Below are 72,089 nucleotides of genomic sequence, written 5' to 3'. Positions count from 1 at the left end.
AAAACTTCTCAGCTGCCAAAGTCTCCTTATATTTTGATTTGCTCTAACCCACCTTGTCTGTGAGACTGCATGTATTTTCATCGAAATACACACTCATGTATCATATAATATCATCACGTTAATGTTTTATATATAAAAAATAAAAATAAAAAAATAAAAAATAAAAATTACTTGCATACTCTTGTTGTAGATAGGTCGTGCCCCTAAAATTTTCACCATAGGATGATTTAAGCCCTTTATTTGTTAAGGGTCTTACGTAGAGGATTTTAATGTTGTCATTTTCTTTTTAACTTAGAAATCTGATTTTTTTCACTGTCAGCTGCTGAATTAGAAATCCAAGAATTTGATCCGATCCAAATTACAATGCAAAAAGGGCTAGAAATGTGAGAAATCCAAATCAAAATCTTCTTGGCATCCAAACGGGCCCTTATAGAACAATATAGTAGATAAAAAATAAATATTACTTGAATTCCCCTCCTTATACCATATAGGTCGTGCCCAAAAATATTTTCCAAAGGAAGATGATTCTAACCCTTTGATTTGTGGAGGCTTTTAAGTTGTATTTTTTTTTTTTGAGGTTTTTATTGTCATTTTTTTAAACTATTAATCCGTCTTTGTTACATTTAAATTCATCTAAGGGCTTGGATCATCAATTTAAAAAGATTTTTGGGCACTGCCTACCTAGCAAACAAATGAATCGCATCTAAATATGGGGGCCCCACTTTACATTTTTTAAGTATACACACACACTGACACACACACACACACACACCACTGATGTAACATATAAAATCATCGCCACTTATAAAACAAAAGAATAATAGACAAAAAAATAAAAATAAAGATTACTTTGCATTCCCCGTTATCGATAGGTCATGTCCCAAAATTCTTCTCTTTAAGATGATTTTAAACCCTTTGATTTGTGGATGTTTTTATGTTGTCATTTTTTTGTGGAGATTTTTTATGTTGTTATTTTGAACCTTTTTAGTCGTCTGTGTGACATGAAATTTGAGGGTTTGAATCATCATAGGGAGATGATTTTTGGGACACAACCTACCTATGGTGAGGAACAACAAATGAATGGCATTTTAATGTGAGGGCACACACACTTCCTTTTTTGTTGGGCATGTATTCATGTTGAGGTATACATTCCAAATAATATAGGGGTGGTTATATACCTCAGAGCTTGTGAGCTTTTAAGTTACAAATAACCGCAACTACCCTACACATTGGAGAAAAGACCTTCAGATATTAGTCTATCATCTGCAAAATCACTAAAAAGGATGAGCTAGTTCGTAAACTAACCTTAGTTTTTACTCTCAGCTGCTTGACCATATTCAAGAAGTTGTGAGAGAGAATTCCTGAAGATAGATGAAAAAGGAGAATTAATAAGGAGGAAAAGGGTACTTGAAATTGCACCAAATAAGTTTCAAGACTAAGAATCAAATGTCCTCAACATACCGAGGCATGATTTTGCCGCTGCTGCGACTCCTTACAATTCAGCTGTGAGCTTTACACCAAATAAATTTTAGTTTACTCCAGTTGTGACTCATACATACATAAACCACTCACACAGACCATCACACTGTTACATGAGTTGTGACTCATAGAACATACATACACTACTCACACAGGCCCACCCAAACATACATAAGTTGTAACTCAAAAGAACCTACTGTGGTGCTTTAAGGGTCTCCATTCAAGCTTGTTCTTCAACTTTTTCTCCGCTGCAGAGTCTGTCAATGATCTAGAATTACCACAAATAATCCCACCTAATAAATAAAATTTCTCAGGGTGTCAGAAAATTTGATATAAAATGAATTACTATACGTTTACCTCAGCTGCCCAAATCTCCCTGTATTTGATTTGCTTCTCACCCATGTATTGGCCTTTGTCTGCGAGTCCATGTAGTTATGAATCCAATTCGAATTCTGCATTAAGGATTTTACATCATTCATCAAAAGAGAGAGAGAGAGAGAGAGATCCAAAACGCCAGTATGAAAATTTACCTGCAAACAATGAAACAATGTGTACATTGTTTGGGTTTGCACTGCATATTTGTAGCACCCTTTCCTACAACTGATTTATGAACATTGGATGCCCAATACAAGAAGATGGGCATATATTAGTGGCATGATATATTTGTTCCAAACCATAAACATCTGAAAATTGTAGTTTTAAAATTAATCTTCTTAGCCACAACAATTTTAGATAGGCATTTGCAAGTTAAGTGCAAAAGTATCTGAAAACAGAACGCAGATGAAGAGATTGAAAAGGGAGATTATGGACAAAAGGAACAGATACTATTTGATAGATGAATAAAATTCAAGACAGAAATTAGATGCAAAGAGAGGAATGCATATATAAAATGGATTTCAATTTAGAGAGTTGAGAGCTAGGGTTTTCACAGAGCCTTAATAATCTCAGCTCTCATTTTATAATATCCTAGAATAAAAGGGTTTCTTGAAAGCCCACAAGCTCTGGTGAAATGGGTTTTGGTAGATCTGAAATGATAAAGAAGAAAACCCATTTGACAGCTATTATATTCCTCAAAATCAAAGTAAAAAATAAAAACCATGGTTGTATCTTCTCAGGTCAGAAAACAACAAACAAAAAATCTTAATCTCAACAAAGAAAAGAGAATTGCAAATGCAACATATTACAGTAGACCCACCCACTCACAGAGAATGAAACATCATAAACTAAACTGTTAATGGGTTTAGAAACATTTAAAACGAACTTGTTGTCAAAACAAAGGAAATGTGAGAGAAAGTACCTCTTGTCCTTGACGCCATGAAATCAAGGCTCAAGACCGCTCTCTCTCTCTCTCTGTTTTCAACTTTCTTTCCTCTTCTTCCAGCCTTTGAAATTCAAAACAAGGAGAGGCCAAACGGTACCATCTGATATTTAGAATCTAACGGCTAGAAATCACCTTTTGAAATTGTAGCCGTCGGGTATTTTTAATTTGTATGACTTTTTTCTTGACCAAGCGGTCAACTTTGTTTGAATTTGCGTGGTTTAATTTTGAGATGATCCAACGGCTTGGGGTGATTTTGAATTAATTTCTTGAAAAGGGGTAGGCTACTGATGTTGGCACTACCATCTTTTGATAATTGCATTAACTCATCTTATCTTTTATTATTTATACAGCTGTCAAAGGTTTTTACAGTTTCATAAAAAGCTCGCAAAAGCCAATTAAAAACGCAAAGACAAGGATCATGAGTTCCTTTTTTAAGAAATTCTGCAGCTTTCTGCATTGCAGCATGGCTTGCCATTTATTTTTCTATGGTTTGTCATCTCCTCTACTTCAATCTGGATGCTCGAAACGCAAGTAAAATTTTCTAAAATTTTCATATGAATCTCTCTACATTGATTTATAAGTATACTGATGTATCATATAAAATCGCCACTTATCAAATAAAAGACAAAAAAAAAAAAAAGATCACTTGCATTCCCCGTTATCGATAGGTCATGTCCCAAAAATCTTCTCTTTAAGATGATTTGTGGATTTTTTATGTTGTCAAGTTTTTATTTTTGTAGATTTTTATGTTGTTATTTTGAACTTTTTAAGTCGTCTATGTGACATGAAATATATTTGAGGGTTTGAATCATCATATGGAGATGGATTTTTGGGATGAGGCCTACTAATGGTGAGGACCACACTTTACATGTTTTTTGTTTGGAGTATAACATACATGTCAAGAAGAGTAGGCCAACCGAAAGGGATCCTAAGAACCAATATTAGACTTAAATTTATGTGATAAATCCGTCCCTTTTGATTACTCGGGACACCCAGCAGATGTACGTGGCAATCAACCCCACTGAATCCTTGTAACGTGAAGTACACATCAGACCCTCTGCAGTCATTGACTGGGTGTCCCGAATAATCCAAAGGGGCGGATATATCACTTCCCATAAAAAAAATAAAGATTACTTGCATGCCCTCGTTATCGATAGGTCATGTCCCAAAAATCTTCTCTGTAAGATAATTTGTGGATGTTATTATGTTTTTATTTTGTTTTTGTAGATTTTTTTTTGTTGTCATTGTTTTGAACATTTTAAGTTGTCTATGTGACATGAAATATATTTTGAGGGTTTGAATCATCATAGGGAGATGGATTTTTGGGACCAGGGACGAGACTTTACTTCTTTTCTTTTACTATGCCACTCGAGAGCCCAAGAACCAATTATTGGACTCAAATTTATGTTTAATTTTGAGTCCAATAATTGGTTTTGGAATCACAATATGTTCACATAATCCGGCTAGGCCCCCCACAAACCATGCTTGTATAACCCTGCATGGCTAGGGCGTCAAACCAAGGGCTAGTAGGGCCTAGCCGATCCTGTGGAGAACACCACCATTGGTTTACACCCCATGCGGTACCCAATGATCGGACATCAAAAAGAGTTAAGTTTGCCCACTGTTCACATTATAAAGGGGGCGCATGCGTACTGCTGGGGGACTGAAAATATCATCGCCCTTTGATTTGTGGAGGGGTTTATGTTACTATTTCTGGTTGGTTTTATGCTGTCATTTTTTTTTTTTTGAACTTTCTAAGTCGTCAATGTTACATAGATCAGAGGGTAATTTGAATCATCTTAGGGAGATGATTTTTGGGGCATGTGCTTCCTATGCTGAGGACCAAAATTTTATGAAATCTAAAATATAAGGTCCCCACTTTAGGCTCCATTTCTTTCAACATAAAATGGGCAAAAAACAAATTTTACGCTCATTTTTCAACTAAAAAATGGGTGTAAATTTTGTTTAATGTAGAAATGAGCTAAAATTGGCACTAAATGGTAATTTCTAACAAATGAATTGCATCTAAATATGAGGGCCCCACTTTACTTTTGTAAGTATACTGATGTATCATATAAAATCGCCACTTATCAAATAATAGACAAAAAAAAAAAAAAAAGATCACTTGCATTCCCCGTTATCGATAGGTCATGTCCCAAAAATCTTCTCTTTAAGATGATTTGTGGATTTTTTATGTTGTCATGTTTTTATTTTTGTAGATTTTTATGTTGTTATTTTGAACTTTTTAAGTCGTCTATGTGACATGAAACATATTTGAGGGTTTGAATCATCATATTGAGATGGATTTTTGGGATGAGGCCTACCAATGGTGAAGAACAGTCGCATTCACCCGTTGTACGTACGTCATGCCCCAAAAATCTTATATCTATAGGATGATTGTTAAACATTTGATTTGGGCAATGATATTTTCACTCCCCCGCAGTACGCATACGCTCCCCTTTTAACTTGATCGGACATCAAAAATAGTTAAGTTTGCCCACTGTTCACATTATAAAGGGGGCGCATGCGTACTGCTGGGGGACTGAAAATATCATCGCCCTTTGATTTGTGGAGGGGTTTATGTTACTATTTCTGGTTGGTTTTATGCTGTCATTTTTTTTTTTTGAACTTTCTAAGTCGTCAATATTACATAGATAGAGGGTAATTTGAATCATCTTAGGGAGATGATTTTTGGGGCATTTTCTTCCTATGCTGAGGACCAAAATTTTATGAAATCTAAAATATAAGGTCCCCAGTTTACTTTTTGTTGGCATGTATTTACGTCGAAATACACACTCATGTATCATATGATATCATCACTTGTAAATAAATAATGTTTTGTATAAATAAAATTAAAATTTACTTCCATACTCTCGTTTTAGATAGGTCGTGCCCATAAAATTTTCACCATAGGATGATTTTAATCCTTTTATTTGTGAAAGGTTTCTTATTTTATCATTTTTTTATTTGTAGAGTTTTTTTTTTTTACGTTGCCATTTTTTGAAATGAATTTATTGAACATTTGAGGGTTTGTATCATCATATGGAGAATATTTTTGGAGCAAGACCAACCCATGGCGGGGACCAACAAGTGAATGACATCTAAATATGCCCAAATGAATGACATCTACATTCATATTAAAATAAAGATTACTTAAATTCCCTCCCCAAAAATCTTTTGCATAATATGATTCTAACCCTTTGATTTGTGGATGTTAAATTTTTTGCAGGTTTTAATTTTGTCATTTTTCGAAAATTCTTAGCTGACTATAAAGGGCTTGGATCATCAATTTGAAAATGATTTTTGGGCACAATGGGGACAAACAAATGAATCACATCTGAATATGGGGGGCCCCCATGCTGTTTGTTGTGGATGCATTTAAATTGAAATACATTGTTGTATCATATAAAACCGCCATTTATAAAAAAAAATAAAGACTACTTGCCATGTCCCAAAAATCTTCTCTATAAGATGATTCTAACCCTTTTATTTGTGGGATGTTTTTATGTTGTCATTATTTTATTTTTGGAGATTTTTATGTTGTTATTTTGAACCTTTTAAGTCGTTTAAGTGACATAAAATATAATTGGGAGTTTGAATCATCATACATAGATGGGGATTTTTGGGACGAGGCCTACCAATTAATTGTGTTCGTTTAAGATTCTGCCAAACGATTGTGAGCCCAAGAAGGAATTATTGGACTCAAACTTATGTTTGATTTTGAGTACAATAATTGATTTTGGACTCATAATAGGATGACATAGTCTCAAACGAACAGACCTCCGTGCAGCCTGGCTACAATGCATGGATAATTCTACCTTGAATAAACCATGCTTGTATATTTACCCTGCATGGCTAGGGCCTCTGAAACCTAGGGCTAGTAGGGCCTAGCCGATCTTGTGGAGAACCCCACCCCTACCAATGAAACTTGTGAGGTTCAATGCGAAACTAAAAGATCTATGCCTAATATTATCTTGACTAATCCCCTAGGATGGTTACTCTGCCTGTATGGGGGGTTGCTAAGGGATTGGTTAGGGTCAATGAACCTATATGGTTCGACCGTGGGTTAGGGCCTAGACAAGTGGCCCGGGACCCATTGAAAGTAATCATAGGCCTCAGATGGCAGCTTGTGAGCTTTCAAGTGACAAATAACAGCAACTACCCTTCACGTTAGGTAAAAAACCATCAAATATTATTACTCTATCATCTGCAAAATCACTAAAACAGATGAGAAAGAGTTCTTAAACTAACCTTAATAGCCACTTTCAGTTTTACTCTCAGTTGCTTGAAGCTATTCAAGAAGTTGTGAGCGAAAATTCCTGAAGACAAAAAAATGAGAATTAATAAGGAGGAAAAAAGGGTACTTGACAATGTGCCAAATAAATTACAAGACTAAGAATCAAATGTCCTCTACACATCAAGCATGATCTAGCTGTTGTTGCGACTTCTTCCAATTCAGCTTTGAGCTTTGCTACCAGAGGAAGTAATCGAAACCGTACAACGGTCTAGACTTGAGAATTTTTACAAACCACTAAGAACAAGATGGTTTAAAATCCTCACACGAACCTCACACCAAGAACAAGATGGTTTAGACCACTCACACAGACCTTTACATTGTTAGATAAGTTGTGACTCATAGAACAAACATACATGAGCCCGACAAACAAGTACATACATACATACTACACAATCATGCATAAGTTCTCCAAAAGGGTCTTTGTCCAGGCTTGTTCAAACACTTTTTCTCCATTGCCAAGAATCAGGATCCCACATAATAAGTAAAACTTCTCTGGATGTCAGAAATTTTGATATAAAATGAATTATGTTTACCTCAGCCGCCTGAGTCTCCTTATATTTGATTTGCTCTCACCCACCTTGTTTGTGAGACTCCATATATTCTCATCGAAATACATACTCATGCACATATAATATCATCACTTATAAAACGTTAATGTTTTATATAAAAAATAAAAATTACTTGCATACTCTTGTTGTAGATAGGTCGTGCCCCTAAAATTTTGACCATAGGATGATTTAAGCCCTTTATTTGTTAAGGGTTTTATGTGGACGATTTTAACGTTGTCATTTTTTTTTTAACTTTGAGGGTTTGTATCAACTTTTGGAGAATATTTTTTGGGGCACGGCCAACCTACAAATGAACGACATCTAAATATGAGGACCCCACTGAATCCTTCTGATGTGAAGTACATCAGACCCTCTGCAGTCATTGACTGGGTGTCCCGAGTAATCCAAAGGGGCGGATATATCACTTCCCGTAAAAAAAAAAAAAGATTACTTGCATACCCTCGTTATCGATAGGTCATGTCCCAAAAATTTTGTTTATAAGATGATTTGTGGATGTTATTATGTTGTTATTTTGTTTTTGTAGATTTTTTTTTGTTGTCGTTGTTTTGAACATTTTAAGTTGTCTATGTGACATGAAATATATTTGAGGGTTTGAATCATCATACGGAGATGGATTTTTGGGACCAGGCCTACCCATGGCGAGGGACCAGACTTTACTTCTTTTCTTTTACTATGCCACTCGAGAGCCCTTATTGGACTCAAATTTACGTTTAATTTTGAGTCCAATAATTGGTTTTGGAATCACAATATGTTCACATAATCCGGCTAGGCCCCCCACAAACCATGCTTGTATAACCCTGCATGGCTAGGGCGTCAAACCAAGGGCTAGTAGGGCCTAGCCGATCCTGTGGACAACACCACCATTGGTTTACACCCCATGCGGTACCCAATGAAAATTGTGAGGTTCAACGTGAAACTAAAAGATCTAGGCCTAATATTTGGTGCAACTTGGGTCAATTTTTTGGAATTCGGGATTACCTTTAAATCGGGTTAGGGTCGGATTGATTCCAATTCATTTTTCAGCAAAAGCTCAACTCAACCCAACCCAAGCTGCACCCCTACTAACCCTTAGGATCCGTGGTTAGTACCTTGCTTGTATGGGTTACTAGGGATTGGCTAGGCCCCAGGACTCTAGGGTCGATGAACCTATATGGTTTGATCGTGGGCTCGGGCCTAGACATAGCAGCCCGGGACCCATTGAAAGGAATCCTAGGACCCCATTGGAAGTAATAACAGGGGGGAATATATACCTCAGATGGCCTTGTGAGCTATCGCGTGACAAATAACAGCAACTACCCTGCACAAAATCAGCACCTTCAAATATTAGTCTATCCTCTAAAAAATTACTGCAGTAGATGCGAAAGAGAGTTTTAAAACTAACCTTAAATAGCCACTTTCAGTTTCTCTCAGCCACTTGAACATATATTCAAGAACTTGTAAGCGAAAATTCCTGAATATAGACAAAAAAAAAAGAAAGAGAATTAATAAGGCAAAAAGGGTACTTAACAATGTGCCAAATAAATTTCGAGACTCAGAATCAAATGTCCTCTACACACCCAGCATGATCTAACCGCTGCTGCGACTCCTTCCAATTCGGCTTTGAGCTTTGCTACCAGAGGAAGTAATCGAAACCGTACAACGGTCTGGACTTGAGAATTTTTACAAACCACTAAGAACAAGATGGTTTAAAATCCTCACAGACCTCACACCAAGAACAAGATGGTTAGACATCTCTCACATTGTTACATAAGTTGTGACTAATAGAACATACATACATGACCCAACAAACAAGAACATACGCATAAGCCTCAGAAATAGCTACATGCTACATACATACACAAGCCCACACAATCATAAGTTCTCTCCAAAAGGGTCTTCATTCAGGCTTGTTCTAACACTTTTTCTCCATTGCCAAGACCTGATCTAGAGCTACCACAAATCAGGATCTCCCCTAGATGTCAGAAAATTTGAAATAAAATGAATTACTAATATGTTTACCTCACCCACCTTGTCTGTGAGGCTCCATGTATTTTCATAGAAATACAAATTCATGTATCATATAATATCATCACTTATAAAACGTTAATGTTTTATATAAAAAATAAAAATTACTTGCATTGATGTAGATAGGTCGTGCCCCTAAAATTTTCACCATAGGATGATTTAAGCCCTTTATTCGTTAAGGGCTTTTATGTGGAGGATTTTAACGTTGTCATTTTTTGCTTACTTTCTAAGTCGTCAATGTTCCACTGAATTTTATTATGTGTTTGGGGGTTTGTATCAATTTTGGAGAATATTTTTGGGGCGCGGCTAAATATTAAAATACACATCCATATTATATAAACCACTTATAGATAGGTTGTGCCCAAAAATCTATTCCATATGATGATTCTAACCCTTTGATTTGTGGAGGCTTTTAAGTTGTAATTTTGTTTTTTAATTTTTTGGAGGTTTTTATTTTGTCATTGTTTTCATCTTTCCAAGTTGTTTATATTAAATTGAAATATATCAAAGGGCTGATCATCAATTTAAAAAGATTTTTGGGCACTGCCACTTATGGTGGGACAAACAAATGAATCGCATCTAACCCTACGCAGGTACGGGCTCAAGCCTGGAGCTAGTAAAGCCTGGAGCTAGTAGGGCCTAGCCAATCCAATGGAAAACATCATCAATGGTGGTTACACCCCATGGAGATTGGCTGCCTTTCATGGGTTACATTCCTAGGATTGGTTACTCTGCTTGTATAGTGCCTTTCTTGGGTTAGGGTCTGGACCCATTGTACCTGCCTTTCTTGGGTTAGGGTCCGGTCCCTACCTTATATAGTGCCTTTCTTGGGTTAGGGTCCGGACCCATTGTACATATATACCTTAGAGATAAAACCTTCAAATATTAGTCTCTTTGCCTGAAAATCAATAGAAAAAAGATGAGAAAGTGAGTTCTTATTTTTTTTTTGTTGAGAAAGTGAGTTCTTAAACTGACCTTAATAGCCACTTTTTCAGTTTTACTCTATTCAAGAAGTTGTGAGCGAGAATTCCTGAAAATAAATGACAAAAAGGAGAATTAATAAGGAGGTAAAAAGGGTACATGAAAATGAGCCAAATAAATTTAAAGATTAAGAATCAAATGACCTCAACAGACCGAGCATTATCTTTTGTTGCTGCTGTGACTCCTTCCAATTCAGCTGTGAGCTTTGCTGCAGCAGAAAGCAATGGAAACCGTACACAATAGTCTGGACTTTTTGCAAACCACTTTCAGTTTACTCTCAGTCGCAGAGAAGTGAAGAAATCTTCAGCTGGAACTACTGTGTTACATAAGCTGATGGTTTAAAACATTCACATAGACCTTATTACACAGTGTTACATAAGCTGTGACTCATACAACATTTATATACATAAACCACTCACACTAAGAAAAAAATGGTTTAGACTTTAGACCACTCACACAGACCTTTGCTACATAAGTTGTGACTCATAGAACATACAGCCCCCCACAAATACACAAACCAACAAACACATACATAAGTTGGGTCTCAAAAGAACCTAGTGTGGGGTGCTTTTTAAGGTCTCCATTCAAGCTTGTTCTACAATTTTTCTCCATTGCCAAGTCTGTCACTAATTGCCACAAATCTGGATCCCATCTAATAAGTAAAACTTTTCTGGATGTCAGAAAATTTGATATAAAATGAATTACTGTACATTACCGACCTTTGTTTTTGAGTCCATGTATTTATGTCGAAATACACACTCACGCATCATAAAATATCATTACACATCCAAGTATCATATAAAATCATCACTTATAGAACAATATAGTAGATAAAAAATAAATATTTCTCGTGTCCAAAAATCTTTTCCAAAGGAAGATTCTAACCCTTTGCTTTGTGGAGGCTTTTAAGTTGTATTTTTTTAATTTTTTTGAGGTTTTTATTGTCATTTTTAAAAACTTTCTAAGCCATCTTTGTTACATTTAAATTTATCTAAGGGTTTAGATCAATTTAAAAAGATTTTTGGGCACTGCCTACGTAGGGTGGGGACAAACGAATGAATCGCATCTAAATATGAGGGCGCCACTTTACTTTTGTAAGTATACTGATGTATCATATAAAATTGCCACTTATCAAACAATAGAATAATAGACAAAAAAATAAAAGATGACGCATTCCCCCGTTATCGATAGGTCATATCCCAAAAATCTTCTCTTTAAGATGATTTGTGAATGTTTTTATGTCGTCATTTTTTTATTTTTGTAGACTTTTATGTTGTTATTTTGAACTTTTTAAGTCGTCTATGTGACATGAAATATATTTTTAGGGTTTGAATCATCATATGGAGATGGAATTTTGGGACCAGGTCTACAATGGTGAGGGACCAGAGTTTACATGCCACTAGATAGGGAGCCCAAGAACCAAATTATTGGGCTCAAATTTACGTTTAATTTTGAGTCCAATAATTGGTTTTGGACTCACAATATGTTCACATAATCTCAAATGAACAGATCTCTCAGTGGGGCTTGTCTACAATACACGGATAAACCATGCTTGTATACCCTGCCATGGCCTCAAACCTAGGGCTATTAGGGCCTAGCCGATCCCTGTGGAGAACATCCCCAATGGTGGTTACACCCCATGCAGTACCAATGAAAATTGTGAGGTTCAACGCAAAACGAAAAGAACTAGGCCTAATATAGTAATATTATCTTGAATAAACCCTTAGGATCCTTGGTTACCCTGCTTGTATGGGTTACTAGGGATTGGCTAGGGTCAATAAACCTATATTTGACCATGAGCTCGGGCCTAGGGCGTAGACATAGCAGCCCGGGACCACCCATTGAAAGTAGAAGTAAGGGGGGATGAGCTTTCAAGTGACAAATAACATCAACTACCCTGCACAAAATAACAGCACCTTCAAATATTAATTAGTCTATCATCTACAAAATCTCTACAATAGATGAGAAAGAGAGTTCTAAAACTAACCTTAATAGCCACTTTCAGTTTTAATCTGAGCCGCTTGAACATATATTCAAGAACTTGTGAGCGAAAATTCCTGAAGATAGACCAAAAAAATGAGAATTAATAAGGAGGTAAAAAGGGTACATGACAATGTGCCAAAAGAATTTCGAAACTAAGAATCAAATGTCCTCTACACACCGAGCATGATCGCACAGCTGCTGCGACTCCTTCCAACTCGGCTCTGAGCTTTGCTAGTAGAGGAAGTAATCGAAACTGTACAACGGTCTGAACAAGATGGTTTAAAACCCTCACATCCTCACACCAAGAACAAGACGCTTTAGACCACTCACACAGACCTTCTTTACATTGTTACATAAGTTGTCACTCATAGAACATACATGCATGAGCCCCACAAACAATAACATACATAAGCCCCAGAAATAGGTACATACTACATACATACAAAAGGGTCTTCATTCAGGCTTGTTCTCGAAATTGTACAACAGTCTGAACAAGATGGTTTAAAACCCTCACATCCTCACACCAAGAACAAGACGGTTTAGACCACTCACACAGACCTTCTTTACATTGTTACATAAGTTGTGACTCATAGAACATACATGCATGAGCCCCACAAACAAGAACATACATAAGCCCCAGAAATAGGTACATACTACATACATACAAAAGGGTCTTCATTCAGGCTTGTTCTAACACTTTTTCTCCATTGCCAAGAACTGGTCTAGTTACCACAAATCAGGATCCCACCTAATAACTAAAACCTCTCTGGATGTCAGAACATTTGATATAAAATGAATTACTTACCTCACCCACCTTGTTTGTGAGACTCCGTGTATTTTCATCGAAATACACACTCATGTATCATACACACTTATGTATCATATAATATCATCACTTTATAAAACGTTAATGTTTTATATAAAAAATAAAAATTACTTGCATACTCTTGTTGTAGATAAGGTCGTGCCCTGAAAATTTTCACCATAGGATGATTTAAGCCCTTTATTTGTTAAGGGTTTATGTGGCAACTTTCTAGGTCGTCAATGTTACACTGAATTTATTATGTGTTTGAGGGTTTGTATCAACTTTGGGAGAATATTTTTGGGGCACGGCCAACCTATGATGGGGACCAACAAATGAATGACATCTAAATATGAGGCCCCACTTTTAATTTTCTTTTTCTTGTAGGGGATATATTTATATTACAATACACATCCATATTATATAAACCACTTATGGAACAATATGAGGCCCCACTTTTAATTTTCTTTTTCTTGTAGGGATATTTATATTAAAATACACATCCATATTATATAAACCACTTATAGAACAATAAAGTAGTAGATAAAAAATAAAGATTACTTGCATACCCTGCTATAGATAGGTTGTTCCCAAAAATCTATTCCATATGATGATTCTAACCCTTTGATGTGGAGGCTTTTAAATTGTAAATTTTTTTAAATTTTTTTGGAGGTTTTTATTTTTGTCATTGTTTTCATCTTTCCAAGTTGTCTATATCTAAGGGCTTGGATCATCAATTTAAAAAAAATTAAAAAGATTTTTGGGCACTGCCACTTATGGTGGGACAAACAAATGAATCACTTCTAAAAGTGAGGACCCTAAGCAGTTACGACCTCAAGCCTGGGCTAGTAGGGCCTAGCCAATCCAATGGAAAACACCATCAATGGTGGTTACACCGCATGGAGATTGGCGGCCTTTCATGGGTTGAATGAACCCTAGGATCGGTTACTCTGGTTGTATAGTTTACCCCCCTGCCTTTCTTGGGTTAGGGCCAAGACAGATACTGCCCAGGCCCCAGACCCTTTGTACATGACTACCCTGTACATTAGAGAAGAAACCTTCAAATATTAGTATCTTTACCTGGTGCAAATCAATAGAAAAAAATGAGATAGAGAGTTCTAAAACCAACCTTAATAGCCACTTTTTCAATTTTACTCTCGGCTGCTTGAACAATATTCAAGAAGTTGTGTGCGGGAATTCCTGAAAATAAATGAAAAAAAAGGAGAATTAATATGGAGGTAAAAAGGGTACTTGACAATGAGCCAAATAAATTTCAAGATTAAGAATCAAATGACCTCAACAGACCGAGCATTATCTCTCGTTGCTGCTGCGACTACTTCCAATTCCGCTGTGAGCTTTGCAAACCACTTTCAGTTTACTCTCAATCGCAGAAATCTTCAGCTGGAACTTAGACCCCCACACCAATAACAAGATGGTTTAAACCATTCACATAGACCTTACACAGTGTTACGTAAGCTGTGATTCATACAACATTTATTATATACACAAACCACTCAAACTAAGAAAAAAATAGTTTAGACTTTAGACCACTCACACAGACCTTCATTTCATAGTGCTACATAAGTTGCGACTCATAGAACATACAGCCCCCCACAAACAAGAACATTAGCCCCACAAATAGAAACATACATACACAAACCCACAAAAACCTGTGTGGGGTGCTTTAGGGTCTCCATTCAAGCTTGTTCTACAATTTTTTCTCTATTGCCACTAAATACCACAAATCTGGATCCCATCTAATAAGTAAAACTTTTCTGGATGTCAGAAAATTTGATATAAAATGAATTACTGTATATTTTTACCTCCGCAGCCAAGTCTCCTTGCAATTGATTTGCTCTCACCCATGACCTTTGTCTTTGAGTCCATGTATTTATGTCGAAATACACACTCACACATCATAAATATCATTATGCATCATAAAATATCATACCACATCCAAGGAATATATCATTACACCTCACGCATCATAAAATATAAAATCTTCACTTATAGAACAAAATAATAGATAAAAAATAAATATTACTTGAATTCCCTCCTTACACCATAGATCGTGCCCAAAAATCTTTTCCAAAGGAAGATTCTAACCCTTGGATTTGTGGAAGCTTTTAAGTTGTATTTTTTTAAATTTTTTTGAGGTTTTTATTGCCATTTTTTTTTAACTTTCTAAGCTGTCTTTGTTACATTTAAATTTATCTAAGGGCTTGGATCATCAATTTAAAAAGATTTTTGGGCACTGCCTACCTACGGTGGGGAGAAACAAATGAATCACATCTAAATATGAGGCCCCCCCTTTACTTTTTTAAGTATATTGATTATTGATGTATTATAATTGCCACTTATCAAACAATAGAATAATAGACAAAAAATAAAGATAAGTGCATTCCCCGTTATCGATAGGTCATGTCCCAAAAATCTTCTCTTTAAGATGAGTTGTGGTTGTTTTTATGTTGCCATTTTTTAAATTTTTGTAGACTTATTATGTTGTTATTTTAAACTTTTTGACATGAAATATATTTTGAGGGTTTGAATCATCATATGGAGATGGAATTTTGGGACGAGGCCTATCGGTGAGGACCACACTTTACATGTTTTTTGTTGGGCATGTATTTATGTTGGAAGTATAACATGTGTGCCTATTCACGTCGAGAAGAGTAAGGACATGTTTGTTCAACCGATTAGGATCCCAAGAACCAATTATTGGACTTAAATTTACGTTTACTTTTGAGTCCAATATTTGGTTTTGGACTCACAATATGTTCACATAATATGAAATGAACAGATCTCTCTGTGGGGCTTGTTTAAAATACATGGATAAACCATGCTTGTACCAATGGTGGTTACACCGCACGCGGTGCCAATGAAAATTGTGAGGTTGAACACGAAACTAAAAGATCTAGGCCTAATATAGTAATATTATATTGAATAAACCCTTAGGATCCATGGTTACCTTGCTTGTATGGGTTACTAGGGGGCTAGGCCCCGGGCCTCTAGGGTCAATGAACCTATATGGTTTGACTGACCGTGGGCTCGGGCCTAGGGCCTAGACATAGCGGCCTGGGACCCATTGAAAGTAATAGTATGGAGGATATACCTCAGATGGCCTTGTGAGCCCTGCACAAATAACAGCACCTTCAGATATTAGTCCATCATCTACAAAATGACTAGAATAGATGAGAGAGAGTTCTAAAACTAACCTGAAGATAGACAAAAAAAAAAAGAGAATTAATAAGGAGGTAAAAAAAGGGTACTTGACAACGTGCCAAAAAATTTCGAGACTAGCATGATCTAGCCGCGGCTGCGACTCCTTCCAATTTGGCTTTGAGCTTTGCTACCAAATGAAGTAGATGGTCTGGACTTGAGATTTTTTACAAACCACTAAGAACAAGATGGTTTAAAACCCTCACAGACAGAGACCTCACACCAAGAACAAGATGATGGCTTAGACCACTCACACAGACCCTTTACATTGTTACATTGTTACATACATACATGAGCCCCACAAACAAGAACATACATACAAACAAGAACAAGATAGACCCCAGAAATAGGTACAGACTACATACATACACAAGCCTACACAATCATGCATAAGTTCTCCAAAAGGGTCTTCATTCAGGCTTGTTGTAACACTTTTTCTCCATATATTTGAGTTGCTCTCACCCACGTTGTCTGTGAGACTCCATGTATTTTCATCGAAAGACACACTCATGTATCATATAATATCATCACGTTAATGTTTTATATAAAAAATAAAAATTACTTACATACTCTTGTTGTAGAGGTTCGTGCCCCTAAAATGGTGGTGTACCCTATGGAGATTGGCTGCCTTTCATGGGTTGAATAAACCCTAGGATTGGTTACTCTGCTTGTATAGCTACCCCCCTACCTTATATGGTGCCTTTCATGGGTTAGGGCCATGACATACTGCCCAGGCCCCCGGACCCATTGTACGTAATCACAGCGGATATACCTTAGATGACCAATTGCGAGCTTTTCAACTGACAAATAGCTGCAAATATTAGGGAAAAAACCTTCAAATATTAGTCTCTTATCTGCAAATCACTAGAAAAAGATAAGAAAGAAAGTTCTTAAACTGACCTTACCAGCCACTTTCAGTTGTCGTGAGTGAGAATTCTTGAAAAAACCTTCAAATATTAGTCTCTCAGCTGCTTGAGAATTCCTGAAGAGTCCCAATTACTCACAGTTGTATCATATAAAACCGCCATTTATAAAGATTACTTGTAGTTAAAAAAATAAAAATAAAGATTACTTGCATACCCTCAGTATCGATCAATAGGACATGTCCCAAAAATCTTCTCTATAATATGATTTGTGGATGATTTTATATTGTCATTTTGATTGAACTTCTTAAGTCATCTATGTGACATGAAATATATTTGAGGGTTTGAATTATGAACTTCTTAAGTCATTTATGGAGATAGATTACTTGCATACCCTCGGTATCGATCAATAGGACATGTCCCAAAAATCTTCTCTATAAGATGATTTTTGGATTTTTTTTATGTTGCCATTTTTTTGTAGATTTTTATGTTGTTCTTTTGAACATTTTAAGTTGTCTATGTGACATGATTTTATTTGAGGGTTTGAATCATCATAGGAGATGGATTTTTGGGACCAGGCCACTCGATAGGGAGCCCAAGAACCAGTTATTGGACTCAAATTTACGTTCACATAATCTCAAACGAACAGATCGCTGTGGGGCTTGTCTACAATACATGGATAAATTCTACATTGAATGAACCATGCATGATTGGCTAGGGCGTCAAAACCTAGCTGATCCTGTGGAGAACACCTACAATAGTAGCAACTTCAAATTACCCTGCACAACAGCACCTTCAAATTAGTCTATCATCTACAAAATCACTACAATAGATGAGAAAGAGTTCTACAAAATCGCCACTTTCAGTTTTACTCTCTATTCAAGAACTTGTGAGTGAAAATTCCTGAAGATAGACCAAAACAAATGAGAATTAATAAGGAGGTAAAAAGGATACTTGACAATGTGCCAAATAAAATTTCGAGACTAAGAATCAAATGTCCTCTACACACCGAGCATGATCTAGCCACTGCTGCGACTCCTTTCCAATTCGGCTTTGAGCTTTTCTACCAGAGGAAGATCGAAACCGTACAACGGGCTAGACTTGAGAATTTTTACAAACCACTAAGAACAAGATGGTTTAAAACCCTCACACAGAGACCTCACACCAAGAACAAGATGGTTTAGTCCACTCACACAGACCCTTTACATTGTTACATAAGTTGTGACTCTCATAGAACTACATGAGCCTCACAAACAAGAAACATACATACATACACAATACACAAGAACAAGAAGGTTTAGACCCCAGAAGGTACATTACTACATACAAACACAAGCCTACACAATCATGCATAAGTTCTCCAAAATCATTCATGCTTGTTCTAACACTTTTTCTCCATTGCCAAGACCCACTCTAATAAGTAAAACTTCTCTGGATGTTAGAAAATTTGATATAAAATGAATTACTGATATGCTTACCTCAGCTGCCAAAAAGTCTGCTTATAATTTGATTTGCTCTCACCCACCTTGTCTGTGAGACTCCATGTATTTTCATTGGAATACACACACTCATGTGTATCATATAAAATTTTGGAGAATATTTTTGGGGCACGGCCAACCCACCTATGGTGGGGGGACCAACAAATGAATGACGTCTAAATATGAGGACCCCACTTTTAATTTTCTTTTTCTTGTAAGGATATTTATTTATATTAAAATACATATCCATCTAAATATAAACCACTTGTAGAACAATAAAGAGATAAAAAATAAAGATTACTTGCATTACCCCTATAGGTTGTGCCCAAAAATCTATTCCATACGCTTTTAAGTTGTAATTTTTCTTTTAATTTTTTGGAGGTGTTTATTTTGTCATTGTTTCCGGTCTTTCCAAGTTGTCTATATTTACATTTAAATATATCGAAGGGCTTGGATCATCAATTTAAAATGATTTTTGGGCACTGCCTACTTATTTATGGTGGGACAAACAAATGAATCACATCTAAAAGTGAGGGACCGATGCAGGTACGGCCTCAAGCCCGGGGCTAGTAGGGCCTAGCAAATCCAGTGGAAAACACCATCAATGGTGAGATTGGCTGCTTTTCATGGGTTGAATAAACTCTGTTACTCTGCTTGTACAGTTACCCCCGGGGGGGCGGGTTGTGATTAGGGCCAAGATACATAGGTCCATTGTATGTAATCACAGCGGATATACCTCAGATGACCAATTGTGAGCTTTAAACTGACAAATAAGTGCAACTACCCTACACATTAGAGAAAAAACCTTCAAATATCTCTTTATCTGCCAATCACTAGAAAAAGATAAGAAAGAAAGTTCTTAAACTGACCTTACTAGCCACTTCCAGTTGTCCTGAGTGAGAATTCCTGAAAAAACCTACAAATATTAGTCTCTCAGCTGCTTGAATATTCGAGTTGTCGTGAGTGAGATTTCCTGAAAATAGACGAAAAAAGGAGAATTAATAAGGAAGTGAGAATTCCTGAAAATAGAAGAAAATTGACAATGCACGCCAAATAAATTTCAAGACTAAGAATCAAATATCGTCAACATACCGAGCATGATTTTGCCACTGCAACTCCTTCCAATTCGGCTGTGAGCTTTGCTGCTAGACTTGGGTACTTTTTTGCAAACCACTTTCAGTTTATTCCATCTTTCAGTTGGGACTCATACATACATACATTAACTCACACACATACCTTCCACAGTGTTACATAAGTTGTGACTCATAGAAGACATACACAAGCCCCACAAACAAGAACATACATAAGTTGGGACTCATACATACATACATAAACCACTCTCACATAGTTACATAAGCTGTGACTCATAGAAGATCATGCATAAGCCACACAAACATACATAAGTTGTGACTAAAAAGAACCTAGTGTGGTGCTTTAGGGGTCTCTCCATTCAAGCTTGTTCTACAACTTTTTCTCCATTGCCATAACTCTCACTGATCTAGAATTCCCACAAAACAGGACCCCCCACCTAATAAGTAAAACTTTACCTCAGCTGCCCAAACATAACTCTCACTGATCTTTGAGTCTCCTAGTATGACATACATAAGCCCCACAAACAAGAACATACATAAGTTGGGACTCATACATACATAAACCACTCTCACAAACCTTCACAGTTACATAAGCTGTGACTCATATAGAAGATACACACATGCATAAGCCACACAAACAAACATAAGTTGTAGCTCAAAAGAACCTAGTGTGGTGCTTTAGGGGTCTCTCCATTCAAGCTTGTTCTACAACTTTTTCTCCATTGCCACTGATCTAGAATTACCACAAAACAGGACCCCACCTAATAAGTAAAACTTTTCTGGATGTCGGAAGATTTACCTCAGCTGCCCAAACATAACCCTCACTGATCTTTGAGTCTCCTTGTAATTGATGTGCTCTCACCCCGATGTACCGCACCTTTGTCTTTGGGTCCATGTATTTATGTCGATATACACACTCTCGCATAAAAAAAATATCATTATCCAACAAATCTTCACTAATAGAACAATATAGTAGATAAAAAATAAAGATTACTTGCCTTACACCATAGGTCGTGCTAAAAAATCAAAGGATCATTATCCAACAAATCTTCACTAATAGAACAATAGAGTAGATAAAAAATAAAGATTACTTGCCTTACACCATAGTTCGTGCCCAAAAATCTTTTCCAAAGGATGACCCCGATTTGTGTAATTTGTATTTTTTTTTTATGAGGTTTTTATTCTCATTTTTTAAACACTTTCTAAGCCCGTCTTTGTTACATTTAAATTTATCTAAGGGCTTGGGTCATCAGTTTAAAAGATTTTTGTGGAGGCTTTTAAGTTGTATTTTTTTAATTTTTTTGACGTTTTTATTGTCATTTTTTCAAACTTTCCAAGCCGTCTTTGTTACATTTAAATTTATCTAAGGGCCTGGATCATCAATTTAAAAAGATTTTTGGGCACTGCCTACCTAGGCGCCACTTATAAAATAATAGACAAAAAATAAAGATTACTTCCATTCCCCATTATCGATATAGGTCATGTCCCAAAAATCTTCTCTTTCAGATGATTTTAACCCTCCTTCGATTTGTGGGTATTTTTTTTAGGTTATCATTTTTTTTTTATCATTTTTTTTTTTGTGTGCAGATTTTTATGTTGTTGTTATTTTGAACCTTTAAGAGTGACATGAAATTTGAGGGTTTGAATCATCACAGGTAGATGATTTTTGGGACACAACCTACCTATGGTGAGGAACAAAAATGCATGGCATTTTAATGTGAGGGCACACTTCCTTTTTTGTTGGGCATGTATTCATATTGAGGTATACATTCCACATACCTCACAGCTTGTGAGCTTTCAAGTCACAAATAACCGCAACTACCCTACACATCAGAGAAAAAACCTTCAAATATTAGTCTATCATCTGCAAAATCACTAAAAAAGATGAGCAATAATAAAGTTCGAGCTTGTGAGCTTTTAGTGACAAATAACCGCACTACCCTACATATCAGAGAAAAAACCTTGATCTGCAAAATCACTTAAAAAGATGATCTAGTTCGTAAACTAACCGTAGTTTTTACTCTCAGCTGCTTTCAAGAAGTTGTGAGAGAGAATTCCTGAAGATAGATGAAAAAGGAGAATTAATAAGGAGGAAAAGGGTACTTGAAATTGCGCCAAATAAATTTCAAGACTAAGAATCAAATGTCCTCAACATACCGAGGCATGATTTTGCCGCTGCTGCGACTCCTTACAATTCAGCTGTGAGCTTTACACCAAATAAATTTCAGTTTACTCCAGTTGTGACTCATACATACATAAACCACTCACACAGACCATCACACTGTTACATGAGTTGTGACTCACAGAACATACATACACTACTCACACAGGCCCACACAAACATACATAAGTTGTAACTCAAAAGAACCTACTGTGGTGCTTTAGGGGTCTCCATTCAAGCTTGTTCTTCATCTTTTTCTCCGCTGCAGAGTCTGTCAATGATCTACAATTACCACAAATAATCCCACCTAATAAATAAAATTTCTCTGGGTGTCAGAAAATTTGATATAAAATGAATTACTATACGTTTACCTCAGCTGCCTAAATATCTCCCTGTATTTGATTTGCTTCTCACCCACATATTGGCCTTTGTCTGTGAGTCCATGTCACGTAGGTATGAATCCAATTCGAATTCTGCATTAAGGATTTTACATCAGTTATCAATAGAGAGAGAGAGAGAGAGAGAGAGAGAGAGAGAGAGAGAGAGAATTTGCCTGCACTGCAAAATTCCAGTATGAAAATTTGCCTGCAAACAAAGAAACAATGTGGACATTGTTTGGGTACACAATGTATCTTTCCTACAACTGACTTATGCACATTGGATGCCCAATTAAAAGAAGAAGAACGGCATATTAGCATGATATTTTTGTTCCAAACCATAAACATCTGAAAATTGTAGTCCAGGATGTCTTAAAATTAAACTTCTTAGCCACAACAATTTTAGATAGGCATTTGCAAGTTAAGTGCAAAAATGTCTGAAAACATAACTCAGACTAAGAGAGTGAAAAGGGAAACTATGGACAAAAGGAACCAATATTATTTGTAAGCTGAATAAAAATTCAAGAAAGAAATTAGATGCAAAGAGAGGGAATGCATATATAAAATGGATTTCAATTTAGAGAGTTGAGAGCTAGGGTCTTCATCTCAGCTCTCTTTTTATAATATCCTAGAATAAAAGGGTTTCTTGAATGCCCCCGCTCTGGTAAAACACATACACATTCTAGAAGAAGAAAAAAAACTAAAAAAGGTTATAGAAAGAAAACCCATCAACAGAGAAAACCAATGAGAATTCGAAGGGCTAGCAGGCTTAAAAGATTTCAGAAGAAGCAGAGAAACATCATAAACTAAAGTGTTAATTGGGTTTAGAAACATGTAAAACAAAATGTAAGAACTTGTTGTCAAAATAAAGGAAATGTGAGAGAAAGTACCTCTTGTCCTTGACATCATGAAATCAAGGCTCAAGACCGATTTCAACTTCTTCTAGCATTTTAAATTCAAAACAAGGAGAGGCCAACGGTCAATTTCTTTTGAATTTTGACCATCCGATATTTAGAAGCTAACGGCTAGAAAACACCTTTGGAAATTGTAGGGTATTTTGAATTTTTATGACCTTTTTCTTGAGCAAACGGTCAACTTTGTTTGAAGTTGGATGGTTTAATTTTGAGATGATCTAACGGCTAGAAAGTTCTTTTTAGACTTGGAGCCCGTTGGGGTGATTTTGAATTAATTTCTTGAAAAGATTAAGGCTACTGATGTTGGCACTACCATGTTTTGATAAATTAAACAGCTCAAAGGTTTTTACAGTTTCATAAAAAGCTAAGCCAATTAAAAACGCAAAGACATTTGAAGTGCAAATATCAGGAGCAATATTAGTCCCTATTTTCTTCCCTGGGCCACCCCCTTGTGGTGTAAATAGAGAGTGGTAACTAATACACTAGAGGGGGTTGGCTCTAACTAAATACACATCTAAAATATGGGGACCCACAAATGAACGACATCTAAATATTAGTCCCTCTTTTCTTCCCTGGGCCACCCCCTTGTGGTGTGAATAGAGAGTAGTAACAACTAACACTAGAGGGGGTTGGCTCTAAATACACATCTAAAATATGGGGACCTCACAAATGAAATAACATCTAAATATGGGGACCCCACTTCTAAATACACATCCATATTATATAAACTACTTATAAAACAATAAAGTAGTAGATACAAAATAAAGATTACTTGCATACCCTCCAATAGATAGGTTGTGCCCAAAAATAAAGATTACTTGCATACCCTCCAATAGATAGGTTGTGCCCAAAAATCTATTCCATATCATGATTCCAACCTTTTGATTTGTGGAGGCTTTTAAGTTGTAATTTTTTTTAATTTTTTTGAGGTTTTTATTTTGTCATTGTTTTCATCTTTCCAAGTTGTCTATATTACATTTAAATCTATCTAAGGACTTGGATCATCAATTTAAAAAGATTTTTAGGCACTGCCACTTACGGTGGGACGAACAAATGAATCACATCAATTTAAAAAGATTTTTGGGCACTGCCACTTATGGTGGGACGAGCAAATGAATCACATAAAAAAAGTAGGGCCTAGCCAATCCAATGGAAAACACCATCAATTTACATCCCATGGAGATTGGAGGCCTTTCATGGGTTGAATAAACCCCCTAGGATTGGTTACTCTGGTTGAATTAGTTTACCCCCCTACCTTATATAGTGCCTTTCTTGGGTTAGGGCCAAAGACTTGCCCAGGCCCCAGACCCATTATTGTACATGAGATGACCACTTGTGAGCATTCAACTGACAAATAACACAAACTACTCTGCACATTAGAGAAAAAACCTTCAAATATTAGTATCTTTACCTGCAAATCAATAGAAAAAAGATGAGAAAGAGAGTTCTTAAACTAACCATACTAGCCACTTTTCAGTTTTACTCTCAGTTGTGAGGGAGAATTCCTAAAAATAAATGAAAAAAAGGAGAATTAATAAGGAGGTAAAAAGGGTACTTGACAATGGGCCAAATAAATTTCAAGATTAAGAATCAAATGACCTCAACAGACCGAGCATTAACTCTCGTTGCTGCTGTGCGACTCCTTCTAATTCGGCTGTGAGCTTTGTTGCCGGAGCTTTTTGCAATAGTCTTGAAACCGTACAATAGTCTGGACTTTTGCAAACCACTTTCAGTTTACTAGTCGCAGAGGAGTGAAGAAATCTTCAGCTGGAACTACTGTGTTACATAAGCTGATGGTTTAAACCATTCACATAGGGTCGCCACACCAAGAACAAGAAGGTTTAAACCATTCACATGCAGTGTTACATATGCACTCGTACAACAATTATATACATAAACCACTCACACTAAGAAAAAATTGGTTTAGACTTCAGAGCACTCACTTCGCTTCATAGTGCTACATCAGTTGCGACTCATAGAACATACAGCCCCCAAAAAAACATACATAAGTTGGGACTCAAAAGAACCTAGTGTTCTCCATTCAAGCTTGTTCTACAATTTTTTCTCCATTGCCAAGTCTAGATCCCATCTAAATATAAAACTTTTCTGGATGTCAGAGAATTTGATATAAAATGAATAACTGTACATTTTTACCTCAGCGGCCCAAGTCTCCTTGTAATTGATTTGCGACCCATGTACCGGACCTTAGTTTTTGAGTTCATGCATTTATGTCGAAGTATCATATAAAATCTCCACTTGTAGAAAACACTATATTAGATAAAAAATAAATATTACTTGAATTCCCTCCTTATATAGGCCATGCCCAAAAATCTTTTCCAAAGGATTTTTAAGTTGTATTTTTTTCATTTTTTGAGGTTTTTATTGTCATTTTTTAAAAAAATTTTAATTTCTAAGCCGTCTTTGTTACATTTAAATTTATCTAAGGGCTTGGATCATCAATTTAAAAAGATTTTTGGGAACTGCCTACCTATGGTGGGGACAAACAAATGAATCACATCTAAAGGAGATTTTTGGGCACTGCCCCACTGCGACTTAAAACAATAGAGATTACTTGCATTCCCCCATTATCGATAGGTCATGTCCGAAAAATCTTCTCTTTAATATGATTTGTGGATGATTTTATATTGTCATTTTGATTGAACTTCTTAAGTCATCTATGTGACATGAAATATATTTGAGGGTTTGAATTATGAACTTCTTAAGTCATTTATGGAGATAGATTACTTGCATACCCTCGGTATCGATCAATAGGACATGTCCCAAAAATCTTCTCTATAAGATGATTTTTGGATTTTTTTTATGTTGCCATTTTTTTGTAGATTTTTATGTTGTTCTTTTGAACATTTTAAGTTGTCTATGTGACATGATTTTATTTGAGGGTTTGAATCATCATAGGAGATGGATTTTTGGGACCAGGCCACTCGATAGGGAGCCCAAGAACCAGTTATTGGACTCAAATTTACGTTCACATAATCTCAAACGAACAGATCGCTGTGGGGCTTGTCTACAATACATGGATAAATTCTACATTGAATGAACCATGCATGATTGGCTAGGGCGTCAAAACCTAGCTGATCCTGTGGAGATCACCACCAATGGTGGTTACAAATTACACCCCACGTGTTACCAATGAAAATTGTGAGGTTTTCAACACGAAACTATATGATCTAGGCCTAATATTTAGGTTTATTCCAATTCTTTTTTCAGCAAACGCTCATCCCAATCCGACCCAAGTTGCACCCCGACTAATATTATCTTGAATAAAAACCCTTAGGATCCGTGGTTACCCTGCTTGTATGACTTACTACTAGGGATTTGGCTAGGCCCCGGGCCTCTAGGGGTAAATAAACCTATATGGTTTGACCGTGAGCTCGGGCCTAGGGCCTCAGCCTGGGACCCATTGAAAGTAATCATAGGGGGGATATACCTCAGATGGCCGCCTTGTGAGCTTTCGAGTGACAAATAACAGCAACTACCCTGCACAACAGCACCTTCAAATTAGTCTATCATCTACAAAATCACTACAATAGATGAGAAAGAGAGTTCTACAAAATTGCCACTTTCAGTTTTACTCTCTATTCAAGAGCTTGTGAGTGAAAATTCCTGAAGATAGACCAAAACAAATGAGAATTAATAAGGAGGTAAAAAGGATACTTGACAATGTACCAAATAAAATTTCGAGACTACGAATCAAATGTCCTCTACACACCGAGCATGATCTAGCCGCTGCTGCGACTCCTTCCAAATCGGCTTTGAGATTTGCTACCAGAGGAAGATCGAAACCGTACAACGGTCTCGACTTGAGAATTTTTACAAACCACTAAGAACAAGATGGTTTAAAACCCTCACACAGAGACCTCACACCAAGAACAAGATGGTTTAGACCACTCACACAGACCCTTTACATTGTTACATAAGTTGTGACTCTCATAGAACTACATGAGCCCCACAAACAAGGTACATACATAAATACACAAGAACATATGTACAAACAAGAACAAGAAGGTTTAGACCCCATAAGGTACATACATACACAAGCCTACACAATCATGCATATGTTCTCCAAAGTCATTCACACTTTTTCTCCATTGCCAAGACCCACTCTAATAAGTAGAACTTCTCTGGATGTAATATGAGGACCAACCCACCTATGGTGAGGGGACCAACAAATGAATGACATCTAAATATGAGGACCCCCACTTTTAATTTTCTTTTTCTTGTAGGGATATTATTTATATTAAAATACACATCCATCTAAATATAAACCACTTGTAGAACAATAAAGAGATAAAAAATAAAGATTACTTGCATTACCCCTATAGGTTGTGCCCAAAAATCTATTCCATACGCTTTTAAGTTGTAATTTTTATTTTTATTTCTTAGAGGTGTTTATTTTGTCATTGTTTCCGTCTTTCCAAGTTATCTAAGGGCTTGGATCATCAATTTAAAATGATTTTTGGGCACTGCCTACTTATTTATGGTGGGACAAACAAGGGACCTATGTAGGGCCTAGCCAATCCAGTGGAAAACACCATCAATGGTGAGATTGGCTGCCTTTCATGGGTTGAATAAACCCTGTTACTCTGCTTGTACAGTTACCCCCCTAGCTTATATGGGGCCTTTCATGGGGGGGATGTTGGGGTTGGGGGGTTAGGGCCAAGATACACTGCCTAGGCCCATTGTATGTAATCACAGCAGATATACCAGTCACCCTGCACATTAGAGACCAATTGTGAGCTTTCAACTGACAAATAAGTGCGACCCTGCACATTAGAGAAAAAACCTTCACTAGAAAAAAATAAGAAAGAGAGTTCTTAAACTGACCTTACCAGCCACTTTCAGTTGTCCTGAGTGAGAATTCTTGAAAAAACCTTCAAATATTAGTCTCTCAGCTGCTTGAATATTCGAGTTGTCGTGAGTGAGATTTCCTGAAAATAGACGAAAAAAGGAGAATTAATAAGGAAGTGAGAATTCCTGAAAATAGAAGAAAATTGACAATGCACGCCAAATAAATTTCAAGACTAAGAATCAAATATCGTCAACATACCGAGCATGATTTTGCCACTGCAACTCCTTCCAATTCGGCTGTGAGCTTTGCTGCTAGACTTGGGTACTTTTTTGCAAACCACTTTCAGTTTATTCCATCTTTCCGTTGGGACTCATACATACATACATTAACTCACACACATACCTTCCACAGTGTTACATAAGTTGTGACTCATAGAAGACATACACAAGCCCCACAAACAAGAACATACATACGTTGGGACTCATACATACATACATAAACCACTCTCACATACCTTCACAGTGTCACATAAGCTGTGACTCATAGAAGATACATGCATGCATAAGCCACACAAACATACATAAGTTGTGACTTAAAAGAACCTAGAGTGGTGCTTTAGGGGTCTCTCCATTCAAGCTTGTTCTACAACTTTTTCTCCATTGCCATAACCCTCACTGATCTAGAATTACCACAAAACAGGACCCCCCACCTAATAAGTAAAACTTTACCTCAGCTGCCCAAACATAAGTCTCACTGATCTTTGAGTCTCCTTGTATGACATAACATAAGCCCCACAAACAAGAACATACATAAGTTGGGACTCAGACATACATAAACCACTCTCACAAACCTTCACAGTTACATAAGCTATGACTCATATAGAAGATACATACATGCATAAGCCACACAAACAAACATAAGTTGTGACTCAAAAGAACCTAGTGTGGTGCTTTAGGGGTCTCTCCATTGCCATAACTCTCACTGATCTAGAATTACCACAAACCAGGACCCCACCTTACACCATAGGTCGTGCTTTAGGGTCTCTCCATTGCGATAACTTTTCTGGATGTCGGAATATTTACCTCAGCTGCCCAAACATAACTCTCACTGATCTTTGAGTCTCCTTGTAATTGATTTGCTCTCACCCCGATGTACCGCACCTTTGTCTTTGAGTCCATGTATTTACGTCGATATACACACTCTCGCATAAAAAAATTATCATTATCCAACAAATCTTCACTAATAGAACAATATAGTAGATAAAAAATAAAGATTACTTGCCTTACACCATAGGTTGTGCCCAAAAATCTTTTCCAAAGGATGACACTAATTTGTGTAAGTTGTATTTATTTTTTATATTTTTTTTGAGGTTTTTATTGTCATTTTTTTAAACTTCTTTTTTTTTTAAATGGGTTTTTTTAAAAAAAATTTTTGAAATGGCTTTTTTTTTTTTTTTTTTTTAAACTTTCTAAGCTCGTCTTTGTTACATTTAAATTTATCTAAGGGCTTGGATCATCAATTTAAAAGATTTTTGTGGAGTCTTTGAAGTTGTATTTTTTTAAATTTTTTGAGGTTTTTATTGTCATTTTTTCAAACTTTCCAAGCCGTCTTTGTTACATTTAAATTTATCTAGGGCCTGGATCATCAATTTAAAAAGATTTTTGGGCACTGCCTATGGTGTAAGGCAAAAAATAAAGATTACTTCCATTCCCCGTTATCGATATAGGTCATGTCCCAAAAATCTTCTCTTTCAGATGATTTTAACCCTCCTTCGATTTGTGGGTATTTTTATGTTATCATTTTTTTGTGTGTGGAGATTTTTATGTTGTTGTTATTTTGAACCTTTTAAGTCGTCTGTGTGACATGAAATTTGAGGGTTTGAATCATCACAGGGAGATGAGTTTTGGGACACAACCTAGATATGGTGAGGAACAACAAATGAATGGCATTTTAATGTGAGGGCACACTTCCTTTTTTGTTGGGCATGTATTCATGTTGAGACATTCCAAATAATATAGGGGTTATAATATATCTCAGAGCTTGTGAGCTTCTAAGTGACAAATATAACCACAACTGCCCTACACATCAGAGAAAAAAACCTTCAGATAATGTCTATCATCTGCAAAATCACTAAAAAAAAGATGATCTAGTTCGTAAACTAACCTTAGTTACTCTCAGCTGCTTGACCATATTCAAGAAGTTGTGAGAAAGAATTCCTGAAGATAGATGAAAAAGGAGAGAATTAATAAGGAGGTAAAGGGTACTTGACAAAGCGGCAAATAAATTTCAAGACTAAGAATCAAATGTCCTCAACATACAGAGCATGATTTTGCCTCTGCTGAGACTCCTTACAATTCAGCTGTGAGCTTTACGCCAAATAAATTTCAGTTTACTCCCCCACTAAGAACAAGATGGTTTAAACAACTCACACAGACCTTATACAGTGGTGTTACATAAGTTGTTACTCATACATACATAAACCACTCACACAGACCATCACACTGTTACATAAGTTGTGACTCATAGAACATACATACATTGATACATACAAAGGCCCACACAAACATACATATGTTGTAACTCAAAAGAACCTACTGTGGTTCTTTAGGGGTTTCTCCACTCAAGCTTGTTCTTCAACTTTTTCTCTGCTGCAGAGTCTGTCAATGATCCCACCTAATAAATAAAATTTCTCTGGGTGTCAGAAAATTTGATATAAAATGAATTACTATACGTTTACCTCAAGCTGCCCAAATCTCCCTGTATTTGATTTGCTTCTCACCCATGTATTGGCCTTTGTCTGTGTATCTTCTCTCAGGTCAGAAAACAACAAACAAAAAATCTTAATCTCAACAAAGAAAAGAGAAATTGCAAATGCAAAATTTTACAGTAGACCCACCCACTTACAGAGAACGAAATAGAGAAACCATCATCATTCTAGAAGAAAAAAAACACTAAAAAGGGTTTCGGAAAGAAAAGAGGTAATATCAATAGAGAAACCAATGAGAATTCGAAGGGCTAGCAGGCTTAAAAGATTTCAGAAGAACCAGAGAAACATAATAAACTAAAGTGTTAATGGGATACATTTAAAACAAAATGTTAGAAGTTGTTGTCAAAACAAAGGAAATGTGAGAAAGTACCTCGTCTTTGACGCCATGAAATCAAGGCTCTCTCTCTCTCTCTCTCTCTCTCTCTCTCTCTCTCTCTCTCTCTCTCTGTTTTCAACTTCTTCCAGCCTTTGAAATTCAAAACAAGGAGAGGCCAACGGTCAATTTCCTTTGAATTTTGACCATCTGATATTTAGAAGCTAACGGCTAGAAAACTCCTTTGGAATTTTGACCAACAAATGAATGACATCTAAATATGAGGACCCCACTTTTAATTTTCTTGTTCTTGTAGGGATATATATATATTAATACACATCCATATATTTATATTAAAAAATAAAGATTACTTTGCTTACCCAAAAATCCCTAACCCTTTGATTTGTGGAGGCTTTTATAAGTTGTAATTTTTATTTTTATTTTTTGGAGGTATTTATCTTTCCAAGTTGTCTATATTACATTCAAATATATCTAAGGGCTTGGATAATCTAAAAGTGAGGTAGGGGCGCGCTCAAGCCCGGGGCTAGTAGGGCCTAGCCAATCCAGTGGAAAACACCATCAATGGTGGTTACACCCCCCCCCCCCCCCCCCCCATGGAGATTGGCTGCCCTTCATGGGTTGAATAAACCCTGTTTACTCTGGTTGTATGGTTACCCCCCACCTTATATGGTGCCAAGACATACTACTACCCAGCGCTCCGGACCCATTGCACGTAATCACAGCGGATAGATGACCAATTGTGAGCTTTCAACTGACAAATAACTACTGCAACTACCCGTACATTAGAGAAAAAACCGTCAAATATTAGTCTCTTATCTGCAAATCACTAGAAAAAGATAAGAAAGAGAGTTCTTAAACTGACCTTACCAGCCCCCACTTTCAGTTGTCGTGAGTGAGAGAATTCCTGAAAATAGACGAAAAAATGAGAATTAATAAAAGGAAGTGTGAAGGAGAGAATTAATAAGGAAGTGAGAATTCCTGAAAATAGACGAAAATTGACAATGAACGCCAAATAAATTTCAAGACTAAGGAATCAAATATCGTCAACATACCGAGCATGATTTTGCCACTGCTGCCAACTCCTTCCAATTCGGCTGTGAGATTTGCTGCTAGACTTGGGTTGACTCATAAGTTGGGACTCAAACATACATCACACATACCTTCACAATGCTACATAAGCTGTGACTCATTGAAAACATGCAAAAGTTGACTCATACATACATAAACCATTCACACATACCTTCACAGTGTTACATAAGCTGTGACTCATAGAAAACATACATAAGTTCAGACTCATACATACATAAACCATTCATACATGCATAAGTTCAGACTCATACATACATAAACCATTCACACATACCTTCACAGTGTTACATAAGCTGTGACTCATAGAAAACATACATAAGCCCCACCAATAGGTTACATACATACACACAAGCCCACACAAACATACATACATGCATAAGTTCAGACTCATAGAAAACATACATAAGTTCAGACTCATACATACATAAACCATTCACACATACCTTCACAGTGTTACATAAGCTGTGACTCATAGAAGATACATACATGCATAAGCCCCACAAATAGTAACATACATACACACAAGCCCACACAAACATACATAAGTTGTGACTCAAAAGAACCTAGTGTGGTGCTTTAGATTCAACCGTTGCCATAACTCTCACTGATCTAGAATTACCACAAAACAGGACCCCACCTAATAAGTAAAACCTTTCTGGATGTCAAAAGATTTGATATACAATGAATTACTATATATTTACCGTAGCCCGAGTCCCCTTGTAATTGATTTTTGCTCTCACCCCCATGAACCGCACCTTTGTCTTTGAGTCCATGCATTTACATCGACATACACTTGCATCAAAAATATATCATTACACATCCGAGTATCATATAAAATCTTCACTTAGGGCCCGTTTGGATACCTCCCATTTTGTATTTGGATACCTCCCATTTTGTATTTGGATTTGGAATCGAGTTTTGAATACAAATTGAATAGATCCGGTAGCTGTTGTAGAGGGAGGCATAGAGGGGGGAAGGGGGTACTTCCTAGTGTAGAGGGGAGAGGTTGAGGAGCAAAGAGGGTGAACGAAACTGCCAGATCTGTGGATTTCCAATTTCTTATTTCCACAGCAAACTTAGAAATCTAATTTTTTTCACTGTCAGCTGCTGAATTAGAAATCCAAGAATTTGATCCGAGCCAAATTACAATGCAAAAAGGGCAAGAAATATGAGAAATCCAAATCAAAATCTTCTTGGCATCCAAACGGGCCCTTATAGAACAATATAGTAGATAAAAAATAAATATTACTTGAATTCCCCTCCTTATACCATATAGGTCGTGCCCAAAAATATTTTCCAAAGGAAGATGATTCTAACCCTTTGATTTGTGGAGGCTTTTAAGTTGTATTTTTTTTTTTTGAGGTTTTTATTGTCATTTTTTTAAACTATTAATCCGTCTTTGTTACATTTAAATTCATCTAAGGGCTTGGATCATCAATTTAAAAAGATTTTTGGGCACTGCCTACCTAGCAAACAAATGAATCGCATCTAAATATGGGGGGCCCACTTTACATTTTTTATGTATACACACACACTGACACACACACACACACACCACTGATGTATCATATAAAATCATCGCCACTTATAAAACAAAAGAATAATAGACAAAAAAATAAAAATAAAGATTACTTTGCATTCCCCGTTATCGATAGGTCATGTCCCAAAATTCTTCTCTTTAAGATGATTTTAAACCCTTTGATTTGTGGATGTTTTTATGTTGTCATTTTTTTTGTGGAGATTTTTTATGTTGTTATTTTGAACCTTTTAAGTCGTCTGTGTGACATGAAATTTGAGGGTTTGAATCATCATAGGGAGATGATTTTTGGGACACAACCTACCTATGGTGAGGAACAACAAATGAATGGCATTTTAATGTGAGGGCACACACACTTCCTTTTTTGTTGGGCATGTATTCATGTTGAGGTATACATTCCAAATAATATAGGAGTGGTTATATACCTCAGAGCTTGTGAGATTTTAAGTTACAAATAACAGCAACTACCCTACACATCAGAGAAAAGACTTTCAGATATTAGTCTATCATCTGCAAAATCACTAAAAAGGATGAGCTAGTTCGTAAACTAACCTTAGTTTTTACTCTCAGCTGCTTGACCATATTCAAGAAGTTGTGAGAGAGAATTCCTGAAGATAGATGAAAAAGGAGAATTAATAAGGAGGAAAAGGGTACTTGAAATTGCACCAAATAAATTTCAAGACTAAGAATCAAATGTCCTCAACATACCGAGGCATGATTTTGCCGCTGCTGCGACTCCTTATAATTCAGCTGTGAGCTTTACACCAAATAAATTTCAGTTTACTCCAGTTGTGACTCATACATACATAAACCACTCACACAGACCATCACACTGTTACATGAGTTGTGACTCATAGAATATACATACACTACTCACACAGGCCCACACAAACATACATAAGTTGTAACTCAAAAGAACCTACTGTGGTGCTTTAGGGGTCTACATTCAAGCTTGTTCTTCAACTTTTTCTCCGCTGCAGTCTGTCAATGATCTAGAATTACCACAAATAATTCCACCTAATAAATAAAATCTCTCAGGGTGTCAGAAAATTTGATATAAAATGAATTACTATACGTTTACCTCAGCTGCCCAAATCTCCCTGTATTTGATTTGCTTCTCACCCATGTATTGGCCTTTGTCTGCGAGTCCATGTAGTTATGAATCCAATTCGAATTCTGCATTAAGGATTTTACATCATTCATCAAGAGAGAGAGAGAGAGAGAGAGAGAGAGATCCAAAATGCCAGTATGAAAATTTACCTGCAAACAATGAAACAATGTGTACATTGTTTGGGTTTGCACTGCATATTTGTAGCACCCTTTTCCTACAACTGATTTATGAACATTGGATGCCCAATACAAGAAGATGGGCATATATTAGTGGCATGATATATTTGTTCCAAACCATAAACATCTGAAAATTGTAGTCTTAAAATTAATCTTCTTAGCCACAACAATTTTAGATAGGCATTTGCAAGTTAAGTGCAAAAGTATCTGAAAACAGAACGCAGATGAAGAGATTGAAAAGGGAGATTATGGACAAAAGGAACTGATACTATTTGATAGATGAATAAAATTCAAGACAGAAATTAGATGCAAAGAGAGGAATGCATATATAAAATGGATTTCAATTTAGAGAGTTGAGAGCTAGGGTTTTCACAGAGCCTTAATAATCTCAGCTCTCATTTTATAATATCCTAGAATAAAAGGGTTTCTTGAAAGCCCACAAGCTCTGGTGAAATGGGTTTTGGTAGATCTGAAATGATAAAGAAAAAAACCCATTTGACAGCTATTATATTCCTCAAAATCAAAGTAAAAAATAAAAACCATGGTTGTATCTTCTCAGGTCAGAAAACAACAAACAAAAAATCTTAATCTCAACAAAGAAAAGAGAATTGCAAATGCAACATATTACAGTAGACCCACCCACTCACAGAGAATGAAACATCATAAACTAAACTGTTAATGGGTTTAGAAACATTTAAAACGAACTTGTTGTCAAAACAGAGGAAATGTGAGAGAAAGTACCTCTTGTCCTTGACGCCATGAAATCAAGGCTCAAGACCGCTCTCTCTCTCTCTCTCTCTCTCTCTCTCTCTCTCTCTCTCTCTCTCTCTGTTTTCAACTTTCTTTCCTCTTCTTCCAGCCTTTCAAATTCAAAACAAGGAGAGGCCAAACGGTACCATCAGATATTTTGAATCTAACGGCTAGAAATCACCTTTTGAAATTTTAGCCGTCGGGTATTTTTAATTTTTATGACTTTTTTCTTGACCAAACGGTCAACTTTGTTTGAATTTGGGTGGTTTAATTTTGACATGATCCAACGGCTTGGGGTGATTTTGAATTAATTTCTTGAAAAGGGATAGGCTACTGATGTTGGCACTACCATCTTTTGATAATTGCACTACCTCAGATGGCAGCTTGTGAGCTTTCAAGTGACAAATAACAGCAACTACCCTTCACATTAGGTAAAAAACCATCAAATATTACTCTATCATCTGCAAAATCACTAAAACAGATGAGAAAGTGTTCTTAAACTAACTTTAATAGCCACTTTCAGTTTTACTCTCAGTTGCTTGAACCTATTCAAGAAGTTGCGAGCGAAAATTCCTGAAGACAAAAAAATGAGAATTAATAAGGAGGAAAAAAGGGTACTTGACAATGTGCCAAATAAATTACAAGACTAAGAATCAAATGTCCTCTACACATCAAGCATGATCTAGCTGTTGCTGCGACTCCTTCCAATTCAGGTTTGAGCTTTGCTACCAGAGGAAGTAATCGAAACCGTACAACGGTCTAGACTTGAGAATTTTTACAAACCACTAAGAACAAGATGGTTTAAAATCCTCACACAGACCTCACACCAAGAACAAGATGGTTTAGACCACTCACACAGACCTTTAAATTGTTGTAGACACCCCATTTTGCTCCGCTCTGATCAACAAAAAAATTGGGGTTTCGCTGTCAATTTTTCAGTATTTTCTATTCCTGTGTCCGCCTCATATGTTTCCTCGATCTTTTCAGGTTATTGCGGTCATGTGTTGCGTTTTCCTGCTGAGTGTTGAGAAGAGTTATTCAGAAAAATCCAAAGCAGAGAGAATTGGGACCCGTTTGATGGGCCCGCATTGAATATTTTGGTTAGATTTGAATCAAGCAAGTTGGCCCATGTACAAAGCATTCAAGTCATTTGCAGGGTTCACTATGGTTTTCAAAGATCAAATAAAAATAAAGAAAAATATGTTTGTCCAACCTGGAATGGGGTTCACTAAGTTAAAGTAAGCAGGGCCCACCAAAATTTCGATGAATGGATCTCATGGAAAATTCGGCTAAAGAATGGGCCTAGCTTTTGGTTGAGAGATTTAAAATGGAGTGGCCCACTAAATATGCGTGGGGCCCACCCAAGGTAATTCAATCTTATTCTTCGGGGTCCGTATTGAAATCTAACGGAAAAAGAGTTGGGTGCCACCCATTAAACAATGTAGAGTGATTTAAGAGGTGGTGTAACCGATCCACATGGCGGCCTATCAATCGGACGCCCAAGATCAGCTTGTGGCAATGAATTAGAAGAACGAATCATTTATTCGGTAGGCCATTGAAATGGATGGTTCGGATCACTCAATGGAAATGATTTTGGCGACCCATTCTTGTTGCGGCCCATCAATTGAATAGCTAGGATCATCCTATAGAAGATGTTCAGAGACACAGCCCGTTTGCATCGTGGCCCATTAATAGACATTTCGGATTGTCCTATGGTGGTCAGTTGCGACGTGTAATTAATTGGACGGTTCGGGTGGTCCTATGGAAATCAATCAGGGGAGCTTTGGACGAATGTGAAAAGGAGGGTAATTTTGTCATTCAAAAAAGATCAAAAGCAGCCATTGTATTAAAATAGAAGAGAATAATCGTGGGAAAGAAAAATCCCTCGACTGATAAGGAATTACCCATAAGCAATACAATATTGCTATGCATGAGTGGCAGCCAAAAAAAGAAAACTTCCTTTGTCAATAGCATCACCGAAAATATATAAAGAATGAATGCTGTATAGACAAGAAAAAAAAGGGTAGTATTTAGGGAAAGAGATTTTTTTGATAAGGCAAAGGGATTATTGGTGGGAAAAGAGGAGGAGAAGGGATAGCAGAAGGCACGCTCTGTTTCTTTCAAGGGAGAGATAGAAGAAAAAAGAGAGAGCAAAAGAGGTGGCTTGGTTTTCTTCCCAACCCCAGCCGACATTCTATCTTCCTCTCCCCCACTCAACCTCCCTCTCGTCTCTCTCTGGTTCGATATAGAACAAAAAACAGAGTGTCTCACTCTCGGTTTTTCCTCTTCTCCATACACCCTCTGTTTTTCTGCTTCCCCCTCTATCCCTCTGTTTTTTTTTACTCTCCCTCCCTCACTATCAAACTCTCTCACTCTCTCACTCTCTCAATTCCAATCTCAATCTCTCTATCTCCTCAAGCTCTCTCTCTTGGTTTTCTCGTTTTTTTTTTAAAAAAAAAAAACCGTGAAAAACAACAATACTCTGTTTTTCGGTCTCTCTCTCTCTCTCTCTCTCTCTTTTTCTCTCTATCCACGATCTGTTTTGCTCCTTACACCACCCTCTGTTTCTTTTTCTTTCTTCAACTTCCCACCACCCTCCGGTTTTTCCCACTCTCATTTCTCTCGATCTCTAGCTCTCTCTCTGCTGTTATCTCTCAACTCTTTATCTGTCAAACTCTATTTGTGTCTCTCATCTATCACTCATCATCTTCTCTAGAAAAAGAGAGCATCTCTTTGTTCTCGATCACTCTCGAACTCTCTGTATCCCTGTTCTCTCCCTCTGTGTTTCTCACTATCTCTATTATTCTCTCTCTCTATCTATATCTCAATCTTAGTTTCTCTTATTACATCCCCTTCTATCACTCTACTATTCTCTCTACCTATCTGTCTCCCCATCTTTCTCTCTCTCGTTCCCCATCAACAGAAAAAAAGAAATATAAAAAAGAAAACAAAGAAAAAAAGAAACAAAGCGGAAGCGGATCGTGTGGCGGCGGGATTTTCGGATTTTTCGGCTCTTTACTCGGCAGAGATCTCGCCTACATGTTAGTACACTATTCTCAGATTTTTCTCAGATGATTTGGTATATTTTCGGATTTTTGCATGATTTTTAAGCATTTAAATGAATTTAATGTAATATTAAATGTGTATGCTCAAAATCATGATCTGCATGACTGTTTCAAATCTGTTTCATCCCAAAATTTAATACAATGTTCTACTTAAATAGAGTAAAATAACTATCGGATTGGATCGGACATTAGATCAACGGTTTTTTAGAATTTGAGTGAAGAGTGGTATTTTATTTAAAATATTGGCTGAGTAATTACGAAATTCGAAAAAAATAGCCATCTCAGGATGATCTATTTTTTGGAATTTTAAAATTTTCTTGTGTTCACCACATCAGAACAAGGTTGGAGGACGTTTTCCGGAATAGTAATTTTCTCGAAAATCGTGTTTTAAAAATATAAAACTCTTCAAAAATATCTTTTCGACGAAGAAAAATAAAATATATACTAAACGAATTCCAAAATTAATAAAATTTCGTAGGAAAATAATATAACACTGATACATTCTACAATGAATTTTTGAGAATTTTTGGAATCCGTTTGATATATTATTTTATGCTTTCTTTGAAAATTATCAGATTTTGAGAGAATTTTTACAGACATCAGATCACAGATAAAATTCCCAAAAGTTTTATATTAGTTTTATATTCCATATTTCTAGTTGCTGTAAAATTTTCAAGTGATTTAGATCTTGTTTCATATGGGATGTATTGTTAATTCATAATCTTGTCTGAACATTAAAAAATCCGAAACTGATAGTAAATGGTTTTCAAAATTCATGAAAATCTCACAGCATGCTATTTTTACTTATATCTAGTTACTGTAGAAACTTCAATGAATTTATATTCCTATTTGTAGTAGTTTCTGTGTTATTTTTGCAATCTGATCAATTAATCGTTAATTCGAAATTAAATATGAGCTTAATGTAAAAATCTGCAAAACTCTTCCAGTAAGCTACATTTCATCATATCTTGCTGCTGTAGAAGTTTCAACTCATTTCGAATTCGTTTGCTACAGTTTCACTTGTAAAATCACTCATACGTTTAAAATTGATAAAATTCATTGAAAATCCGAAATTAATTGAAAATCATCTGAAAATCTCTAAAGAACCTTAAATCTCTGTCACATATTAACTCTTTAATCCATTGAAACAGAAATCTTAGGATCTTTATATTTTCCTGGAAAAATGGCTAGTGCATCCATAATCGTATCCAAATTGCAACCGATCTTTGACAATTTGAATATTTAAGCTATAGCATGTTGTTGGCTCCGAGGTTACTGTCCACGAAAATCCTGAGATATGCCAGGCAATAAGATGCTATAACCTAAGTATTAAATTGCACAAGGAAAGAGCGCACGATCCCCTTCCTTGGATGTTATTCTGGGCCGAAATTGGTGAACCCTAGAACCATTGGTAATCCTTAAATGTCCAAAAACTGAAAATCCCTGAAATCTGAAATTCATTAAATTCAAGAACTTGAATCGATTTGTCTCGAGTCTTTTGGAACCATTGGATTATGGTTTCCGTCATAAGAACCATTAGAGCCCAATTTAGGAACATTGGTGTCAGGTCGTGTCCTAGGTTTTAGGGAGTCTTAAGTTTTAGGGAGTCCTAGAGTTAGGAGTCCAGCCTCATCACGGACGTTTGCTATGAATAGCAACCGTACCCTAGGTCTAGTTACACTAGTCACCCAATCTTTCCCTAGGACAAGCCTAGTAAACTAGGATGTAGGCTAGCCTGCATTAGTCTAAGGAACAACTTGCATTTAGATAAGAATCATATAGCATCTTAGATGAAATCTTAGGATAATAAAATCATCTACTTGAATTAAATAACTTCTCTTAAAACTGTTGAAACAGTCAATCCCGTCTAGGTCGGTGTCTTAGTTGAGTTAGGCATAAGTAGCTTAGCTTAGGTGCACCGAACTACGTCGACTCTGATCCCAGTGAGGCTTGGGTACGTAGGCAGCTTGGATGTCTGATGGCATACCAACCGCGAGTCGGCTCCACAACAAATTGTGGGGTTTTGTATATTAATTTTCTTGTAAATGCTTAATTAAATCACTTAGGATTTTCCATGAAATTAGAATTTTAGGAGAACTTTCACTTAGATTGAATTCAAACCAATTAAGAAATCAAGATACACATCTAGGATTCACATTGAAATTAGATCATAGGATGCATGTCCCGTAGTTAGCACATTAATAGAGAGTTGAATGAGCCATTTAAAATAAATTTAAAAGAGTTAGCTTTTGGAATTGAAGACCGATTATCGGGCAGGAATGGTGCATGTGGTGGATAAATCCCCATACCTTCCATTCTTGCAACCAGGTAGCGAGTCTAGATTTCTGGTTACTTACGAGTCCTAGATCTCACATCTAGGTGGCGACTCTGTCAGTCTCTTTTGTGTGGAATTCAGATTGCCTTAGTGATCCCAAGTTCACATAAAAGATGAATTAAAATTAATAATTAAAATGCGCACGCCAATCGCGTGGGTACGAGAGACCAAGAGAGAGCGTGGCGGCTCGCGCCCCACCCTCTCGCGGGATCGGGTCCCACAATTGTTAGATAAGTTGTGACTCATAGAACAAACATACATGAGCCCGACAAACAAGTACATACATACATACTACACAATCATGCATAAGTTCTCAAAAAGGGTCTTCGTTCAGGCTTGTTCAAACACTTTTTCTCCATTGCCAAGAATCAGGATCCCACATAATAAGTAAAACTTCTCTGGATGTCAGAAATTTTGATATAAAATGAATTATGTTTACCTCAGCTGCCTGAGTCTCCTTATATTTGATTTGCTCTCACCCACCTTGTTTGTGAGACTCCATGTATTCTCATCGAAATACATACTCATGCACATATAATATCATCACTTATAAAACGTTAATGTTTTATATAAAAAATAAAAATTACTTGCATACTCTTGTTGTAGATAGGTCGTGCCCCAAAAATTTTGACCATAGGATGATTTAAGCCCTTTATTTGTTAAGGGTTTTATGTGGACGATTTTAACGTTGTCATTTTTTTTTTAACTTTGAGGGTTTGTATCAACTTTTGGAGAATATTTTTTGGGGCACGGCCAACCTACAAATGAACGACATCTAAATATGAGGACCCCAGTTTAATTTTCTTCTTCTTGTAGGGATATTATTTATATTACAATACACATCCATATTATATAAACCACTTATTGAACAATAAAGTAGTAGATAAAAAATAAAGATTACTTGCATACCCTCCTATAGATAGGTTGTGCCCAAAAATCTATTCCATATCTGTAACGACCCGATTCCGTCAAGTCGCTACGAGCAAAAGAACAAAGCAAAAATCATAGAAATATTTTATTTTTTATTTTTTTGATAAACAACAACCACAACAAAATCTTATTCCAAATTAAATAAGTCTTACCATAACAATTTCAATATTCATACTTCAAAAGAAAAGTAAAGTTTTAAATCACCAAAGTCCAAACTAAAGAAAGTCTTGACAAAATAAAAATGGCAAATGACGCAAGACGTCAAAGTGCAAAAATCCCAGAAGCGAACTCTTTGATCACACAGTCCCTTATCCCATGGTTCATTCATTTGCAAATGCTCCGCCATCTAACGCCTCAACCCCTGTGGTGGAGGAAACAACGTTAGAGCAGGGTCCTCCAGAGACCGAGCAGAGTAAGAGAGACAATATAAAAAGTGCAGGCAATATAATCCAGATCCTCAGCAATATATAGTAACAATAATAAAGACTGGAAAGGAATTACACTATTCATGGCAATATAAATAAAAGAGTGACAATGATTCAAGTTTATACTATGTATGCAATGATTATGTAAATTGAGACAGCACATTCCCTAGGTACATCCGGCTTTTCCCCAGTTTACTTTACTGTCAGTTCTTTTCTGACTTTCTCATTTTTTTACCGGTGTCCTTGCCGCACGACTACCCACTACCCCTGTCTAAAGGTAGTGGCGTTATGGACTCGGATTTCGGTCTCGCATTTAATGCCGAGCCGTTTCAGGGATACTATCCCTTTGGATGGTTTGCCAACGAAAGGCTGTGCACGCTTCTCGAGTTGGCCTTTGGACCTTAGGTCCCAGGATGATACCACCACACCCTTAATTTCCCCTTCACTCTCCCCTATGTATGATATGCAAATTAGGGATTTTACAGTACATTACCTTTGTCTCTTTTCCTGCATTCTTTCGCATAAGGTTTAGAACAATTTATTTTTCATCTCATTTCATTTTATTCCAGGCAAGCAAGTATAATTAAACTAAGCAGGTATCGATAAGACAAAATTTTATAAGTAGAGTTACATTGCATAGACAAATTATATTGGAAACCATTACAAAGCAAGGTCTAGCTGTCACCTGTCTTCAAGTTAGATTTGTGGATAAGAAATTGACGAGCCCCCTAGAGGAGGTGGGAAGATTGATAACCTGGCAATGATGAGATACATATACTAAGATTTCACTGGCATATTCAAAATTTCACTCAAATGGTCTGTATGTCCAACAAAGACGGCCAATTCCTGTCTTAGCTTACATGCGAAAACACTTACATCTATTTAGATATGATCAACAGTTGTAATTTATCTAATATACGGATTTACTCATTTTTTTTAAGTGGACATATTTCATTAATTCTTAGAAAAGCATTCGGTATTTACTTATTAGCCTACAGATGAAATTTTTGATTTCTATTAAAGATACACCCAACTGTTAATCGGAGTATAAAATCAATTACAAGAGGAACCTATGATTATTATTTGTTAGGGTCAACTGTTATTCAAGTATTTAGTTGATACAAGTGACGTTTTTAAGGATTTGAGGAGGATTATACATAGAATATATATCCACAAGATCGAGAAAATCACATACTACATATTTAAGTACCATGTCTCCCCAGTTCTTATATACACTATACATCAAAACTGTACCATGTCTATTTAGTTATTATACATAAATTTTCACGTATACATTAGTTTATACGCATTACCATTCAAAAGAACATTTATACGCATACATATGCATTGTGTCCTTTCCAGATTTAGACTCAAGGGAACCCTAATTTTTTAAACGTAGATGTGGGTTTTGCAGGTGATGGAATCGTGAGATTGGGCATGGAGAAATCGAAAATGGAATGGGTATTGTATAGATCACTTTATTTATTTTCCTCTTTTTGCATCTTGCTTTCTTGGTTTGCAGCATCCTTAATTTATTTCTTTTAACGTGGGTGCCGGTTTGTGCAGGTTTTTGGAGCTTGAGATTTGGGCATGGCAAAATCGTGGAAGTGAAATGGGTTTGAAGAAATACACAAAAAGGGTTCCATTGCATACACGGTTGGGGATGAAATTCTATGGCTTCCAAAAGTTTGATGAAGAAGTTGCCATGGGATTTCAAGTAAAACTCAAAAGAAGCATACCTCTCGGCTGTGGTGAATGGGGAAGACGAAAAAGCACGATGGGTTTCCCGGCCAAGAACCGTCCGAGCCTCTCTTTTCTTCCTCTCTCTCTCACTGTATTCTTTCCCCTTTTCTTCTCTTGATTTTGATCTTAACAATAAGGTATGTAACTGATTTGGGTGAGATTTTTAAGTTTTTTTCTAAGCAAGGATGGGTGTTACCACAAAATAAATACGATCCATAAAGAAATCTTCATTTTTGCCCATTCTTCTTTGAAATTTTGAGATCGTGATTTCCTTCTTCATAATTTCCAACCGTTTTTCCTTTTTAACGTTACTAGCCTTCTTAATTTAGTCATCAAATGACCCTAATTACTTCCCTTAATTATGAATATTGAATGGCTTTATGAACGTTAGATCAATTTAATAGCAAGACCTACTATAAAAATGGATTTTAAAAAAAGGAAAGTTCACACGTTTTTCCCACAAGAGGGAAAGTGGAACTCTCTTACTTGCTATTTATTCTTTACTTTTAACTTGTTTCTCCATGTACTAGAATTTCCAAGGAAAACCCTATAATTAGTAGCCATTTTATATATTTATTGAATTAAATTAGGGCCCTTGATTTTCAACTCGTTTGATCCAAGATAATCAAGGAAGGCTGAAACAAATCGATAATCTCGACCCTAAATTTTGATTCAATGGTCTAGAATTTACAGTTTTAAAAAATAATTTTATAGATTTAACGAGGGTAGTCGTTACATTCTACCCCCCTTAAAAGAATTTCATCCCCGAAATTCCTCTCTCAACTCTTTGATAAAAGTAATTACATAAAGGGTTACACAATAAATCTTGATATGGTACTACTTAGCAATGATTTCAAACATACACGGTATCACTAAATAACTAAAGGCGTACCTCCAAATAACTCTGGAAATTTTTTCTGGATATCGGATTCTCGCTCCCAAGTAGCCTCCTCGACGCCATGGTGACGCCAAAGTACTCTGACAAGGGGAATCGACTTGTTCTGCAAAACTCTCTCCTTGCGTTCCAGAATGCGCACAGGCCCTTCCGAAAAGGACCAATCACCCTGAAGCTCCACCTCGTCCTCCTCTAGCACATGAGAAGAGTCGGGATGATATAGACGGAGCATGGATACATGAAATACGTTATGCATCCGATCAAGGTTTGGAGGTAATTCCAACTCATAAGCTCGAGATCCAACTCGCTTAGAGATGCGATAAGGCCCGATGTAATGAGGGCTCAACTTACCCTTCCTGCCGAACCGCAAAACCGCTTTGAATGGTGAGATTTTAACAAAAACCATATCTCCCTCAGCGAACTCGAGCTCTCTACGCCGTTGATCGGCATAGCTCTTCTGCCTACTCTGAGCTGCCTTTAACCTCTCTCTGATCAAGGTTACTTTCTCAGAAGTTTCTTCCACCAATTTCGGCCCAAGCAACTGCCTCTCACCAACTTCAACCCAGCACAACGGGGATCTGCAAGCACGACCATAAAGAGTCTCGAAAGGAGCCATTTAAATACTCTGCTGATAGCTGTTATTATATGCAAATTCGACTAGGGGCAAGTGTCGCTCCCAGTCTCCCCCAAAGACGAGAATACAAGCTCTCAATAGGTCCTCCACAATCTGGTTAACCCTCTCGGTCCGACCATCCGTCTGAGGATGATAACCTAAGGGTAGGTAAACTTAAACCTGTAAGAGGCCGACACCTGTCTTGGGGCAGGTAATCCAACCACCCCAGGTTTCTCTCTATAAAAAGCCTTTCAGGGCTCAGACCAAAAGGTAATAACTTCTCAACCAACTCTTAAAAACTCGCTCTGCACTCCTGCTCATACTGACTTGAGTGTCGAAGGGCCTGTCCGGAGTAACGACTGCGGGTTTGTCTTCTGACCTCGTTTGCTCTTGTGCAGGACTCAGCTCCTTCATTTCGGCTCCTCGGGTCCTCCAACTCAGCCCTTACATCACTGCCGTATCTGTTACCGATTTTTGGCCTAACAGATTGGCGCCATCCGTAGGACCGCGAACTAAAAGTTGTTCAAATCCCCTTACAAAATGGCAGGACGGAGGAATGCTCGGGTACCAACTGCACGAACTACTCGAGCCGTGCTACCTCGCAGAACCCGGAGTAAGTGAATCGCCTCACAGGTGGTGGATACTTCTGCTACAGCAGAACAGAGCCCGGCTCATTCGAAACACCTCAATCCCACGCCCACTCCGGATCAAGTTCAAGCTCTCTTTCAACAGATGACGGCTCTTGTCGGTCAATACCAACAACTAATCCAAGCGCCTCCCCAACATCCTCCAGAAGCTCCACGACCTGTACAGGAAAGGTCGAATATCCATAGGGGAGAGTCAGCGCACCACGGTGAAGACCGGACTCACCACTCAAGGCAAGTCCATCACTCCAGAGCCAGGCATGCCCATACAGAGCCTCACCACCGCCGGATGTCGCGGTCTCACTCTGCACGAAAGCACCGAGCCCATGAAGACCACGCACAATAAGAAAAATCCCGGCCTCGTTGAAGGAGTCCGGAAAGTCAGTCCGGCTCTGCGGCGAGCCCGTCAGTGGAGAGAAACAGGTCGCTGAACCGCCCAGACCATAGAGCTGATCCGATGCTACGAAGGATAGAAGAAATGGACCACCGTATAGAAGAACTGGCAAAAGATCAGAGCCGGCCTGCTGCGCGGGCGTTGTCAAGCAGAACGTCATTCACCGACGATGTTATGAACGCCCCGGCGCCCACAGGGTTTAAAATGCCCACCGTCCCGCAATATGAGGGGACCACTGACCCTGTGGACCATTTGGAGACGTTCAGAACGATGATGCTCCTCCACGGCGCGTCCGATGGCTTCCTTTGCAGAGCATTGGCCGATATCCTTTACTATCATGCTTTCGAGAAAATGATGATCGGAGACGACCGTTTGAGGCCGGCAAACTACGATCTGTTCGGTTTCTCAGGGGAGGTCGTGAAAGTGGCAGGCCAGATTGAACTCCTAGTCCTCGTCGGAGAGCCGCCCTGTCAAGCTTTCACGATGGTCAACTTCGTGGTAGTGAGGGCCACTTCGGTCTATAACGCTATCTTGGGGCGACCCGGCCAGAACTTAATCTGCGCAGTCGCTTCAGCGTATCACCAAAAAATGAAATTCATAACGCCAAACGGCGTGGGAGAAGTCCGGGGAGACCAACCACAGTCCAGGGAGTGCTATGCCATAGCGCTCAAGGGCAAAAACGCGGTGGAATCGCTGCCGATTGAGCTACTCGATCTGAGGGACGAAGCCCAGGGGACTCAGCCCGCCGAAGACCTCATCTGCATCCCTCTGTACAAAGGCGATAATGAGAAAGTCGTTCAGATCGGCTCCTCTCTAGGCAGCAGCACCCGGCACAGCCTCACCCAGTTTCTTCAAGACAATGCAGACGTCTTTGCATGGGCTCCCGTTGACATGCCCGGCATAGACCCGGAGGTCAGCACGCACAGACTTGGTGTTGACCCAACCTGCAGGCCGGTGAAACAGAAAAGAAGACATTTTGCCCTCGAAAGGCGACAGGCGATAAAAGAAGAAGTGGAGAGGCTCTTAGGGCTGACTTCATTTGAGAAATCCAATACCCGGACTGGCTGGCAAACGTGGTCCTGGTGAAGAAGACAAATGGAAAGTGGAGGACCTGCATTGATTTCACTGATCTGAACAAAGCCTGTCCCAAGGACAGCTATCCGCTCCCAAAAATCAATCAGCTCATTGATGCCACCGCAGGTCACGAATTACTGAGTTTCATGGACGCCTTCTCTGGGTACAACCAGATCAGAATGTATGAGTCAGATATATCGGAAGACTTCCTTTGTAACGGATCAGGGGAAGTACTGTTACCGTGTCATGCCCTTCGGTCTAAAAAATGCTGGGGCCACGTATCAGAGGCTCATGAACAAGCTCTTCCAGAATCAGATCGGCCGTAACATGAAAGTCTACGTAGATGATATGCTGGTCAAAAGCCAAAGTGCGCAAGATCATGTATCCGACTTGAGAGAAACATTCCAAGTCCTAAGAGAGCATAATATGAAACTTAACCCCACCAAGTGCACTTTCGGCGTCAGCTCGGGAAAGTTCTTGGGGTTTATGGTAAGCCAAAGAGGGATAGAGGCCAATCCAGAGAAGATCAAGGCCGTGGTGGAGCTCACTCCACCGCCACCAGAGAAGTGCAACGGCTAATGGGAATGGTGGCCGCACTCGGGCGCTTCAATTCGAAGTCCGCAGAGAGATGCCTGCCTTTCTTCAACGCTGTTAAAGGAATCAAGACTACACCCTGGACAGCTGAGTGCCAGACCGCATTCGAAGAGTTGAAGCAGTACTTGTCCTCTCCACCGCTGCTGAGAAAGCCGAAAATGGGGGAGGAGCTGCTCCTATACCTGTCCGTGAGCCCCATGGCTCTAGCATTCGTCCTAGTTCTTGAAGAGCACAGCCAAAAAAACCGGTCTACTATGTCAGCAAGGTCCTGCATGATACCGAGATCAGGTACCAGCGGGTCGAGAAATTGGCCTACGCCCTGATCATGGCAGCCAGGAGATTGAGGCCGTATTTTCAAGCCCACACAATAAAGGCCCTGACCGATCAGCCGCTCAGGCAAGTCCTCCATAGGTCGGACACCTCAGAACGACTCGTGAAATGGGTCAGGGAACTGAGCGAATTCGATATCCAGTACATGCCTAGACCAGCAATAAAGGCTCAGGTGCTGGCAGACTTCGTGGCTGAATGCACCATCCCCCAGCAGAGCACTGAACCTGAAATTGTCCAAACCCCGGCTGTGGAGAAGGAAACCACAACTGAGGAGCAAACAGAAGATGGGACTAAAGCAAAATTCGTCCCCGTACCAGCAGAACATGATCCATCAACCACCGAGCCACTCTGGGAAGTGTACGTGAACGGATCTTCGAACAAGGGTGGCTGTGGAGCCGGTTTGATTCTCACCGGGCCTGACAACTTCACTTTAGATTACGCCCTAAGGTTCGGATTCCGCGCGTCCAACAATGAGGCAGAATATGAAGCCCTCCTCGCCGGAATGAATCTCGTAGTCCAGACCAGTGCCCAAAGGCTGAAAGCATACTGTGACTCCCAGTTGGTTGCAAACCAGATTCAAGGGGTCTATGAGGCCCGCGACGAACGTATGATCAAATACCTCTCCAAGGTCCGCCAGTTAGCCAGTAAGTTCAAAAGTTTTGAGGTCATCAGAATCCCCAAAACAGAAAACACAAAAGCAGATGTGCTGTCTAAGCTGGCCGCATCCGGATACACCACTCTCGGGAGTATATGTATGGAGTTTCTACAGAAATCCAGTATCGAAAATGAGGCCACCGAAGTGATGCAGATGGAGCACGAGTCCTGTTGGATGGACGAAATCATTGAATACCTAAGTAGCGGGAAGCTTCCTGAAGCCAAGAAGGAAGCCCGCAAAGTGATACAGAGAGCAGCCCGGTTTTCCCTCGATGGTGAGAGCCTGTACAAAAGGTCTTACACCCTCCCATACCTAAAGTGCCTCCGGCCCAGCAACGCTGCGTATGCCCTACAAGAGACGCACGAAGGGATTTGTGGGGAACACCTAGGGGGCAAGGCTCTGGCAATCAAAGTGCTGCTGAGAGGCCTGTACTGGCCCACCTTAAGACAAGACGCACTGAGCCTGGTCAAGAAGTGCGAGAGATGCCAAAAGTTCTCTCCCACCATCCACCAACCAGTTGTGTCCATGGCCCCGATCATCAGCCCACTCCCCTTCGCAGTATGGGGATGGACATCTTGGGCCCCTTTCCACCAGCCTCTGGAAGGCGCGCGTTCGTAGTAGTGGCCATCGACTATTTCACCAAGTGGGTGGAGGCCGAACCTCTAGCCCTGATCACAGAGCAAAACGTGCAGAACTTCTTTTGGAAGTCGGTTGTTTGCAGGTTCGGGATCCCCCGCGTCTTGATAACAGACAACGGTAGACAATTTGACTGCCGAAACTTCCGAAAATTCTGCTCTGACTTGAAGATCGAACAGAGATTTACTTCAGTGGCGCACCCTGAGACGAATGGGTAGACAGAAGAAACGAACAGAATCCTGCTTCAGGGAATTAAAAAGACGCTGGACGAGAAGGCTGGCCGATGGGCAGATGAACTTTATCATGTCCTGTGGGCGTATCGTACCACCCCGCGCACATCAATGGGGGAGTCACCATTCAACTTGTCCTTTGGGAAAGAGGCCGTAATACCCGTCGATGTGGGCGCCCCGTCTCCTAGAGTCACCAACTTCAACGAGCAACTCAATGGAGATGGGCTCCGTGCAAATCTCGACTTACTAGAAGAAGCCCGGGAAGAGTCCTGAATCAGGCTCGCCGCCTATAAGCAGAAAGTGCCTAACTAACATGATTTGAAGATACGCCCTAGAGAATTCCGAGCAGGGGATCTAGTCCTAAGGAAAGCTGTTATCTCCCAACCGAAGAAGGTTGGAAAACTCTCCCCGACGTGGGAGGAGCCGTACCGAGTGAAAGAGGTTATTCGCCCGGGAGTTATAAGATGGAGACGCTGGAGGAGCACCTATTACCCCATGCCTAGAACTCAAAGAACCTCCGAAAATACTATCAATAGTAGACCACCCAGCGTGAAAGCGACTTTGTAAATATATGTTGAATGTGAATGATAGAAACTCTTTTGCAAATCTCCTTGCACTACTTGGAAACCCAGTTCACTAAAACTAGGGTACTCAGTGCTCGGTTCGCCACGGCTCGTCTCCGCAAAGACCGGGAGCGCACTCCTGGTCAGGAACAAGTCCGGACAGCAAAAACCGAAGCCACTTGGAAACCCAGTTCACTAAAACTAGGGTACTCGCTGCTCGGTTCGCCACAGCTCGTCTCCGCAAAGACCAGGAGCGCACTCCTGGTCAGGAACAAGTCCGACAGTAAAAACCAAAGCCACTTGGAAACCCAGTTCACTAAAACTAGGGTACTCGCGGCTCCGTTCGCCACGGCTCGTCTCCGTAAAGACTGGGAGCGCACTCCTGGTCAGAAACAAGTCCCGACAGTAAAAACCGAAGCCACTTGGAAACCCAGTTCACTAAAACTAGGGTACTCGCTGCTCGGTTCGCCACAGCTCGTCTCCGCAAAGACCGGGAGCCCACTCCTGGTCAGGAACAAGTCCGGACAGCAAAAACCGAAGCCACATGGAAACCCAGTTCACTAAAACTAGGGTACTCGCTGCTCAGTTCGCCACGGCTCGTCTCCGTAAAGACCAGGAGCGCACTCCTGGTTAGGAACAAGTCCGGACACCAAAAACCGAAGCCACTTGGAAACCCCGTTCACTAAAACTAGGGTACTCGCTGCTTGGTTCGCCACGGCTCGTCTCCGTAAAAACCGGGAGCGCACTCCTGGTCAGGAACAAGTCCGGACAGCAAAAACCGAAGCCACTTGGAAACCCAGTTCACTAAAACTAGGGTACTCGCTACTTGGTTCGCCACGGCTCGTCTCTGTAAAGACCGGGAGCGCACTCCTGGTCAGGAACAAGTCCGGACAGCAAAAACCGAGGCCACTTGGAAACCTAGTTCACTAAAACTAGAGTACTCGCAGCTCGGTTCGCCACGGCTCGTCTCCGTAAAGACCGGGAGCACACTCCTGGTCAGGAACAAGTCCGGACAGCAAAAACCGAAGCCACTTGGAAACCCAGTTCACTAAAACTAGGGTACTCGCTGCTCGGTTCGCCACGGCTCGTCTCCGTAAAGACCGGGAGCGCACTCATGGTCAGGAACAAGTCCGGACAGTAAAAACCGAAGCTACTTGGAAACCCAGTTCACTAAAACTAGGGTACTCACTGCTTGGTTCGCCCCGGCCCGTCTCCATAAAGACCGGGAGCGCACTCCTGGTCAGGAACGAGCCCGGACAGAAAAACCAAACCGTCTTCGAAATCCAGCTCACTAAAACTTGGGCACTCGTTGGTTAGTTCACCTCGAACGTCTGCCCGGAGGATTCCTGACCCATAGTATTAGAGTCAAACAGTATTAGCCAGAGGCAGACAAGTGGAGAATGGACAATAAATAGTAAGAAGTGATTTCCATTCATGAAGTAGGGCCTCGGAGGGCCATTACAAAAAATGAGGCCTCAAAAGCCTATTACAAAAGTTGGGTCTCCAAGGACCATTACAAAAAAAAAAAGGAAGGGAAAGGAGCTCAAGACACCCCATGGCTACCACCCCGTGATGGATGTGCCTCTGGGACCTCTGCGGCAGCGACAGTGCCCTGCTCGTCGTCGTCAGGCTCCAATGGATCATGGAGAACTAGGCCCGTCAAGGTCACAACCGGGTTGGATTCCTTGACCTGATCAAGGCAATCAAAGAACCCCACCTTGTAGGATTCGCTGGACAAACTGATGAGTTCGTCCTCTTTCTTCTGTACGGCCTCCTCGACGGCCGCTATCTGTCTCTCCCGGGCTTTTTCCCTCTGTGCGTTGAGGGCCTCGGCAGCCTTCTGCTTCTGGGCAGCCAACTAATCTTTGAGCCGCTGATTCTCCGCGTCCCTCTCTCCGATGGACCTTTGGAACTCCTCTACTTCCTTCATCAGCTGGCCGGTCTCCTCCTCCGACTTGGTGATCGCCTCAGAAAACTTCTTGCTCTTCTTCCGAAAATCATTGTAGTACAGTCCGATCTGCAAGCAAGCAAGTGTTAAAAAAAGAAGAAGAAGAAACATGTAGTAATGACACAGGCCATCTTACCTGGTAAAGCGAAGAGAAGATGGCCTCATCGGCCGCAGCTGGAGGCTCGTTTAGAACCCGCAGCTTGTCCTTGTTCAGGAGACCCTTAGTGACGATCTCCACGGCTACCCGGCTCTCACCTAGGCTGGTGTCACTTTTCTGAACGGCCCAGTTGGGCCGAAAAACATTATCTCCAGATCTCCCCGGGGGAGGACGGGCTCCAGTGGCTGTTCCCACTGACTTTGAGGACCCTGCTCCTCGGCCGAAGGCGCCGACCAGCTTCACTGTAGTCTTGCCTTTGGGGGACGGCGTGTCCCGGGTCGGAGCAGGACTCGAAATCTCGGCGACTTTCCTTTTCTGGCCCTGCTGGGCCCTTCCAAATGCTCCTTGCCTCACTTTCTCCATCTTTGACTGTTTCTGCATCTCTGAAAGTCAACATGAACGAACAAACCGGTCAGAAGCAAAAAGGAGAAAAAAGAGTTTAAAGCAAGACTAGCCACATACGTGCCGGGGTCGCAGTACTAAGGCCAAGCCCGACCAGAACCGCTTCCCCAGAGAATTCCGCACAATGAATGCGGCCTTTCCGCTCCAGCTCCTCACAGACTAGGGCGAACGTCCTCATATCCTCCCCCTCAAGGAACGGCTTGCGGCTCAACGCAACCGTGTCCGGGACGTTCCATTTTAGAGGAACCGGCCAAGGCTGGGTGGACTCCCTGTCCATGACATAGAAGAACCTGTTCTTCCATAAGTGGATGGAAGAGGGAATGCCAGTGATCATTTTCACCTCTCGGCGCTGGCTAATGTAGATCCAACCCCCATCCTTATGCCTCTTCAAGTGCGCACACGCGCGGAATAACGGCACAGACAAATTTCTTTGAAGCCGGCCCTGGACGAGGTACATGAACTCGATCAGCGTCCTCTATGAGTTCGGCGCAACCTGAGCCAAAGCCAGCCCGTAATATTGAAGGACCGCAATGAAGAATGGGTGCAGAGGGAACCTGAGCCCGACCCTTAACGACTCCTCGTATATACAGACGTCGGAGCTTTCGTTGCAAGCCCTATCTCCCTCTATCGCGGCCCTCAGCCCAAACCTTAGGGGAATAATGTACCTATCCCTAATGTCTCCCAGCCTGGACTCATCAAGGATGTTCTCCTCGTAAAGAGCCTGGATGTTGTACTGGGGATTGGCGTCCATCCGGGCCCTAGCTACGACCTCGACGGCCAAGCCCGGGAGGAATGTTGTGGACGCCTCAGCGGCGTCGCTACCAACACTCGCCTCTGCTCGGAGATAACTATCCGTGGGGGCCGGGGTGGTGTTCAGATCCAAAATCACCTTGTCCTCACTATCTACAACTTCTACACTATCACCGGGACTTGCCATGTTTGGCCAAGGAGTCTTGGTCGGATTACTTTGGGTCCACCCCGACGAACTAGACCCTGAGCTACTGGAAGAAGACTCCCCTAAACCGGACTCCGAACCGGACTCAGAGCTAGAGTTACTACAGGACATGAACGCAAGAAAAGAAACGAATAAAAGACGCACTCAAGAAAATTACCGGACCGAACAGAGAAGAGCTCCTAAATCCGCGGACGATCACAACCTCGAGCTAACCGAGCTGAGCAGGCAGAGCAAGAAAGAAAGAAAAAGGGGAGACAACGAAAGTAAAAGTGAAATGTGAAAGGTAAAAACCCCCTTTTATAGACCATGGCTAAGGCGGTTCGCATTTAATGAAGAGCACGCACTTCGAGGGCCATTACATGGGTGCCACGTGTCTTTCATTAATGACAGACACAAATTTCGAGGCAAGGGCGTGAGTGAATACGCGCGTATCTCCAAGGGCCTAAGGGACATTAGTATGGGGCTCGTGTACGGGATAACTTTAAAGCGTCAAGAAAATCTGTCTGGCCCAAGCCGGACAGAATATGGCGCATCCGCTACGCGAAGAAAATCTGTCCGGCCCAAGCCCGACAGAATATGGCGCGTCCGCTACACAACAAAAATCTGTCCGGCCCAAGCCGGACAGACTACGCTACACGACAAAAATCTTTCTGGCCCAAGCCGGACAGAATATGCTAAGCGACAAAAATCTGTCCGGCCCAAGCCGGACAGAATATGGCGCATCCGCTACGCGACAAAAATATGTTCGGCCCAAGCCGGACAGAATATGGTGCGTCCGCTACACGACAAAAATCTGTCCCACCCAAGCCGGACAGAATATGGCGCGTCCGCTACGCGACAAAAATCTGTTCGGCCCAAGCCGGACAGAATATGGCGCGTTCGCTACGCGACAAAAATCAGTCCGGCCCAAGCTGGACAGGATATGGCGCATCCGCTACGCGACAAAAATCTGTCCGGCCCAAGCCGGATAGACTGCTTTGCCGGACAAAATTCCGGACTGATTTCCAAGCCAGACAGATAGAAATTCCGGACTGATTTCCAGGCCGGACAGACCAAATTTCAGGAGTGATTTCCAAGCCGAACAGATAGAATTTTCGGACTGATTTCCTGGCCGGACAGACAGAATTTTCGAACTGATTTCCAAGCCGGACAGATAGAATTTCCGGACTGATTTCCTGGCCGGATAGATAGAATTTCCGGACTGATTTCCAAGCCGGAAAGACCAAATTTCCGGACTGATTTCCAAGCCGGACAGATAGAAATTCCAGACTGATTTCCTGGCCGGACAGACCAAATTTCCGGACTGATTTCCAAGCCGGACAGACAAAATTTCCTGACTGATTTCCAAGCTGGACAGATAGAAATTCCGGACTGATTTCTTGGCCGGACAGACCAAATTTCCGGACTGATTTCCAAGCCGGACAGATAGAATTTCCGGACTGATTTCTTGGCCGGACAGACAGAATTTCCGGACTGATTTTCAAGCCGGACAGACAAAATTTCTGGACTGATTTCCAAGCCGGACAGACAAAATTGCCGGACTGATTTCCTGGCCGGACAGACAAAATTTCCGGACAGATTTCCAAGCCGGACAGACAAAATTTCCGGACTGATTCCACGGGCCAGAGAAACGGCTTCGCCGGACAGACTCCCCCCATTCAGGAATATAACTCCTCGCACTTTCCCAAATAACTACAATGACTTGGAGAAGTGGGGGGCAACTGATGGGGTATGAAAAACAGTAGCCAATTAGCTGTTGACACGTGGCTCCAGGATGGCCCACCACAAATCCAGCGTCGGCCTAAGGGTAGTTTGGTAATTACCTAAGGGTAGGTAAACTTAAACCTGTAAGAGGCCGACACCTGTCCTGGGGCAGGTAATCCAACCACCCCAGGTTTCCCTCTATAAAAAGCCTTTCAGGGCTCAGACCAAAAGGTAATAACTTCTCAACCAACTCTTAAAAACTCGCTCTGCACTCCTGCTCATACTGACTTGAGTGTCGAAGGGCCTGTCCGGAGTAACGACTGCGGGTTTGTCTTCTGACCTCGTTTGCTCTTGTGCAGGACTCAGCTCCTTCATTTCGGCTCCTCGGGTCCTCCAGCTCAGCCCTTACGTCACTGCCGTATCTGTTACCGATTTTTGGCCTAACAATGAGCATGGAGTTACTCTATTCTCTTTCTTTATCCAGTAGGGATATGCAACTCTAATGAGTAAGAGTCGAAGGCCGAAGGCCCTTCTAAGGGGATTACAGTGGTATGGGAAAGAGCAAGGCTTACCAGTAATCACTGAAGGAGATTCGACTAATTTTTTGGCATGGGCTACCAACAAGGCAGTTCGCCTAGCAAAAGAGCGGAAAAAAATCCACCATATGCTAATACCTTGAGAGGGTAAATGACAATTGGTGCAACGCCGGAAGCAGTATATGATGTTTGCCAGGGGGGAGAGTGGATGAGTGGATATGGCTCTCAAATAGATGCGTCTTATGGTTTGACAAGGGTAGAAGGGGAAATTGTCTGCATTGGAAGGGGGACATCTTGCTCCATTCCTCACTGTATCAGTTCTTACGAATAAAATATTGTTACCATTTCTCAAAAAAAAAAACAGGCCCATCACAAGTCGAGCATATTGCCTTTGGTCCCACTCCTGGTCAGGAACAAGTCCGGACAGCTAAAACCAAAGCCACATGGAAACCCAGTTCACTAAAACTAGGGTACCCGCTGCTCAGTTCGCCACGGCTCATCTCCGTAAAGACCAGGAGCGCACTCCTGGTCAGGAACAAGTCCGGACAGCAAAAACCGAAGCCACTTGGAAACCCAGTTCACTAAAACTAGGGTACTCACTGCTCGGTTCGCCACGGCTCGTCTCCGTAAAAACCGGGAGCGCACTCCTGGTCAGGAACAAGTCCGGACAGCAAAAACTGAAGCCACTTGGAAACCCAGTTCACTAAAACTAGGGTACTCGCTGCTCGGTTCGCCACGGCCCGTCTCCGTAACGACCGAGAGGCACTCCTGGTCAGGAACAAGTCCGGACAGCAAAAACCGAAGCCACTTGAAAACCCAGTTCACTAAAACTAGGGTACTCAGTGTTCGGTTCGCCACGGCTCGTCTCCGCAAAGACCGGGAGTGCATTCCTGGTTAGGAACAAGTCCGAACAGCAAAAACCGAAGCCACTTGGAAACCTACTTCACTAACACTAGGGTACTCACTGCTCGGTTCGCCACGGCTCGTCTCCGTAAAGACCGGGAGCGCACTCCTGGTCAGGAACAAGTCCGGACAGCAAAAACCAAAGCTACTTAGAAACCCAGCTCACTAAAACTAGGGTACTCGCTGCTCGGTTCGCTACGGCTCGTCTTCGTAAAGACCGAGAGGCACTCCTGACCAGGAACAAGTCCGGACAGCAAAAACCGAAGCCACTTGAAAACCCAGTTCACTAAAACTAGGGTACTCAGTGTTCGGTTCGCCACGGCTCGTCTCCGCAAAGACCGGGAGCGCATTCCTGGTTAGGAACAAGTCCGAACAGCAAAAACCGAAGCCACTTGGAAACCTACTTCACTAAAACTAGGGTACTCACTGCTCGGTTCGCCACGGCTCGTCTCCGTAAAGACCGGGAGCGCACTCCTGGTGAGGAACAAGTCCGGACAGCAAAAACCAAAGCTACTTAGAAACCCAGCTCACTAAAACTAAGGTACTCGCTGCTCGGTTCGCTACGGCTCGTCTTCATAAAGACCGGGAGCGCACTCCTGGTCAGGAACAAGTCCGGACAGCAAAAACCGAAGCCACTTGGGAACCCAGTTCACTAAAACTAGGGTACTCAATGCTCGGTTCGCCATGGCTCGTCTCCGTAAAAATCGGGAGCGCACTCCTGGTCAGGAACAAGTCCGGACAGCAAAAACCGAAGCCACTTGGAAACCCAGTTCACTAAAACTAGGGTACTCGCTGCTCGGTTCACCACGGCTCGTCTCCGTAAAGACCGGGAGGCACTCCTGGTCAGGAACAAGTCCGGACAGCAAAAACCGAAGCCACTTGAAAACCCAGTTCACTAAAACTAGGGTACTCACTGCTCGGTTCGCCACGGCTCCTCTCCACAAAGACCGGGAGCGCACTCCTGGTCTTGAACAAGTCCGGACAGCAAAAATCGAAGCCACTTGGAAACATAGTTCACTAAAACTAGGGTACTCGCAGCTCGGTTCGCCATGGCTCGTCTCCGTAAAGACCGGGAGCGCACTCCTGCTCAGGAACAAGTCCGAACAGCAAAAACCGAAGCCACTTGGAAACCCAGTTCAGTAAAACTAGGGTACTCACTGCTTGGTTCGCCTCGGCCCGTCTCCATAAAGACCGGGAGCGCACTCTTGGTCAGGAACGGGCCCGGACAGAAAAACCAAACCGTCTTGGAAACCTAGCTCACTAAAACTTGGGCACTCGTTGGTTAGTTCACCTCGAAATTCTGCCCGGAGGATTCCTGACCAACAGTATTAGAGTCAAACAGTATTAGCCAGAGGCAGACAAGTGGAGAATGGACAATAAATAGTAAGAAGTGATTTCCATTCATGAAGTAGGGCCTCGGAGGGCCATTACAAAGAATGAGGCCTCAAAAGGCTATTACAAAAGTTGGGTCTCCAAGGACCATTACAAAAAAAAAAAGAAGGGAAAGGAGCTCAAGACACCCCGTGGCTACCACCCCGTGATGGATGTGCCTCCGGGACCTCTGCGGCAACGATAGTGCCCTGCTCGTCGCCGTCAGGCGCCAATGGATCATGGAGAACTAGGCCCGTCAAGGTCACTGCCGGGTTGGATTCGTTGACCTGATCAAGGCAATCAAAGAACCCCACCTTGTAGGATTCGCTGGACAAACTGATGAGTTCGTCCTCTTTCTTCTGTACGGCCTCCTCGATGGCCGCTATCTGTCTCTCCCGGGCTCTTTCCCTCTGTGCGTTGAGGGCCTTGGCGGCCTTCTGCTTCTGGGCAGCCAACTCATCTTTGAGCCGCTGATTCTCCACGTCCGTCTCTCCGATGGACCTTTGGAGCTCTTCTGCTTCCTTCATCAGCGGCCGGTCTCCTCCTCCGACTTGGTGATCATCTCAGAAAACTTCTTGCTCTTCTTCCGAAAATCATTGTAGTACAGTCCGATCTGCAAGCAAGCAAGTGTTAAAAAAAGAAGAAGAAGAAGAAACATGTAGTAATGACACAGGCCATCTGACCTGGTAAAGCGAAGAGAAGATGGCCTCATCGGCCGCAGCTGGAGGCTCGTTTAGAACCCGCAGCTTGTCCTTGTTCAGGAGACCCTTAGTGACGATCTCCACGGCTACCCGGCTCTCACCTAGGCCGGTGTCACTTTTCTGAACGGCCCAGTTGGGCCGAAAAACATTATCTCCAGATCTCCCCGGGGGAGGACGGGCTCCAGTGGCTGTTCCCCCTGACTTTGAGGACCCTGCTCCTCGGCCGAAGGCGCCGACCAGCTTCACTGTAGTCTTGCCTTTGGGGGACGGCGTGTCTCGGGTCGGAGCAGGACTCGAAATCTCGGCGACTTTCCTTTTCTGGCCCTGCTGGGCCCTTCCAAATGCTCCTTGCCTCACTTTCTCCATATTTGACTATTTCTGGATCTCTGAAAGTCAACATGAACGAACAAACCGGTAAGAAGCAAAAAGGAGAAAAAAGAGTTTAAAGCAAGACTAGCCACATACGTGACGGGGTAGCAGTACTAAGGCCAAGCCCGACCAGAACCGCTTCCCCAGAGAATTCCGCACAATGAATGAGGCCTTCCCGCTCCAGCTCCTCACAGACTAGGGCGAACGTCCTCATATCCTTGCCCTCAAGGAACGGCTTGCGGCTCAACGCAACCGTGTCCGGGACGTTCCATTTTAGAGGAACCGGCCAAGGCTGGGTGGACTCCCTGTCCTCGACATAGAAGAACCTATTCTTCCATAAGTGGATGGAAGAGGGAATGCCAGTGATCATTTTCACCTCTCGGCGCTGGCTAATGTAGATCCAACCCCCATCCTTATGCCTCTTCAAGTGCGCACACGCGCGGAATAACGGCACAGACAAATTTCTTTGAAGCTAGCCCTGGACGAGGTACATGAACCCGATCAGCGTCCTCTATGAGTTCGGCGCAACCTGAGCCGGAGCCAGCCCGTAATATTGAAGGACCGCAATGAAGAATGGGTGCAGAGGGAACCTGAGCCCGGCCCTTAACGACTCGTCGTATATACAGACGTCGGAGCTTTCGTTGCAAGCCCTATCTCCCTCTATCGCGGCCCTCAGCCCGAACCTTAGGGGAATAATGTACCTATCCCTAATGTCTCCCAGCCTGGACTCATCAAGGATGTTCTCCTCGTAAAGAGCCTGGATGTTGTACTGGTGATTGGCGTCCATCCGGGCCCTAGCTACGACCTCGACGGCCCAGCCCGGGAGGAATGTTGTGGACGCCTCAGCGGCGTTGCTACCAACACTCGCCTCTGCTCGGAGATAACTATCTGTGAGGACCGGGGTGGTGTTCAGATCCAAAATCACCTCGTCCTCACTATCTACAGCTTCTACACTAACACCGGGACTTGCCATGTTTGGCCAAGGAGTCTTGGTCGGATTACTTTGGGTCCTCCCCGCCGAACTAGACCCTGAGCTACTGGAAGAAGACTCCCCTGAACCGGACTCCGAACCGGACTCAGAGCTAGAGTTACTACAGGACATGAACGCAGGAAAAGAAACGAATAAAAGGCGCGCTCAAGAAAATTACCGGACCGAACAGAGAAGAGCTCCTAAATCCGCGGACGATCACAACCTCGAGCTAACCGAGCCGAGCAGGCAGAGCAAGAAAGAAAGAAAAAGGGGAGACAACGAAAGTAAAAGTGAAATGTGAAAGGTAAAAACCCCCTTTGATAGACCATGGCTAAGGCGGTTCGCATTTAATGAAGAGCACGCGCTTCGAGGACCCTTACATGGGTGCCACTTGTCTTTCATTAATGACAGACACAAATTTCGAGGCAAGGGCGTGAGTAAATACGCGCATATCTCCAAGGGACTAAGGGACATTAGTAAGGTGCTCGTGTACGGGATAACTTTAAAGCGTCAAGAAAATTTGTCCGGCCCAAGCCGGACAGAATATGGCGCATCCGCTACGCGAAGAAAATCTGTCCGGCCCAAGCCGGACAGAATATGGCGCGTCCGCTACACAACAAAAATCTGTCTGGCCCAAGTCGGACAAAATACGCTATGCGACAAAAATCTGTTCGGCCCAAGCCGGACAGAATATGGCGCATCCGCTACGCGACAAAAATTTGTCTGGCCCAAGCCGGACAGAATATGGCGCGTCCGCTACACGACAAAAATCTGTCCGACCCAAGCCGGACAGTATATGGCGCGTCCGCTACGCGACAAAAATCTGTTCGGCCTAAGCCGGACAGAATATGGCCCGTCCGCTACACGACAAAAATCTGTCCGGCGCAAGCCAATCAGAATACGCCATGCGACAAAAATCTGTCCAGCCCAAGCCGGACAAAATATGGCGCATTTGCTACGCGACAAAAATCAGTCCGGCCCAAGCCGGACAGGATATGGCGCATCCGCTACCCGACAAAAATCTGTCCGGCCCAAGCCGGACAGATTGCTTTGCCGGACAAAATTCCGGACTGATTTCCTGGCCGGACAGACCAAATTTCAGGACTGATTTCCAAGCCGGACAGATTGAATTTCCGGACTGATTTCCTGGCTGGACAGACAGAATTTTCGAACTGATTTCCAAGCCGGACAGATAGAATTTCCAGACTGATTTCCTGGCCGGATAGACAGAATTTTCGGACTGATTTCCAAGCCGGACAGACCAAATTTCTGAACTGATTTCCAAGCCGGACAGATAGAAATTCCGGACTAATTTCCTGGCCGGACAGACCAAATTTCCGGACTGATTTCCAAGCCGGACTGATTTCCTGGCCGGACAGACAGAATTTCCGGACTGATTTCCAAGGCGGACAGACAAAATTTCCTGACTGATTTCCAAGTCGGACAGATAGAAATCCCGGACTGATTTCTTGGCCGGACAGACCAAATTTCCGGACTGATTTCCAAGCCGGTCAGATAGAATTTCCGGACTGATTTCTTGGCCGGACAGATGGAATTTCCGGACTGGTTTCCAAGCCGGACAGACAAAATTTCCTGACTGATTCCGCAGGCCGGACAAACGGCTTCGCCGGACAGACTCCCCCCGTTCAGGAATATAACTCCTCGCACTTCCCCAAATAACTACAATGACTTGGAGAACTGGGGGGCAACTGATGGGGTATGAAAAACAGCAGCCAATTAGCTGTTGACACGTGGCTCCAGGATGGCCCACCACAAATCCGGCGTCGGCCCAAGGGTAGTTTGGTAATTACCTAAGGGTAGGTAAACTTAAACCTGTAAGAGGCCGACACCTGTCCTGGGGGCAGGTAATCCAACCACCCCAGGTTTCCCTCTATAAAAAGCCTTTCAGGGCTCAGACCAAAAGGTAATAACTTCTCAACCAACTCTTAAAAACTCGCTCTGCACTCCTGCTCATACTGACTTGAGTGTCGAAGGGCCTGTCCGGAGTAACGACTCCGGGTTTGTCTTCTGACCTCATTTGCTCTTGTGCAGGACTCAGCTCCTCGGGTCCTCCAGCTCAGCCCTTACGTCACTGCTGTATCTGTTATTGTGTTGGCTTCTGATGTTGAAGATAGGACAGAAATCCTAAAAGCATGCCTAATTGGGAGGGTTAGGGATGCTTTTAGGAATGTAGAAGAGCTGCAGAGAGGGGTTGCGTGGAAATGGAAGATTCCCTTGATACCAAAACCCTGAAAACTAATTAAGCATGAAATTTTATTTTGAGTCAATTTGAGGACGAACCTATGAAGAATTGTATAATGGGAGGTTGTGCTCTAGGGGAAAACTAGAATTCATGTCTCCTTGGAACGTCACCTCTAAACACAGGTGCCCGAACGATATGGCTGCGATTTTTCGGAAAGTGACTTGGGATATTAGACTTGGGAATTTCCTATATCTTTTAGAGATGGATTGAGGGGTGAGAGTTTGTAACTATATTGAGAGAAAGGGGGTGGGGAAATGACTTGGGATATTAGACTTGGGAAGGACTTAATGATAGCAAAATTAATAATTTCTTCTCTTTAGGGTTGCCTAGCAAGCATCACATTTCTAGTCATGAATCTGATTCAAGGATGTGGATGTTGGACACACAAGGATTTCTTTTTGGTCTATCTTTTACAGTAACTTGTTGGAATCAAAGGGTGAAAATCTCCACTTGTGAGACCGTGAGTGGTAGCTTTCTCATGGACAGTTGCAGCAAAAACGATCAACATTTGTGAAAAACTCAGAAGAAGGCAATTCCGACTTGCCAGTTGTTGCATTCTTTGTAAAGAAGCAAAAGCAGAATAATCAGTATATCATCTAATGGTACATTGCTCATTCTCATGGTACCCTTTGGTTCGCCATTCTACATAGCTTTGGAGATTCATGGGTATTTCTATTTTCAATTAAGGAGATTATCCTCAGTTGGTGTGGGAGTTTTTTTGGAAGTGTCAGGAATCTCTTTTGGGGATATTCCATTCATCATGGTTTGGCAAATTTGGAAGGAGATGAATAATAAAAAACCAGGCCACGCCGGTGTGGGAATTTTCTGTTATTCAGATGAAAATGTACTAATGGTGTATTCAGTGTCAGTCGGAGTTTGTCATTCAAACGAAGTGGATGCAAGGACACTACTTTGTGGACTAAAGATCTCTGTCTCAACTTATAAGTTGTCACCTTATCATTGAAGAAGGTTCAGCAAGTGTGATCACATGGTCGAGTAGAAAATCGAACAGGGTAGAGAGATACCATTGTAGAAATTCTTGATAGTTGCATCAAGATAGACTCCCTATTACAGCATAAACTTAGATCAGCTAATGAGATGGCGAACAAACTAGCAAAGGAAGGTGCAGAGAGGGAAGGGTTACTCAACTGTGATTTATTACCCTTATAGAAGGGTCCCACCAAATGTTTTGGTGTCTGTGGCATGGAATTTGATGGACTGAAGTGCTACAAGTTGGGATATGTGAGGGTTTATTAGGTATTAGAGACCAAACTTGGGACTGCTTGTCGTCTAGTTCTGATTTCTGCTGTAATTACTTACTTTTTCTTTAGTTTACTATAAAATTTTGGAAAATGGTAACTGTTACCATTCAAGAAAGATATGATTGAAGTTTCTTACCATTCATGGGTTTCTTACATGAACCATTCATGGGTATCTCACATGATGGGAACCCAAGAAGCCAAACAGCTCATATTTTGGTCCTTCAATCTTATGATTAGAATTGTTTGATAAGGGTGATTATGAGGCCAAGGGTATGGCAATAATACAGTCAGGCTATTCGACGCAGCGTTTCAGTTGGATGGATTCACAATAATATGTTTTACCTTTTATTGCACACTAGCAAAATATGGTGCATTTCTGATCATCTCATATAGGTTCATCTTCCAGTTTTCATTCCCACTTTATTTATTTATTTTTTGTTTTTTGAAGAATGAATTTGTGCTGGTATGATCACTGCCCTTTCCCACTTTACTTAATTCGCTATCATTTTGAAAAATCAATCCAGGTGGGAAGAAGCCACAGAGGTAAGGAAGGAGATGAAGGATGTGGGAATCAAAAAAGGTCCAGGATGCAGTTGGATCACTGTGAAGAACACGGTCCATGTTTTCCAGGCAAAGGATACTTCGCACGAGATGAACATCGAGATACAGGCAATGCTAGCGAAACTAAGGAGAGAGATGAAGGTGGCCGGATATGTCCCTAACACAAATTTTGCATTATACGATCTCAAGGAGGAAGAGAAAGAGACCGAGGTATTGTTCCATAGCGAGAAGTTGGCACTTGCCTTGGGGCTCATTTGTATTCCTCCAGGGATTCCTATAAGGATCACAAAGAACCTTAGGGTCTGTGGAGATTGCCATAGTGCAATCAAGTTCATCTCAGGTATTGTTGGTAGGGAAATTATTGTGAGAGATAATAATAGGTTTCACCATTTCAGGGATAATCAATGTTCTTGTAGAGATTATTGGTGATTATTTGGATTTTGGTCACTTAGAATATAAATAGGATTATGATGAAAATTTTCTGAAGGATTCATTAGCCGACCCCAACTAGTTTGGGACAAAGGTTTAGTTGAGTTGAGTTGAGAATATAAATGTAGAAGTAGATTGCAAGTTACAGATGTAAGGAAAAGGATTATGATGGAGAGTATACGAGTTGAATGTGTGTGTACATCAAATGCATCTTGCCTTAATTACTTGGTGCAGCAATTTGGTTTCAGTGAAAAGCATGTGGAATGAAATTACAATTTTTTTCTTCCATTATATATGAAGTAAGCAATGTATTGTAAGGAATTGTTTCTTTGCCATTAGTTTGGCATGTTTAAGTAGACGAGGGGTGTTCATTCGGTTATAATCAAACCGAACCCCGATAACTGATCCAATTTTGGTTACCTAGATTAAGAAACCGAAACTGAAATCAATTTTTCTAAAACCCGAATGAACCGAAACCGGATGAACCTTTCGGTTGTCCAGTTAAAACCGAATAGTGAACACCCCCAGTTGTGATTCTTTTAGTAATCCAACCTCTCCTCACAATATAAATTTTCAGGTTTATCAATACAAACATCTCGACTAGGAATTAGAGAGAGAAAAGCTAAGGTACTACCTAAAGTTACCTGAAAGATATCTATCCAAGGATAAAATGAAGCCCAGCTTTCTATCCTCACAGTGAACAGACCCTTTAGGAATTTATAGGGTGACTAACTAGATTGTCTATTGTTCCATAGAAACCACCTCTCTCTAGTCTTCTCTACTGTTCATGAATCTAAAACCAAACTTAATATGCTAATATTGCATTAGAACTTGATGATCATTCGCACCCCGTGTATAGGATAATTCGCACCCACATCTCTACTTCGGTTGTTTGGTTAAACTGAATTTTTTTTACAGAAACCGAAACCGAAAATCTGAAAAATGTAAATTGCATAACCGAAACCGAATTGATACACTGCATAACCGAGAAGAAATAACCAACCGGTCGGTTATTTCGGTTATAACTGAATAATGAACAGCCTTATGTTTAACTTTCTACATGCAAGATGGAAAATGCAAAGGTGCCCTGTTTGGATTGCTGGAATTTTCTTCAATAGTTTTGAAAGGGAAAAAATCCTAAAATTTCTTACTTTCTTACTTTCTTTACACCAATAAAGATAAGTTGAACAAATCCTATTCAATTTTTACCCATAGGGACCTTCAATTTATGATGATATCCCTCTAAATTAACCAGGATTACAATATTTCCCCTAAATTGTGGAAAGAAAAATATTTCCATTAGAATTATTTTGTTTGCAATCGAAACAGGCCTAAGAGAAAGATTGTTATTTTAATGATAATATAAATTTCAGTACAATTCTGATAAATTGAAAATAACAAAACTAAAATACTTCCCGTTTGTGATAACTACTTGTTTTCTTTGAGGAGTGATAGAATGAAGGGTGCCCTTACAAAAATCAGCTACAAGGATGCTCCTATTGGTTGGTTTCAGCAAAGCGCGTTCATGGCAAAACCGCACCATCATAAACGCACTTTGCTAAAATCAACCTACACTCGCATTAGGTCAATGGCCTCTAACGAGACGTAACTGTGAAGATGACAGTCAAATCATCTTACCCTAATCACATCTTGTTTGTGCAAATCCTTTCTTCTTGACTACATCTATTGAGTTAAGTCATACGGGGGGTGGACATCTTTTACCCCCTTGGCCCACTCTTGGTATAACATTTTAGTCAAGCAGTGTTCAGCCTCCAAATGCATTTGTAAAATCCTTTGAAAACATTTTCAATGTTTCATAAAACATTCTGATAAACATTTTATCAAATCCGCCTGGCCATGCTATTTAATAGGCCTACCGCTCTGACAAAATTTTAGATGTTAATCCCTAAATTTTAGGGTGAAGAATCCCTTGTTGAGTATTACTATTGGTCTCAAGTGTTTGTCTAGGATATAGCTCTATCCGAATGTGACTCTAAACTAGAATCACTATGAGATAGACTAAGACCCTAAAACGAGCTGACAGAACGATAGGATCCCTCAGGTCTAAGGACATGTGATGGGTCATATCTAGAAGAACAACTTTATACTCTCTTGTTTGTCCACAAGTTGTTCTTTATTTGATCTGGTTCGGCTGCGCGATCCAATCGTCGCACCCACTCTTCTTGCTTAGGTCCACTACCCAGATAACCGAGATAAGTCACCTCACGACACGTGCATGTAGGCAAGACTGGTGCTAGTTGTATACAAAAAGAGATGTCCAGTCTCTTTCCCAACTAGGAACTATTAAGGCTTGCATAGAACCGAGATGACATATCTCCTTGCTCCCTTGGATCTGTGAATCCTTTGACCATGGCATTTCTACTATGCTACCTAAGGACGAACATGTGTTAATAAACAAGCCAATCACTCACATTCATTAATATAATTACCCATTCATGTCATGGAATAAATCTTTATTGATTAATAAATGTCATTCTACTGGCGTTTCAGGACATATACTCTAACAGAAATAGCTCGCCACCCAAAGGAATCCATTTCCAAAGGTTTGAACAATATTTTCTAGCTTGACAACAGAAGTTCCAAGAGAAAATGGAGAGGAAAACTAACATTACTTTGGCTAGCTTTTAAGGCTATTTAACTAAACTTAATGGAAGTCTTTGGGACTTGATAGGGCATACATATAAATTCAAAATTAACATAAATCATAGCAAAAAAAATGTTTAGTGGAATGGCCTGGACAATAAGCAAAAAGAAACCCAAATATGTTGAAATTCGTATGGTGTAGGCACCTTCAACACTTCTTAGACAAATGGCCATAACTCCCTCCATAGAACTCCGATTTGCGAACTGTTTGCAGCGTTGGAAAGTAGACTCATAGAAATTTCCAACCATGTATGGCTTGCTATTTTTAAAACTGTGAGTAAATTCAGTTTTGACGCGCAAGATACCCCAAAATCTTGGACTGCAACTCTATTTTTGGACCTTTTAAGTTTGGGGCCTAGGATGGTGGGCCTAGTGGGCTCGGTTTGAGGATCCTTCTGAGGCAGCTCCGGCGTCATTATGGGCTATGCGTGGTTGGTCTATAGGAGATTGAACTACATTTGTCTATGTCCTTTGATGTATTTTGGAGTTAATAGTGATGAGATTTAGTATGTATACATTCTTAAGCCATATAACATTTTTGAAGTGTATATTCTTTTAAAGCAAAAATCACTTTTAAAGTGAAATCTGTCTTTTTAGGCCTAAAATCCTCCTTTATTTGGGGGCATTTGTATGGCTCACAAATGCACACTATTACTTAGATCCATTAGTAAGGCCAAATAACCCACCTGGTAATATCAAAAATCAAATATTAAACCTATAGGAATTCAAAGTCCTATAGTTGCTTAAGTCCTTAGTACCGAGAATCCCAAATATCTGCACATTAAAAGTCCAAGTCCCCAAAGTGTCATGGACAATCCGGTAAAGTTCATTAGAGATTTATAACCCTGCACGACTAAACCCACCTTATTGGATACATTTATCCAAAGGCCATCATAAGTTTCACATGATACTACTGAGAATGCCTTGATCAAATGATCGTACACCCTTGATTAAAAAAAGCCTCATTTAGGGTTTTGCCAAGCGAACATTAACAATTTATTTTTGTAGTTCTATAGCTGATGCATAGGATGTCCAGTCGGAATGCAACCAAGATCATTTGTGTTGCCTCATGATGTTCTACAAGATCAACAATCTTGATTTTACACATATATCCTACTATGCCTGCCTATGGAATCCACAAATTGCCTTTTACCATTGATTGTAAAAGTGACTTTCTGTTGTTTTTCTTTTCCCTTTTGGAAATTGTGGCAATTCAAAATAAGGTTGTGTTGATAACATTCCTCTAATGAAAATGCCAAATTAAAAGAAGGGGTGCCAATACCATTTCCCTTTTGATATACACGTCAATACTGGACTAAGGATTCGGATCTATCCTATGCCAGCCATAGTTCTTTCCAAAATAGTAAATTTAGATTTCAAATCTGAAATGAAATCTGACCCAATTTAATGGTTGGCACGCATGATGCATATAATGCAATGTATATGTTTAGGGGCAAAGTCGTCTGACACCATACCTAAATGAGACGAATTGCCATATTTTCCTGCTCCAAAATTGGAGCTCCTAGTCTTGTTTTCTACATTTTTGCCACTACAAAACGTAGGGCACTCAATTAGGACTTAACCCTACCTAAAAAGTGGAATAATTTTTACCTTGTAGTTGGTTGAAATAACTTTTCATACCAAGAAGTCTTTCCACATCTATAATTTCCCTACATCCCAACTCTCATATCTCCTTTATCTTTCCCTTGTCAACCAACAAGTATGTCTAAGTCTTATTTAATTTATTTCAAAATATTTTAACCTAACAAAATACTAAAACCTCTCTCTCTCTCTCTCTCTCTCTCTCTCTCTCTCTCTCTCTCGCTCTTGTGCATTGTTGCATGCCTTTTCTAATATTTGAATCACTACAAGAAATACACTCATTGGTGACGGACAAAATTTGTCCCAAAGTCACAAAATCTGTGGCTATATTTTTTTAGTGACATAACAACTATCACAATAGCTGGCGTTGCTAAATTAATTTAGCGACGGATTTTGTGATGGTTAAATAATTATTAAAGGTTGATATAATTCCCAAAAAAGCTATCGTAAACTGAAAAAGTTAGAAATGCCATTATCAAAGTAAGGGATTGTGGATATCATTTTCCTTCCAAGATATTGAGAAAAAAAGGTCAAGAATAGTAGTACGTCGTGATAAATAGCATATGAAGGGCATTTTGGTAATCAGAATGTGCCAGCTTAATACGTCGGTGCATTTTGGTACTTTTTCACAATACAGCAAATCCGAAAAGATTTGCAAAAGAGAAAAACGCGACTCTTTGGGCCTATAAATAGCGAACCAAAAAACATATTTAGACACAGAAAACCTTCAAAGAGAGAGCTTTGTTCGAGAGAGAGGGAGAGTGAGATACTTGTTCCTATTTCTTTTTTAGAGTATTTGACCTTTTTCCTCTGAAATTTCATAGTTCCCCTCCGGTCATCAGATTCCGGCAAGAAATCGACAATTTTCTGGCAGGTATACTTGCCGTTTTTTGTCTTTTTAGCTCTTTTTGCCGTTCCGCAGGTTCATTTTTATGTACTTTTATGCTCTCTCTTTATTAAGTTTTGGTTTCGAATATTCTTGCGATGAGAATGATGCTTTGAGTTTCATGTTATGAGAGCTGAAAAATCTTTGTTTCATTTTTATGGAGAAAATCTCTAGACCAGTTTGTTATTACTATGTCATGTTTTGTGGAAGTCTTGATTAGTTTTGTTTAAAAATATAAGGTTTGTACCTGTTGCATGTTTAATAGTATTTGTTTTCTTTGTTTTTTTTATGTTGGTTCGAGTTTGCAGGGAGAAAATCTCGAGATCAGTTCCTTACTATTATATCATATTGTTTTTTGAAGTCTTGATTAGTTTGATTTCAAAATCTAGGGTTTTTAGCTTTCGCATGTTTAGTAGGATTTGGTTTTTTTTTTGGTAATTGTTTTTTTTTATGTTCGTTTGAGTTTGCATAGCGTGTTTAAATGGGTTAGAAATAAGGATCAATCATTTCAAAATCTTCATTTTTTATTATTTTATTTATCATTTCTTTATTTTGTTTGGACTTTGGATGGTTGTTTGTGATTGAATGGTTTATTTGAGTACGTGATTGCATCGGTTATTTGAGTACTATTCTTTTTTTGGTAAGCTGGGATGGAACCTATGACCTCAAGGTTGAGACACAAAGCCTCAATCATTCTTTCTAACCAAATCACTTGTCAAGAATTGTACTCAAATACTATCTCTTACTCTATTTGATTACTTTTTTTGACAAGTGATTGGGTTAGAAAGAATGATCTGATGTTTTTTTTTCTTTCCTCTGAATAAATGTCTTATGTGTGTGTGTGTGTTTTTTTTTTCCAATTTTTTTTTGTTCGTGTTTGTATTCTTGTTCGTGTCTGCATGACTTACTATAGCACTATGTTTTTACGTTCTTGCTGGTTTATGCCATTCATAGATGATGTATTTGATAGACATATGAGGACTTGTTTATGTAATATCCATTTTGTCTTTATTTCCATTTTAATAATCTTTCATTCATTAAGCTGAGAGTTTTCTAATTTTAGAAAGAAAGCATCATTTCGAGTGTGATTGTGGCTGTTCTATTGAGGTTAGAGTTGATTTGTTCTAATGATTATGTCTATAAATCATTGATGGTATTCTCTAATGT

At 40.2% G+C, this 72,089-nt stretch overlaps 4 long non-coding RNA genes and 1 pseudogene across 19 annotated transcripts; 2 read left to right on the top strand and 3 right to left on the bottom strand.

The window, feature by feature from the left end:
- Positions 1–17,214: 17,214 nt before the first annotated feature.
- On the bottom strand, positions 17,215–20,989 carry LOC143887575 (uncharacterized). Its single transcript, XR_013254294.1, has 4 exons — positions 20,089–20,989; positions 19,866–19,969; positions 17,556–19,781; positions 17,215–17,466 (listed from the first exon to the last, which is right to left on the bottom strand). It is a non-coding gene; the product is annotated as an uncharacterized LOC143887575 (long non-coding RNA).
- Positions 20,990–21,088: 99 nt separating this feature from the next.
- LOC143887040 (uncharacterized) lies at positions 21,089–22,873 on the bottom strand. The gene is made up of 4 exons (XR_013253999.1): positions 22,620–22,873; positions 22,460–22,530; positions 22,245–22,293; positions 21,089–22,144 (listed from the first exon to the last, which is right to left on the bottom strand). It is a non-coding gene; the product is annotated as an uncharacterized LOC143887040 (long non-coding RNA).
- Positions 22,874–28,068: 5,195 nt separating this feature from the next.
- LOC143887573 (uncharacterized) lies at positions 28,069–36,524 on the bottom strand. 16 transcript variants are annotated; one of them, XR_013254282.1, is made up of 8 exons: positions 32,503–34,493; positions 32,313–32,354; positions 31,087–31,154; positions 30,945–31,006; positions 30,513–30,565; positions 28,608–30,427; positions 28,385–28,488; positions 28,069–28,272 (listed from the first exon to the last, which is right to left on the bottom strand). It is a non-coding gene; the product is annotated as an uncharacterized LOC143887573 (long non-coding RNA). The 16 variants fall into 16 exon arrangements; XR_013254284.1 differs by having other exon boundaries at positions 31,087–31,146; XR_013254281.1 differs by lacking the exons at positions 32,313–32,354; positions 32,503–34,493 and adding an exon at positions 32,112–32,226 and having other exon boundaries at positions 31,087–31,582.
- A 2,511-nt stretch (positions 36,525–39,035) lies between these two features.
- On the top strand, positions 39,036–44,802 carry LOC143887169 (uncharacterized). Its single transcript, XR_013254089.1, has 3 exons — positions 39,036–39,154; positions 44,283–44,329; positions 44,435–44,802. It is a non-coding gene; the product is annotated as an uncharacterized LOC143887169 (long non-coding RNA).
- A 19,814-nt stretch (positions 44,803–64,616) lies between these two features.
- Positions 64,617–65,770, top strand: LOC143888480 (pentatricopeptide repeat-containing protein At4g14850 pseudogene; annotated as a pseudogene).
- The last annotated feature ends 6,319 nt before the right edge of the window (positions 65,771–72,089 follow it).

Source organism: Tasmannia lanceolata, unplaced genomic scaffold (genome assembly GCF_043159265.1).
Source record: "Tasmannia lanceolata isolate RefF3 unplaced genomic scaffold, GAP_Taslan_0.1 ptg000012l, whole genome shotgun sequence".
NCBI lineage: Eukaryota > Viridiplantae > Streptophyta > Magnoliopsida > Canellales > Winteraceae > Tasmannia > Tasmannia lanceolata.
Note: the sequence above shows the minus strand (reverse complement) of the source record. Positions and strands in the feature narration are given on the sequence as shown.